Source organism: Nycticebus coucang, chromosome 4 (genome assembly GCF_027406575.1).
Source record: "Nycticebus coucang isolate mNycCou1 chromosome 4, mNycCou1.pri, whole genome shotgun sequence".
Classification (NCBI taxonomy): Eukaryota; Metazoa; Chordata; class Mammalia; order Primates; family Lorisidae; genus Nycticebus; species Nycticebus coucang.
In genome coordinates, this window is record NC_069783.1 from 86,824,066 (window position 1) to 86,896,154 (window position 72,089).

The 72,089-nt window shown below is 41.4% G+C and overlaps 1 protein-coding gene across 1 annotated transcript; it reads right to left on the minus strand.

The window, feature by feature from the left end:
- Positions 1 to 25,681: 25,681 nt before the first annotated feature.
- Positions 25,682 to 53,909, minus strand: LOC128584506 (anaphase-promoting complex subunit 1-like). The gene is made up of 15 exons (XM_053589441.1): positions 53,570 to 53,909; positions 51,888 to 51,964; positions 51,289 to 51,379; positions 51,143 to 51,196; positions 50,047 to 50,240; positions 44,185 to 44,271; positions 41,730 to 41,847; positions 39,958 to 40,035; positions 39,530 to 39,597; positions 38,094 to 38,232; positions 35,970 to 36,056; positions 34,666 to 34,761; positions 32,553 to 32,751; positions 32,018 to 32,152; positions 25,682 to 28,015 (listed from the first exon to the last, which is right to left on the minus strand). Exons 4-15 carry the CDS (start codon positions 51,173 to 51,175, stop codon positions 27,900 to 27,902), a joined length of 1,350 nt encoding a protein of 449 aa, XP_053445416.1. The 5' UTR covers positions 51,176 to 51,196; positions 51,289 to 51,379; positions 51,888 to 51,964; positions 53,570 to 53,909; the 3' UTR covers positions 25,682 to 27,899.
- Positions 53,910 to 72,089: the final 18,180 nt, after the last annotated feature.

A 72,089-nucleotide genomic window follows, 5' to 3' on the forward strand; every position in this document is an offset into this window, starting at 1 on the left:
TGAAGAAGAAAGGCAGCCCCGGTTTGGTGTGAGGTACAGCGGAATTGACTCCTCAGGTCACTTGGCTGACATAAGGGCCTGACATCCCATTAAGCTACAAGGAGGGCCAGGAGAACCCAGGTTTTAAGAGAGAATCAGATTGCTTGTTTCTGGACTCCTAATATTCAGATTTTGCCTGGGGTCTTCCCACAGCCTGCCTACAGAAGAGATTAAAAAGTAATAGCCACATATATTTATTTAGTACTTCATATCCATCAGTGCTCTCTGGTGGCCATTTTCACATTGGATCCCTGTTGCTAAGCCCTGAAGGCTGTCAGGTGGGGTACGGTTACTCACAGGAGGAGCACAAGCAGAGGGTTTGGGCTACTTGTCCAAGGTTCAAGGCAGAATCAGGAAGAAAATCCTATTTCCTGGTGCCACTCTCAAACTTGCAATGGGTATTTAGCCCCACATAAAAGAAAAAGGAAGCTTGAGTCCACAGAAAATTTGGAAGGTGGGACCAATAAAAAGGTCTTATAAAAGATCTCCCTCTTGACAATTTCTTTTTTATTTTAAAGACATCAGGAAGTTGGGGTGAGAAGAGGGAAGGAGGGATGTCTTCAGGGGGATGTTTATGTTGGGGGGGCAGGAAGAAAAGGAAGCATGGATGTCTGGAGGGAAGAGAAAGAAAGGTGACCAGGGGAGAAACTAAAAAGCTCACTTTCTCCTCCCTACTCTGAACCACCATAAGGCCACATTTTTTGCCTTCTCAAGAGCCATGTGTAACCCCACATGTTGAATGGGCCCATGACAAGGTCAGGGAGGACAAGGACAGATTCTCCCACCCAGCCTGACCATGCTGATGATGCTGGGAACCTCTTATGACCTTCCCCCAGTCCCTTCCCTATGGCCCCCTCCAGACCCCACTGCACCGGCTCCATTCCCATCACCCCCTCACCTCCCACATTCCCTTCTTCCCCAGCTCCCTCCAAATTTTAGTGCCCCTGGAGGTAGACCATAGTTGTCTTTCCAGCCTACCGCATCTGAATGCTCCCCACTCCACCCACCATCTCACTGTCATCTCCAGAGACCACTGTCCCCTTCATGCCACATTGAGAACAATGACCTTTGTGAGCCTACCTAGTTTGGGGGTTTGTTTTTTCTGCTTTTATAAGAACCCAACAAATTCATCTCATGCACATAAACTTAGACACCGAACTAAATTATTGTGATGAATGACAAAAAAAAGAAAAGAAAAGAAACTGATAACTGATATCAACTCTTTGAACAAGTGTTTTCTTAATTTAAACAGAGAACAAAGTAAACATAACTTCAATCTTCCTGTCCCGTCACTGCTCAGCAGTAGCTGATGGGAAAACAACTCCATATGGCAAAGAGTGATGTTTGTCATAGCACTCCTGCTCGGGCCAGGAACTTTCAGCAGCCCTTTCTTTGGCCCCACCCATGGCCTCTGCCTTTTATAGTCCTCCCACCACTACCACCACCCTAAGTACCAGATCCACCCTATAATAATACCAGAACGCACAGCCCAATAAATGAAAGTCAGGATTGGGAGCTACACAATCACAGCTCTTCCTCACCTTGACATCATATCACCAAAAAGCCCACCCAAGAGGAAATGTCACCAGGCACTGAAGCTCTGTTGACAGAAATAAATAATACTTACCAACTTTCTAAAATAGAAATGACCCCTAGATTAATCAACATCCATAAGTACCTTTGAGCTTCTTAACAAACTGTCCTGTAAATACCACATGTTACTTTTAATTAAAACATCAATTCTTCACACTTAGGTACAAATTGCCCTTTCAAAAGGCGAGATCTCATATGTTGTGGTAGCTGTGCAAAAACCGCACGAAATGGCTAAGCAACTGGCTTATTTTGCAACAGATTTAAATAAAATTTCCACATAGTAACAATTTAAATGATTATATTTTCACGATGCTTTTAAAGTACAAGTCCCCCCAGTATGTGTCCTCTGACACCATGTGCACTGTCTGGCTGAGTTCTGCACAGTAACGAGGGTGCTCGCATGCTGCTCTGAGGACGTTCTCTCGCCAGGGGGCACTCTAAGCCAACCTAAGCGAGTCCGTCGCCGCTATCCGCGCCTCACACCTGGCAAAGCCCTCGCGCAACCCCAAGAAGTGGGGATTGCTACTCCCAGCTTGTGCATCAAGAAATGGGATTTGGCTGTGTTGGAACAGGAACCAAAGATTCATGAATTCGTATTCAGTGCCAAGTGTTTTTTATAATGACATCCTGGAACAGCAGTGTATTCTGAGCACCATCTCCAGAGGCGTTCTCCAATCCTCAAAAGCCCTTCTTCTACTGAAAGAAAAGGAACACATCCGTTTTCTTTCTCTTTTCAGGGACCTATAGGAGGAAAAGGAAAGGAGTCCTGGTTAAGACCACAGCCATGATCTCTCCGCTGGGTAGACATCCAGCAAGACCTAAGTGGTCACAGAAAGAAAGAAGCAACTGTGGTGTAGAGGTCCTCCGGCTGCCTGCCCGATGTGAGCATTCCTCACCACGCTTTAAGGAAAAACAAGTAACCATTTCCAGAGAAGGAAGGAACAACAGAAGGCTCCTCAAGCCCAGGACTCTCTGTCCTTACCCCAGCCTGCCAAGATACCTCAAACGCCACGTGGCCTCCAATGAGCCCCGCCTCGGAGAGAAATAAGCCACACCTCCTGACGTGTGAGTCACGCCTCCCGGGAAAGTGAGCCACACCTCCTAATGCAATAAGCCACGCCTACCAGTAAAAGAAGACACACCTAATGCAACAGGCCACGCCCCCCAGGCAATGAGCCACATTTCCTAATGGATGAACTACACCTCCCAGAAAAATGAGTCAAGCCTCTTAATGCAATGAGCCACATCTTCCACTAAAATGAGCTGCACTGCCTAATGCAATAAGCCACGCCTCCCAGTGCCAGTGAGCTCCACCGCCCAGTACCAAAATAAACCACGCCTCTGTGTCGGTTTCTTCCCTCCCCCCCCCCCACTCTGGACATGGCCCTTTTTCCTTTTCCATCCTTTTACTTTAAACGAACTTTACGTTAAAGTGTTTTTTGTAAACCCTTTACATTTAAAGTGGTTTTTTTGTAAACACATAGAAGAGTCTCAAGCGTTTTCTTTTTTTTTTTTTTATCCAGCCTGGCAACTTCACATCAACTTCTCATCTAATGTAAGAAACTGGTAGCTCGACCCCAGCTCTTGCACAGCTGTCATTCATTAGTGATAGGACACTATCGCTAATCTTCTTCCTGTGCTGGGAGGCTGAGGAGTGCCTATGGTTTCAGACAGGTTGGGTTCACTTTAGGTTCAGCTCCTGCAGAGCTCCAGAGCCCAAGCCCCGCAAGGATGCATAAGGCTGCCTGCATCCTTGCTGCTCGCCAGTCTCCAGTGCCACTTTCCCAGCGATATTCCAGGGAAAAGAGCGAGTTGCTGGGCTGAGAGATGGATTTTTGCATTTGGGACTCTTCCAGACCCTTATCCCACCAGTGCCTGGGGTGCTCCTTCTCAGCCCTGCAAAGCCTCCTGTCCTCGGGGGAGCACTTACTCTTCCCACCTGGTCTCATTCAGACACTCGCTCCCGAGAGCTGGGGGCTTTCTGGTGATCTACAGAAGGGCAAGGCCTCTGCAATTCAGTTCATCAGAGCTTTCTTACATGTGCCAATCATTGAAAGCCCCATTAAACGTATGATTTTTCTTCTACACAGTTCACTCTTACCATAGTGGGAGGAAAGTGTTCCTAACCAGAAGCAGATATTTTGTTTAAGCCACCAATATTTGTGTTTTTTGCTATATACAGTCCAGCTTAATTTACAGGTTCCTAATATAGAAAAGCCAAGAACAACTTAAACTGACACAGCTGCTGGCCACTCACAGTCAGATCTGATTATTTGGCTACCACAGCGCTTTAAAAATTGAATTGAAAACATTCATACTGAGCCTGCGATCAGAAGCATATTGACAATGTCCTACACCTCCAATTATTATTTATCCCTGACTTCATATATTTAAGTTCTCATCTTTATTGACATTTGAGTATGAGACCCATACACTCAATGAAAATTGAGAAATTATGTGCATTTTACCAGGCAATCTCGTCCACTTTGTTCTAAAATATATACATGAGGGTAATTTCTCTGCTTTCTTGACAGATATGTATTTTTGTCTCATGGCAACATTCCCACAACCTCAATTTTTTTTTTGCATCTGTTTCTATAACTAAAACCATTTTCTATGAATGTCAAATGATAACAATTCATTAATACAGGGTCCACCTCATCTACCTGACCCAGCAGGTGGATTCTATAGCATACCTGTAGAGAGGAGAAAATACCTCAAAAACATAAAGCATTTCACAAATCTCAGGTTTAATATTCATGTCCACTTTACAGTCACAAAATCTTTCTGGTCCCGGGGTACTTCTTCCAGCCTTGGCTCACGAAAAACACCTTGAGTCCAAAGTCTGTATGCAACGTAGGCCTCCATGTGAGACTCCTGTCTCCTCTGCTCTCCATCAGTATGAGAGGGGCTCTGAGGTCTCTGGGGAATGTGTGGTGCTTAGCACTTTTGTACAGACCCAGTCTCAGTAGACATAGCCTCAGGCCCATGCAAAAGAAATAACTTGAGCTACTAAGATGGGCATTAGGCACCACAGGAGAGTGCAGTTGTGCCTACCGAGTCAGAGTCTCCCAATCATAACTCCTGAGTCGGACCAAAATGAACTTCACTCAAGGAAAACCCAAACAATAGCTTATGAAGGGAAATAAAAAAACAACTAGCCCTTATATAATTGAGAAAAAAATGAATCCTCTGTACACAGAAGAGACCATTAAGTAGAAATCAAATCAAACTATTCATTTCCTTTTTATCTACACCAGAGAAGGGTAATAGAGCAATCTGCAGAGGAGGAAAGTAAAAAACAGCAAAATGCTTTGCTTTCCTTTTTTTAACTTTTGAATTTGGAAACCATTATGGATTGACATTTAGTTATTAAGAAATAATTCAGACTCCATATGCCTTTCACCCAGTTTCCCAAAGGGTAATGACTTACATAAGGAAAGTACATTGTCACCATTATCACCAGCAGAAGGATAACTGAAATCTCTGGTTACCATCGGACCTCAACCATAAAATTGCCATTGATATAATCCATCCATCTTATTTATATTTCACTGCCTTTATGTGCACTCAGAGTGTATGTGCATGTAATGCTATGCAGTTTTATTATGTGTAGATTTGTGTGTCTACACATAATAGACACAGACACACAACAGTTCTGTCAGACCTCATGCTATTTCTTTTACAGCCACAGCCATCTCCCTGCATACCCCCTCCCCTAAACCGACAGCTATTAATCTGTTCTCTATCTCCATAATTTTGCCATATCAATAATGCTATGGAAGAAATGGAATAATATGCATATAATCTTTCAAAATTGACTTTTTTACTCAGCATAATTCCCTTGAGATCTACCTAAGTTATTTCTTTTTCTTGCTAAGCAGTATTCCCTACTCTCTTGAGAGTGTCTTATGTTCCTTTAAAGTCCAAAGATTGTCAGAACATTATTAATGTCGCTCTCCATTCTCATAATGGTTAAATATAACAGCAAATTATAGGTAAAAGAACAAATTAAAGGTAAAAGAAGTGTGCATGAACTTAAAATATACTATCAGTTTACATTTATCTTCCTAATTTGCTGGTACTTTTTTTTAACGAATGGGATTTTTAGGGTAACCACTCCCTATGTTGAATGAAGTTTGTTAAGGATAATGGCTTATGGGAAACTCAAAATTTCACAACAAAATGAAATTACTCTCTTGGAGTTCTTGTTCTGGACAAGATGGAGTAGGCAAATTTCTCTCTAGTCCTCCTAAGTGCTGTGAAAATGCCTAGACATTATATGTGAAACATGAAAGACTCTGACATGTGGAAGGAAGAAAACAAACTGACTAAGGACCATTGAACATGAGCAATGATATAGTTATTAGCTCTCAGGTTTCTTTCTGGCTTATCATCTCTCTACTGGGCACTAAAGAAGCCAGCAACCCAGAAATACCAATCACAGACAAAAAGTCTCAAGAAAAGTCTGCTCTTTCTAGCCAAAAGATCAGGAAAAAGTTCAGCTTAACAAGGCAGAAAATATTCTATAACTTTTGTCTAATAACCACCCTACCCCAACTAAAAACCACACATACACACACACAAGATTATGACCCAGCCCCACACTTGTTAGCAAAGGCTGGTAGAAAATCTAGACTTGCACCGGCTCGTGGTTGCAATAAGGCACCCTGCTCATCTCACCCGGACAGGATGATGTTGGGCAAGGCCAAAAGAGATCCAAGAATTTCATCTGTGCTCCTCCCCCCCCGCCCCCCCCCCAGTGTCAGAAGAAGCTACATTGAAATGTTGGACTTTGGGGCAGCGCCTGTGGCTCTGTGAGTAGGGCACCAGCCCCATATACCAAGGGTGACAGGTTTGAACCTAGCCCCGGCCAAACTGCAAAAAAAAGAGTAGCTGGGCACTGTGGTGGGTACCTGTAGTCCCAGTTACTTGGGAGGCTGAGGCAAGAGAATCGCCTAAACACAAGAGCTGGAGGTTGCTGTGACCTATGATTGTGACACCATGGCACTCTACTGTGGGCAACAAAGTGAAGATTCTATCTCTAAAAACAAAAAAAGAAAGAAAGAGACATTGATGTACACAGCTATGATTTAATATTAAAAAAAAGAAAGAAAGAAATGTTGGACTTTTACCCCATCCACAAGGAATGAGGTATCCCTTTTACAGTCTATGTGTTAACAGAGCCAGTGGGAAACCTGGACTTTCACCCCCACCTGGCATTAACAAAGCAATACCTTCCTCCCCAGCTGACACAGTGTCAGAGAATGGGTGCTAAAATAGAAGATCTTCAGTGTGCAATTATGAACATACTTGAAACAAATCAAAGAATAAAACATTTCAGCAAAGAAAATAAAATATATTTTAAAGGAACCAAATAGAAGCTTAGAATTGAAAAAAGCAATCTTGAAAACAGAGCAAAATGACATTTTACCTACAGGAGGAAAACAATCCAAATGAGAATATATTTATTATCAGAAATAGATACAGACCAAAAGGAAGCGACACACATTTTCCAAGTGCTGAAAGAAAAGAACTGTCAATCCATAATTCTATATCCAGCACAAATATCCTTCAAGGATGAGGCGAAAATAAACACATTGTCAGATAAAAGGGAAAAAAATAGGATTTATTGCCAGAAGACTTACCGTAAAGGAATGGCTAATAGAGTTTCTTGAGATAGAAAGGAAATTATGATTAAATCTTAAAACACCAGAAAAGAAGAACAAAAAGACTAAAAATATAGGTGAATATATATTATAGATTCAGCTTATGTCCTTAAGTTTTCTTGAAGCAAAACTGTAACATTGCCTGGTATGATTCTCAATATGTAGAGAGGAACTAATTAGATGATTATAAGTGTGGGAGGATAAAGAAACTTAGAGATTTGGTTTTCACCTTCACTTGAAATAGTAAAACATCAACACTAATAGATTGCTATTGTGTGTATAGAATGTTATACCATACTTAAAAAATTGATACAGGGTCAGTGCCTGTGGCTCAAGCGGCTAAGGTGCCGGCCACATACACCTAAGCTGGCGGGTTCAAATCCAGCCCAGGCCCACCAAACAAACAATGATGGCTGCAACCAAAAATTAGCCGGGCGTTGTGGCAGGCGTCTGTATTCCCAGCTACTTGGGAGGCAGAGGCAGGAGAATCGCTTCAGCCCAGGAGTTGGAGGTTGCTGTGAGCTGTGATGCCCTCTACCCAGGGCAACAGCTTGAGGCTCTGTCTCAAATTTTTAAAAAATTGATACAAAGAATTACACTCATAAACACTATGAATCAAAATTTAAAAATATGTTCAAGCAATCTGTAGGAAAGCTGGAAGACAAAATAGAAAAATAAAAAACAGAGAGACAAATATAAATAGATAGACAGATATAATGGCATACTTAGCCCTAATATGTCAATACTTACACTAAATGTAAACAGTCTATACCTATTAAAAGACAAAGACTGGGATAGTGGACTTAAAAACATGACCCAACTAGGGCGGCACCTGTGGCTCAAAGGAGTAGGGTGCCGGCCCCATATGCTGGAGGTGGTGGGTTCAAACCCAACTCCAGCCAAAAAAAAAAAAAAAAACATGACCCAACCTTATACTGTCTTTATGAAATTCTCTTCAAATATAACAGGATAAGTATAGGTTAAACATACAAAAATGAAAAAAGCAGGTAAAATAGACTTCAGAGCAAAGAAAATACGCAGGGACATTAAGGGACATTGCATAATGATAAAAGTCAATCTACTAAGAAGACATCAATCCTAAATGTATGTGCATCACAGAGCTGCAAAATATATAAAGCAAAACTAATAGAACCAAATCACAGCAACTAACAGAACAACCAGACAGAAAATCAGCAGGAACTTAGAAGAACATAACAACGCCATCAATGAAAAGAATCGAACTGACATTTATAAAACACTCTACCCAACAAGAACACACTATCCTTTCAAATGCCCACAGAATATTTACCACGATAGACCATATCTGTGGCCATAAAAAAAACTCAACAAATTTAAAATTGAAATAATACAGAGTATTTTTTTATCATAATGAAATCAAATCAGAAATCAATAACAGAAAGATATCTGCCCAATCTCCAAACACTTGGAAACTAACCAATTCTAAGTAATCCATGGGTCAAAAAGAAAGTTTCAAAAAGAAGTGTAAAAAATTTTACAAAGTACAAAATATTCTCTACTTGTTGGCCACTTCTTTATAAAATTTTGTAATGACTATTTTGTAAATAAAGGTACATTTAGCTACAATTTCTCGTTTTCCCTATCTATGGCAACTTTAGGGACGACTTCTAGACGTCGTCTTAATGACTCAACTGAACATAAACTAAATAAAACAGGAACATCAAATTTTATACTTGAAGCAGTGCTGAGAAGGAAATTTACAGCATTAAATGCTTACATTACGAAAGAAGAAAAGTCTCAAATCAGTAATCTAAGCTTTAACCTACAAAAATTCAAAAAAGATCAAAATAAAACCAAAATAAGAAGAAAGGAAATAGTAAGGAACAGATATCAATAAAATTGAAACCAGAAACAGTAGAGGATCAAAGAAACAAAATGCTAATTTTTTGAAAAGATTCATAAAGTTAACAAACTTTTAGCATGATTAACAAAGAGAGAGAAGACACCAATTACCAATATCACAAATGAATAAGGGGCTGAAGTTATGATAAATACTGAAGACATTAAAAGGATAATAAGAGAATACTATGAACAACTCTAGATACACAAATTTGTCAACTTAGAGGAAATGGGATAAGTCCTTGAAATTTACAAGTTGCCACAACTCACTCAAAATGAAATACATATAGGCCGGGCACGGTGGCTCATGCCTGTAATCCTAGCACTCTGGGAGGCCGAGGCAGGTGGACTGCTTGAGCTCAAGAGTTCGAGACCAGCCTGAGCAAGAGTGAGACCCCATCTCTAAAAATCTAGCCAGTGGCGCTATGGGAGGCACCTGTAGTCCCAACTACTTGGGAGGCTGAGGCAAGAGGATCACTTGAGCCCAAGAGTTTGAGGTTGCTGTAAGTTATGATGCCAGAGCACCCCAGCAAGGGTGACAATGTGAGACTGTCTCAAAAAAAAAAAAAAAAAAGAAAGAAATACATAATTTGGAAACCCCTACAATTATTAAAGAAATCAAACTTATGATTTAAAAATTCACAAAAAGGAAATCTATGGCGCCAAATAGTTTCACTGGAAAATTCTACCAAATGTCTTAAGAAGTTTAAATACCAATTTTATACTATCTCTTACAGAAAATAAAAAAGAAGGGATTATTTCCCATTTTATAAAGCTAATAATACCTAATACCAAAACCAAAGACAGCTGAAAAAAGCATAAATCAGTATCTATCATGCAGACAGATGCAAAATCTTTAACAAAATGTTAGCAAGTAGAATTCAGCAATATATATATTTTTAAGTATGCACTGTGACTAAATGAATTTTATCCCAGGAATGCAAAGGTGGCTCAACATTTGAAAATCAATCAGTGTGATCTACCATAACAGACTGAAGAGAAAAAAATGATATGACATGATCATATCATTTGATGGTAAAAAAGCATTTGATGAGCTCCTTTCCCACATAAATGAACATTTGTATTTCTTTTCTTCTGAAAGAAAGAAGAAACTTGTTAATGAAAATGAGTCGTGATTTTAAAAAGTTAATATTATAATCCCTTAATGGTTACAAAATAACCCCTCTCAAGAGGTATAATAGGAAATATCATGTAAATGTTTCCAAAAACTGGAATAAGATCATGTTCTTTCTCAAAATCAAGCCTGTGATAATTCCACTTGGGAACATCGGTGCTTTTTTTCATTGCCCAATTGTGACTGTGTGGCTGAGAAAGAGCAGGCTCCCTCTTCTCCCCTAATAGAAGATTGGCACGTAACATGCAAAGGGAGCTCCTTAAGGAAAAGATTCATCTCAGATTTGTCCCCCTGAGAACTTGGGCCGGGCCACGGCCACATGGAGAGCATGACAGAGGGTGCACAGGAGGGAAAGCATGGCTCCGTGTAGCTCCATCAACAGCCCCAGAGACTGTCAGTCCACTGTCTATGGAATCCTCTACCCTAACTTTAGTACCATCCAGGTAAATCTAACATATCTCTATTCACAATCTAAAATAGTCTCTACATCTTGCCAAGGCATCTGGCTTATACTATCTACCCACTGCTGGTATTTCCAAGAAATGGATTCACTGTACTCTCCTGGGTCCTTGGGCACATTCCAGACTGAGATATGGCTACTCGGCTCCTCGCCTGAGCTGTGGCTTCTGCCCTTGGTCTACCCTTTTACCCAATGTTATTAAGTCATTGGTCCTTGGCAATGGGTACAATTATGTACTACCATACAGTTCACAGTTCACAGAGGTGTCTTTATGCTGATTTTATCTTAGTGAACTCTCCAGATTACAAGAGTTGCCTGAACATGCCCAGAGTTACTCAGATGAGTCAGGATGACTTGAACCCCTGACACCTGGGTCCTGCCCTAATCACCTTTGAGGTTGGTCATGCTGCTTCTGAGTGCAGGGGCAGTGTTGAAATCACTCTGGGAAAAACAGTAAGTACCGAGGAACTTGCTTCCTTTAATCCTTCACTGTACCTAATGAGATCGTCATTCTTCCCCTGTTGCTGATGGGGTGCCCATGATACGGTACTTCTAATTGCAGTAATCATGGCCATGATCTGGTCAACAGAAACACTCACATACTCACCACCCCTCTCCTGGACAGGGGATATATTTCAGGAAAGTTGGTTGCCTTTTCAACATGCAGCAACACCAGCAATGACGTCTTTCAAACATGAATGCTGGCATTCCCGTCGAGCGACTCCTCACCCCCACCCTGGAAGCCCCTGGCAGTGGTCCTCAGGGCCAACTCCTGGAGTTCTGAGGCCCTTGCCAGGCTCAGAAGCAGGTGTGTCCTGTCTGCCCTCCAAATAGCACCCTTATAATTTTTTAATTGCCATTATTTACAATTTGGAAGCTTTCACATAAAGTCCTGGATTTCTGACTTCTTTCAAAATACTATAAGCCCTTGGCCCCCTGGAATATAGGAACTGTACCTAAATCAACTTGTGGAATTGGGGCAATGTCCTTACAGTGCCAAGTATGCCCTCCGAGCCCTTCAGCACTGGACCTAGAATAACTTACTTTTGAAAAAGAGGAAGAAAGTAAGAGGAATAAATGGGTACAGGCGATTGCACTAATGTACACGGCTATGATTTAACAATAAAAAAAAGAAGAAGAAAGTAAGAGGAATAGATGGCCCTACCCAGTGCTCAGGCTCACTATGTGCCAAGACAGTGCAGTGCTGGCAGAAGACAGAGGCACAAATGAATGCCATGTAACACAGGACCCAGAAATGGAAACCTGACTTCCAAAAAGGTCACAAAAGCAATTCAATAGAATGAAGACAGCCCTTGCAACCAACTACACTGCAACAGTAAGAGCATCCAAAATGACTCTCAACCTACGCCTCACACCTCACATGCCACACAAACTTCACACAATTAACTCCAAGTGAATTACAGACTCCAAAGGAAGGTGGAAATGTGAAACTACAAAGCTTTTAGAAAATAGACACAGGAGAAATCTTTGGACCCTAGGGCTAGATGTCTTAGACTTGACACCAAGATCACGTTCCACAAAAGGAAAACATGATATTCTGCACCTCGTAAAAACATAAAACCCTGGCTTTGCGAAAGACCTTATTAGGGGGGGTGACTGGAGAAGCTACAAGCTACAGGCTAAGAGAAAATATTTGCAAACCATGTATCTAACAAAAAATTTGTATCTAGAATATTTAAAGAGCTCTCAAAACTCAACAGTAAAGTTTCAATCAGGACTCAAACAGACACTTCCCCAAAGAAGATATGGCAAATAAATAAACATATCTCTTGCCATTTGTATAATGAAAAGGCATTCAATGACATTAGCTATTAGGAAAATACCAGTTAAGACACCAATGTGATACAGTTAAAGTAGAAAACAGTGATAATACCAAATGCTGGCATTGCAGAGAAAATGGATCACTTAGACCAGGGGTCCTCAAACTGCGGCCCGCGGGCCACATGAGGCAGTGTGATTGTATTTGTTCTCGTTTTGTTTTTTTACTTCAAAATAAGATATGTGCAGAGTGCATAGGAATTTGTTCATAGTTTTTTTTTTTTTTTAAACTATAGTCCGCCCCTCCAACGGTCTGAGGGACAGTGAATTGGCCCCCTGTTTAAAAAGTTTGAGGGCGCCTGACTTAGACATCCATTGCCTGTGGAAATGAAAAATGATGGGCCGCTCTAGAACAGAGTGTGGCAATAAAAATGAGTGAACTGTTGACTCGTGTAACAACACGGATGGATCTCAGGGAATCATGCCTAGTGAAAAATGCCAATTTCAGATTATATATGGTTTGGTTCCACTTCTCTACTGTTCTTAAAATAATAAAATTACAGGGTTAGAGAAGAGATTTGTGGTGGCCAAGGATTAGGGAGGAGGGAATACTTTGGGAAAAGAGTAACACAAGGGCACAGTTCTGTATCTTGACTGTGGCCACACAAGCACGCACATGAGATAAAAATTGCATGGAACTAATAACATACAAGTCTATTTAAAACTGGTAAAATATGAATAAGGTCAATGGATTGCACCAATCTCAATTTCCTGTTGTGATATTATAAACTATAGTCTTGCCAGTTGTTACCACTGGAGAATTTGGTGAAGGGTATTTAGGACCTTTCTGCAGTTCTTACAATTACATGTGAATCTACCATTACCTCAAAATATAGTAAGTTTAAGATGTTTTATTTTAATATGATGGTCACTAAACACCAATAAGAAGAAAGGCAATAAAAACTATATTAGTAATTTTTCAGTATGGATGAGGGATTAATTAACTTTCAATTTTGTATTTTCTCAATTTTCTGATATGTAATGTAGGTATGTGTTTTCATTTGGAGTCATTGATCTGATTTAACACAAGATGAGGAAATGTTGAGAGAAGAGGAGGTAACTCCAATGTTGCACCTGGGACACCAGTCCCCTTCCCCATGGGCCTATGGCTTTTTTTGTTTATTTTTGAGACAGTTTCACTCTGTTGCCCAGGTTAGAGTGCCCTGGCATCAGCCCGGCTCACAACAACCTCAAACTCCTGAGTTCAAGCGATCTTCTTGCCTCAGCCTCCCAAGTAACTGGGACTACAGGCTCCTACCACAACACCCAGCTAAGCTTTTTCTATTTTTGGTAGAGAGAGGGTCTTGCTCAAACTTCTGACCTCAAGTGATCCTCCTGCCTCAGCCTCCCAAGTAGCTGGGACTACAGGTGCCTGCCACAAAGCTTGGCTAATTTTTCTGGTTTTGGTAGAGACAGAGTCTCACTCTTACTCAGGCTGGTCTTGAACCTCTGACCTCAGAGATTCTCCTGCCTTGGCCTCCCAGAGTGCTAGGATTACAGGCATGAGCCACCGCACTTGGTCTACCATGGCCTTTTTCGTAAGTGCCCTTTAAAAACCAGAGAAGTTTCTGGTAGAATGGTGTGAGGTCACTGGTAAATCAGGACAAGTGTTCTAGAATCTTGAAAGCCCTTTGATCCTGAACACTTGGTTACGACCAGTGTTTTCTTCACACTGTTGTGAGGCTGTGCTCTGGATAGGCATAAGCCCAGTTTCAACTGCCTCGATCTGAGAGAGGCACTGACTCGACTGGGCATCACTCATTCCCGTACTGGACCAAGTCTGGGATTCTGAAGTAAGCTCCCCACAGAGTCTCGGGGGATGTGGGAGGGATCGCCTGCGAGTCTCCGGATCAGAGGCTGGGGTGCAGCGGGAAGGAAAACAGGTCTTGAATTTGGGTGGGAGAGAGAATAGGAGACAATGTGTATAAAAGAGAGAATAAGTGAACATGGTGGAAGGAGCGCTGAAAGCCGACTCTCACAGAGAACCAGCCCTGGATGGCTGCCTTGAGAGCTTTGAGAGCCATGGGTCAGAGGGACTGAGTGAGAAGAAAGAGTGCCCAGGCCGGGCGCCGTGGCTCACACCTGTAATCCCAGCACTCTGGGAGGCCAAGGCAGGTGGACTGCCTGAGCTGAGGAGTTCAAGACCAGCCTGAGCAAGAGCAAGACCCTGACTCTAAAAATAACCAGGTGTTGTGGCAGGCGACTATAGTCCCAGCTACTTGGGAGGCTGAGGCAAGAGAATCGCTTGAGCCTAAGAGTTTGAGTCTGTTGTGAGCAGTGACACCACAGCACTCTACCGGGGGTGACAAAGTGAGACTCTGTCTCAAGAAAAAGAAAGAGCACTGAGCAGTGGTAGAAGGACACGTGCAGACCACAGTGAGCAGCACCAGCCTCTGGCAGCAAGGAGAGGCAGGGGCTGCTGTGATCAGCTTCAGGGGCCTTTTCAGATGGGTATGCGCCACTCTGGTCGTATTTTGGAGCCAGGCTTGATCGTCCATGAATTTATAGGGGTTCCTAGGGAAGGATATTTAGATAGAGCTGATATGGAAAAGGAGTATGTCAGGCCATGCAGTTTTCACCTTACCGGACACGTAACTGTGCCTTAGTTGTTGTTGCCATTGTCCCCAGGAGCGCTTGTCAGACACAAGATCTAATCCCAAATCTGAAGTGCTATAGCCACAGTCAGGAGACAAGCCCTAGACAAGATAAGGCATCGTGTTCCTGTCTGTAAATTTCAGGTAAGTCATAAACCTTCTCTAACAGATTACATGGATTAAATGAGGTAATTCTTGGTGCACAGATCAATATCTAAAGCAGGGGTGTCCAACCTTTCTTTTTCTCTGCCACAGGTTGGAAAAAGAGTTGTGGGCCATACATAAATACACAAACACTAACGAAAGTCCATGCATAATTTTTGTGATATCCAACACCACAGATAAACAAAATAGTCCTCAAATAATCTGCATATAGCCCATGGGCCACAGGCTGGACATCTCTAAATTCTAAAGTTTAGTGAACAATCAAATAAGTGTTAGCTACTATTACATAGTACACATATTGCAATTTTAATTATCATTATGTTTCACAAGAAGCAGCTTAAATAGAAAGAAATAGCCTGCTTGGAAATCAGATTGGGTTACTTATATTTTCTTTCGTATCCAGATAAGGCAAGATCCCTCTGATGGCCACACCGGCTACTTCAGAGGCTGTTCTAAGCCAACAGAAGGCAGAAAAGAAAGGTCGGAAGAGAAAGGCGTGCTCGGAAGGAAAAGCAGGTGTGTGAGGTTGTCCACTCTTCTCCCGGTCTCCATATGAAGGTGACACAACATAGCTCAGTGCCATATCTCCTCCCCTTGACTCTTCTGAGTCAGGTTCTGCAGGAGATGGGAAGGGGCGTCAGGGTGAGCCATGAGGTCACCTTCTTGTTCACTTTGGTATCTATGGAAGACGAAAAATCAGAGGGCTCCACATTTGTCTCCACAGAGGTGCCCTCCAAGCAGCAAAAGCCACGAAAAGAGGCACAGGAGGGCAGTTTTTACCTGGCAAAGAAAGGTAAATAAATAACTCGTTTCCTACCTCCTTTGTAGATAAATGCAAAGGGGATGACCATTCCTGTCTCATGCCCTCAGATGTCACATGCAAAATCCTTGAGGTGGGTGAAAAGCGAGGGGTTCTGCATCTCCTAGGTGGTTCCCTCCCAGATCACAGGGAACACTTCCTCCCTGCAGCTCCACGGAACTGGAGTCCTCCTGCCTCAGGTTCCGCCTCTTCGGTTGCTGTGTCTGAGCAGAGAACCGGAAGGAAGAGGGCCCGAAAGACAAAGCATCTGGAGGATGTGAAGGCAGGTATGTGTCGCCAGTCATATTCCGTGTTCCTGCAGGAAGGGCCAGTTCCTCTGAGTAACCACCTGTCCCCTTGTCCTTCCGAGGCAGTCTTGTCTCCAGGCTGAGCTATAAGGAAGGGCCCAGCACTGCTCACGTGAGATCTTTTGTTCCCGCAGCTACCTGTGAGAGCGGCCCTGCCACCTCCAATTCAGCTTCCTCAGAAGCTGACTCTGACCTGAAGTTCTCGAGGAAGAAGAGGCAGAGGAGGAGTTTATGGACTGTCAGTCATGTTGAGGGGACAAAACTCAGGATGAACAGGAAGAAAGTACCCAGTTACCGCCCTGAGGACCAAGAAGCCTTCTACCGACTTCTGGGTGTGTCCTCTGAGGGCCCTCAGGCCATGCTCAGACCTCCCTGGGGCTCCAAGAGGTGTGGGGGGGCAGGATGCAGAGTCCCCTGGTGCTGGTGTGTGATGGGGGTTTCCCTTTCAAGCCACGGAGGGAAGGGAAGAAGCAGCTCACAGCTGGAACCCCAGGGGCTGCGTTCTCTGTCCTCAGAGACGTCCTCTGATTCCCACCTGTCGAGATTTCAGAGATCAGTGATGAAAAGACAGACAAGATCTTGCTCTTTGGGCTCAAAGTGGGAGGAGACAAAAAACAAACAGCTTGTACAGCATAAGTTGATTTTAGCTGGTGATAAATGTAGAGAAAGAAAATTTTTAAAAGGCTTAAAGGGCCAGGTGCGTCAGCTCATGCTTATAACTTAGCGCTCTGGGAGGCTGAGGCAGGAGGATCACCTCAGCCCAGGAGTTTGAGGTTGCAGTGAGCTATGATGATGCCGCTGCACTCCAGCCAGGCTGACAGAGTAAGGCCTTGTCACCATAAATAAATAAATAATTGAAAAGGATGAAGCCTAGTGATGAGGTGTGAGCAAAGGCAGGGGCGCTTTATGAAATGCTGCTCAGAGGTCTGAGAAGGCAGCATTGGGCCCAGAAGTGGGACTGAGTGTGGCCAGTTTGGGGGCAACGCAGAGGTCACATTGTCCCAGGACTGCATCCACCAGTCACATGTAGCTTCTTAACTTTAATTTTAAATGAATTAAATACACATCTAAAATTCAGTTTCTCAGTCTCACTCAGCACATGTCAAGAGTTCATGGGGCTGGCGGTTGCCATAGCGAATAGCGAACAGCACAGGCCCAGGACAGTCCCGTCATCACAGAAAATACTGCTGGACGGTACTGTTCTGAGGCTGGGCTGACTAGAGAAGAGGCAGAGAGGGGAATGATCCTGGCCTGTTCAGAGGACAGCTCAAATCCCAGAGGAGCCTCCTGGGGAGAAGGGGAGGACAGCTCACGATCTGCAGAGAGGCAGTGATGCCTAGTAAGCGCCCCCACGGCCTGGGTGCTCAGTCAGCAGTGGCGCCGGAAAGCTGGGCACAGTCACATGATGAAGCACAGGCTGAGGTGTCACAGAGGCCAAAAGCCACATCCAAGCTTTGAGGTTGAGGCAAATTCGTTACACTTTGAGAACCACATCACATCCCATTATGATTGTGTTGAGGACTAAGTAACATTAGCAAAACTCACATCACACACTTGAAACTCAGTATGTCGTGCCAATGGAAGAAATAACAGCTGTGACCGACATTAAGGTTCATAACTTTCCTAGAGGAGAGGCAGCTGGTCCCCCTGCCACGAGACAGAGGAGCTGGGGGGAGTTCAGATGATCCCCCTTCCCTCTGCAATGCCCCACAGCCCACGTCCAGTCCTCCAGAGGGGCTGCCCAGGCCTTACCACATACATCTTCCTTTCTTTGCAGAGGACCCTGCCATCCAGAGCTTCTTGGAAGCTGACATTTTCCTCAAAGTGTCTGACAAGGTACCCACAGCAGCAAAGTTCTAGGGGCCAAGGGTGTGCAGTCACCAGCCACAGGGGACGGCGGGAGAGTGAGCTTTGCATCTGGGCAGAAAACACAGAAGAATGGCAGGCTCGCTTGCCCAACACTACCCTGCCTTCAGGGCAGCTCCTCCGGCCTGCCCATCTCCAAATGGCATAGGACCGTGAGACCCACAGCACATGCCACCTCGAGTGGTTTTTCCTCTGTGGCCTTTGGGCAGGGGGAGGTGCTGTGGCCCAGCCGGCACACTCTCCCTCTGTCTGCCCCGGGTCATCCCCATCAGCCTGTCTCCCCACAGTACCTGCTGTCCATGGTGGTAGAGTACTTCGGCCGCGTCGGGCTGCCTGGACACCTTTACAACAGGATCCACTTCTTCCTGGCTCTGTGAGCACCTCCTGGGGACCAGCTCTCAAATCTCCCATATCCCTGAATTCTCCAGCCTCCACCACCCCCACCAGGGCAGCTCAGCCATACCCACAAGCCTAAGGGTGTGCAGTCACCAGCCACCTGAGTGGTTGTTCCCCTTGGCCATGGAACACACAAGACTTTTAGATGTTGCATGTCATAGGGGAGAAGAAAGACCCTCAGATAATAAAAGTAGCCAGAAAATACCACTTACTACCCAGAGACTGAGCTGCCTGTGGGAGGAATCCCCAGGAAAGGATAGACAGCCAGAACCTTGTCCTGGGCTAGGACAGTGGAGGCCTGGCAGGCTCAGTGTTGAGGATGCCCTGGGGCCCTATAGATCTGGGTTGCCCTGCAGAGAAAGCTTCCCCACACACTCTCTCTTGGATACCCCTATCCTCTGGCATATGTTCCTCCAGTGTGACCTTTCCTGTCCTGACGGAGGCTAGCAGCTGTGGTTAGGGACAGGCAAGCACCTCCCCCCCCAATTTCCCTTGGCAGCTATATCGCCTCTGACATGGAGGAGGACGACCCTACTTCTAAGCAAAGCATCTTCCAGTTCCTGCTGGGCGAGGAGCACTGGCCTGACCTCTACAAGGAGTTCCTGAATCTGAGGATGGAGTTCTTCCACGCAATGGGATACCGAGCCTGGGTCACCCCAGAGCTGTGCGAGGAGGTCTGTCAGAGATGACGGGGGAGTCTGGGGGACACGGGCACACACAGCACAGAGATGAGTAGGGGCTAGGCCTTCCTCCAGGTGCTCACTCCCTTGCATTTCCCTTCCAGATCCAGGCCCAGAATCCTCACCACTGGGTCTGGAGTCGGGTGCGCCAGAGTGCCCCCTAGGTTCCAGGGCATGCAGATGACCCGCAGGGGCGTGGAGCAGGGGCTGCCAGTGTCCAGGTAAGTGTGAGCCTGGCCTGGGGCTCTGCAGGGTAAGGCCAGCCCCCTCCGTTGCATCCCTTAAGTCACCTCCTGGGTGGGGTGGGCATGAGGAGGAGGCCCTGTGCATCCTGTGTTAGAGACTCTTCACATAGTCACAGTAAAGGGAGAACTCCCATGGTAAGGAAGTTCTCCTATCAAGATTCTCCAAATGAATGTGATTAAAGAATCACGCGCGGGCGGCGCCTGTGGCTCAAGGAGTAGGGCACCGGTCCCATATGCTGGAGGTGGCGGGTTCAAACCCAGCCCCGGCCAAAAACCACAAAAAAAAAAAAAAAAGAGAATCATGCACTATGCAACACAAAGCCTCAATTTGCATATCAATGTTTGTTTTTGTTTTTGTTTTTTTAGGAAAACTCTTTAAAATGTTGCTCTTGGTAAAAACTCAGCAGGGTTTTGATCTGAGTTGAAAATTTAATACATAAATACATAAAACACACTGATGTCATCTTTTCTGGGAAAGGGACTGTCACTATAGTGGCTCTTGGGAAGAAAGAGAAAGATAAATCCCAACATAGCCTCGTAAGATATGTGTGTCCTGCTCCCACATGAAACAAGTTACCCTAGGTTGGGCACTCAAAAGATGTGGGCAAGGTCTCACTTCTCATGGGCAGAAGGATCTCCCAGGGCTCTCTGGTCTCTGACAAAGCAAGATCGATGAAAACAAAAGGAAACAAGCAAGATAGAGAACTGGGAGGAGGGACATAATAGATGATACATTTATAGAAAACAACCATCTGTCTTCAGCAACACACTCTTTAGAATGTAATTTCTTTGGTTTAAATTTACTCAGAAGTTGAGGGAGTACTCTTGTGAAGTGCATAAGGAACCCTTTGCCTGAACAAGACAGTTATGCTAGAATAATCCTGTGAACATCCCAGTCACACTATAGGGTGATATGGAGGCTTTCTGACCACAGCAGAAAAGAAAAGGAAGAGAGGAAAGCAGAGAGTGTGCTCTGAGATAAACCAAGATGGAAATAAAGTTTAATTCCTCCACAGGCTTTTTATGTGAGGACCAGGAACCACCCAAGTATGTTAGGAATCTCAAAATTCCAAAGACAAATAACTGTTTGGGGGCCCCTCCTGGGAGCTGTAGCTTACAGGAGCAGTGGGAGTGACAGATGCTTATTCCCAGTGCCCTTCTGACAGGTACCAGTGGAGGGGGGCTCAGGAGTTTGCTTTCCACTCTGCTCTGATCCCACTTTCTCTCTCTTTTTGCAGCTCCGGCCCACCCCCTTTCTCCCCACACCCTTCCCCACCCCTGCAACAGAAAAGCAGTAGCCTTTCCTAAGGTTCCGGGCAGCTACAGAGGGGTAGCCTTTGCCTCCAGCTTCCTTCAGACCTACAGGATGGAGGGTCCAGGGGAGCCCAGGCTACAGTCTATACCCATTTGGGTGCCAAACCAGCCGAGTGGGACGTGCCCTCTCATCCCTCGCCTTCGAGTGGATGTCAGGTATCAAGAGGCCTGTGACCTCCGGACATCCTTAGAGTAACTTGGAGGAGGCACCCAAGGGAACCAAGAGACCCGCAAAGCAGGAGCCCTGATCAAGACTGAGGACAGGAGGAGGAAGAAGGGATGGAAAGTCCAGGATGAGTCCTACACCATCAAGGAGGAAGAACTTTAAGAAAGAGGCCATGCTGACCAGTGGAAGATAGCAAGGAAAAGAGGAGGAGCTAGAAGGGGAGAAGCAGAGCAGAGAGGCACAGAGGAGCCCACTCCGTATGCAGAGAGAGTCTCACTGAGTCGTCCACTGGGTCATCCACCAAAGCCTTGGCCAATGGAGACGACAGGGCATTTCAGCCAGGGGACTGACTGAGGCAGGGCTCTGAGCACACTTGAGGCTGAAACAGGGAGAAATGACATGCAGACATGCAGTCTAAGATAGAAATGACCCTACTTTTAAAATGAGAGAAAGGGCGGGTCTAGTGAGGGGCAGGGGCATGGGGGGAGGGTCTGGGGCTTCATCAAAGATAGAAACCAAACAGCGGAAGCTGAGGTAAGGAAAAGAGGGACCCAAAGAGTCTCATAAAGATTCACTAGTTCAAAAATACGAGCCATCCTAAATCCCAAAATTAAAGAATATGTTTTTAGAAAGCAAACAGACCAAATAAAGCCATAGAATAAATATAAGAAATGCACAACTGTAATGGACAAAATGAGACACAACTGAAATCAGTTGTATTATCTGTATTAATAAATTTGAATTCACTGTTAAAAAGGCTTTTCAGATGGACTCACAAAGCACACTCCAGCTCTACACTGTTTGCAAGAGATTATACTCCATGGTTAAGGAAGGGGGAGGGAACCTGGAAACCAAAGCAAGGGGAACTCAGGTGCAAATCCTTCAGGGACCGGGTAGGGGGTTCTGAGCTGAGGCAGGTGGCCAGGCATGGAAAGTAACCCAAGAGGCCTGGGCCAGGCCACCACAGTGTGGTCTATTCAGTAGTGTCAGGTTTTACAGCTATATATGTGTATTTATTTTGGATAGGAAATTTTATTATGGGGATTCGTACAAGGAAATGTAGCTGCAATGTCCAGGCAGGCACTGTCTAGTGCTCTTCAGCTCTTTCCTCCCATGGGATTTGACTGACTTTGCCACAGAATTTCTTATAACTGCAGATTTCCAAGGACCTCACAGTATTAAAAAGATCAGTCAGTCCCATTAGGAAGCTACATTCCACTCTATCTGATGAGGGTCTATCAGCATTTTCTTCTTGAGCCCTGTGCAAGCTTCCAGCAGCCAACAACCATAGTCCTGTGATCTGTGAGGCCCAGTCCATACTGCTCCAGTCTGGGCAGAGACTGTGGGCTAAGAGGGTGAGTCTCGGTCCTTAGGGCAACCACTGAATGACAAACCCAGAACCAACAGGACTGGGCCTGTCATGTTCCCATGAACACCTCAGTGGTTCATCTCCAGGTACTTTGACACAAATTATTCAAGTTCCTCAACTAAGGGACCCTGGCTTTGTACAAGAGCAAAGACATTCTTCCCTTGGTGAGTCCTCTTGACATATGTTAGGGCTGAGGGGTGGGGGTGGGTCGCCACTTCTGCTCTGGCCCACGGTTTGCTATGACCTGACGCCAGGACTTGAACAAGTTTCCTTCACTCCTCTGACAAGTATTGATCAGAAGTCACTTCTTTTTTCGTCTCAGGAATCAGTGCAATGAAAAAGCCACCAAGTGTGGGGCAGTGCCTGTGGCTTAAAGGAGTAGGGTGCTGGTCCCCTATGCCAGAGGTGGTGGGTTCAAACCCAGCCCCGGCCAAAAAAAAAGCCACCAAATGAAATTATGGCATTCACTTTAGGAGTCAAAATTTAGTTTAAGCTAAGAGAGCTAAGACTCAAGTGTCATCTGAGAGTAAATTAGGGAATTCTATCCACTATAAGGATAATTTAAAAGCACGCGAGGGGTCTAAGGCCCCTCTGATCTGAATGGAACCAGGTCAGGACTGCACAGAATCAGACCCAGAGGGGTGGAAGGCAGTTCCCTCATCTCCTCCCTAAACTCTCCTTCCTTCTTCCTCCCCACTCCAGTCATTTGCAGACCACAGCCCTGCACTGAAGAGTTTTACATTTTCTGATCTGTACCTCTTCTCACTCTGATCAGTACCCACTAAATCATAAATGTGGCCTTGCTTTAGATAATCGTCTGGTTTCCAGAATTCACCTTGGTCTAGTCGAGGGGAACGTGGGGTTCTCTACCCTTCTCTTTCCTTATGTGTGTGTCTGGCCCAGAGACCAGAGGCTGGATCATGATCTGTGGATACCCTGCTGCTTGCGCTGAGTTGGGGTTGTCTCTGGAGGTTGCCTGCCCCACATCTGCTTCCTCCTCCTTCAGGACTGCATCTTCATTTCCTTCTGGGACCATGTGGCTCAGAGGGGCTGACTCTCATCTGGTTCTGGGGCAAGCATTTCATTCATTCATTTACTCGTTCATGTACCAAATACTGGTTGGCAGCTTATCAGACCCTGTTCTGGGCACTTGTAATAAAGCAGAGAACAAGGCAAGCCAATTTCCTGTTCTTGTGCAGCTGACACTTTAGTAGCAAAGATAATACAAACATACCATAATACAGACATACTCCATAAGTGCAGTGGAGAAGAATATAAGGAGTCAATGTGGCTGCTGCACTTCTTAGAACTGGTCTGAGGATGGGCCCATCACATGACATGGGCCTTACGGGTCTGTTCTTGGACTGTGCTCCACCTGCCTCACCTCCCTGGGTTTGTCATGGTGGTGAAGTATGAGCTTGAGTTGCCAAAAGCCACTACTTGGGAGAACATATTCGATAATAAAGCCAGCCCACAGGAAACCAGCACTGAGTCCAGTCTAGCAACAGTATTTGATCTCCAGGATCCAGCTGAGCCTGAAGCCCCCATCCCTGGCCCTTTTCAGTTACCCATGCAAATATAATGCCCTTTTTCTACTTAGGTCTCTAGACTTGTGTTTCTGCCACTTATCTTCAAAGATCCCTGGTAGAGATTGAACAAATGTCTATAAAATCCCTTAAAATTCCAGGATTTTATGATGTTAAGACTGCACTCAGTCTTGGTTCAGAGAGAATCACCCCTGTAGGGTAAGGCTTGGCATCCATGTCTAGCACCTGCCTTCCTTGACATACTGTTAGGACTTTTAGAAAATCTTTCTAGATGTACTGTTTCCTTGATCTCACAAACACTGAAAATGGACCAAATTAACAGGTTAGGAAACTTGTGACTCCACCAAACTGAAAGGTTTCTCCTGCCTCCCCTTGCCCATCTTACTGCTGCCCTCCAGGGTCCCCCCATCTTGCTGTTCCCTGCTCTGAGTGGGACCCCTTAGTCTCGAGGTATCCTCTCCCGAAACTAGCTCTGCTCATGTCACTCCTGACCCTAAATAGAACCTGGAAAGACTCCCCACCAACCACAGAGCAAGGCACCACAGCTTCACTTGGAGGGCACCTAGAGGCCTGGCAGTGTCCTCCCTCTCTTCCTCGTTTTAGGCTCCAAACTGGAATCTTCCAGATGTCAGTGAATCCGTTCTGCTGTTGGAAAGCTGAATCAGCAAGATGTCTCCCAGCCCTATCACCACACCCATGGAAGTGAAAGCCCTTTCAGGACATATGTGACCTGCTTAGGGAGCTGGAAACAGAGAAGTTAAAGTAGTTGTAGAATGTCCTGCCTAGAATTCCCTTAACTAAAATGCTAAAATCCAGGCTGGATATTCAGACTGTTCCTCTGCATTGAAGTGACTTGGATTCTCCAGACAAGCATGGAAAAAATTTCATTTTTACTGATACGGTTTCAAACAGTAAAGTTTCTAACAGTCTATGATTTTAAGAGAACAAGCTTTGTTAGTAAGCAAGCCAGTCACTCAAAGAGGCAGCAGTTTTGAGTCTTTGCAACTGTGATGCGTCCTTGGGAGAATTATTGTTTTGCTATTAACTTGGCAGCTGGCTTTATCTGGGTCTGTTATTCCAGCCAGAGGTGATCAGATCCTGTTTCATCCCCCACAGTTTAACTGGGGAGATCCTAACACAGCGAGACATTTCCCACAAAGTTTGGTCAGTATGAGAACAGGGAAACCCAGAAGAAAGGCCCTCAACACTGTATGGGGGAGTGAGCAAAATCTTGTTGATCTAGACTTTTACATACACTGAATCCTGGCTCCCACTCTGGCCCCAGTCTGCCCAGCAGTTACTGGCCTCCCAACAGGTAGGTTTACACACAACCACCAGGCTGAGAGATGAAAGGCCCCAACCTTGCTTCCTCTGGGAGGTCAGGAAACTGTGGAGTCAGTCAGATGGTTTCTAGAAAAGGAAGATCAGGCAGCATGAAGGGGAAGTTCTGTAGGGTTGAAACCAATCGTCTCCCCCTGCTAAGGCCTGACACACACAGCTCAGAGTTGCCAGCTGGTCCCTGCCTTCACCCCTTTAGAAGACTCTCAAGGACTCAAGGAAGGAGCACAGATTCAGCATCCAGTAGGGGAAGAATAACGATCTGAGCATACGTGTGCATGTACTTGTACAGTTTATTTAATTACATTTGCCTACGAAAACAAGGATACATATTTCTGTGCAAGGAAAGATGTGGACAGAAGGAATTATTAGGTTAGGCACTTCACTCTAACAGACATTACTGGTCCTCAGCAGCATCTGCCTCTCCTCTCGGTCCTGGGCACTGAGGTGGGGCAGTGGGACTACTTCTGACCGGTGGGCTTGAACAGGACGTGGTGTGTCCCACTTCTGGTCTAAACACTTGACAACTAGAGGTTTCCCCAGCTCTTCTCATGCCATGGCTCTGAGGAGGCTGAATGCTCTGGAAGGTGAGAGCTACACCCTCAGGTTTTGGAGAGCCCTGATGTACCTGGAATTGATTTCTCTGATGGTCCTAGCAAGCCTGCTCAGGGCAGTGCCCACTTTCCCCACTGCTCCCTGCCAGCTGATCAGTAGGCCCTGAGTGCTGTTTCCAAACCATCTGCAGTCTTTCATTCTGCCCCTCTCTTTCAAAGCCTGATGTTTTTGTTGACAACACTCTAAAGATTGTTCTCCCTCACCTGAGAACATGTGTGCAAATAACTAAATCTCTCCAGTCATTCTCTATTCAGGGAAAAGAAATCAAACATTAATGATTGAGACTGAAGATATCAAGTTCTGGGTATCTTGAACTGGATATCGAGTTCTTTAAATATTGATTCAAATGGACTTTTTATAACCTGCCATTTAAATAATTTTAAATTTTTAATTAGAAGAAAAACGTAAAGGGAAGCACAATGCACACTCCCAGGTAGCCACATCTTGCCTCTGCTTTACATCCAGGAAGGAGCAAAGGCTAAGTCTGGGCAGGCACACAGATGGAACATTGTGCCTAGACAGAGCCACTCTGCCTCTGGGGACATGTCTTCTACATGCAAGTCCCCTCCACAAAGGCAAATACCATGTGGGGTTCTGGGAAAAGCTCAAGGGAAACATTTCTTTTGCTTGACTTTTAAAGTTACATACCACAGTTCAGGATGTAGAAGAAATGTAAAAATCGATGAATAAAAATGAAAATTTGGTAGCTCCTATCAGCTCATGGTCCCACTGGCCTCGAGGAAGCAGAGACATGTCAGAATCTGGACAGCAAGGAGCATTCCTCCTCCTATACCGGCAACTTGAAGCTGGAGGCATCTTCATGAGTGTCTTTCATCATGGTGTAGAAACCCTTCCTTGGCACAGACATGTATTTTCTAAATCTTGGCTGAAATGGATTTTTTTCATTATCTTTAAACGTAACTTCTGAAGACCTCTGTATAGAAATTTCATGTTTTATCTATTTAGAACAAGCTTCATGACTAGTGTACTTAGGCTGCCATAACAAAATACCACAGACTGGGTGGACTAACAGAAATCTCTTTCTCAGTCTGCAGGCTGGAAGGACCCAAGTACTGGCCAATCTGGCTCCTTGAGAGCTCTCTTCCTGGCTTGCAGACAGCCACCTTCCCTTCCCACACAGAGAAGAGAGAGAGAAACACGTTTCTGTCTTCTTCTGCTTTTAAGGCCACCGATTCTATTAAGGCCTCACCATTTGACCTCATTTAACCTAAATTACCTCCTAAAAGCCTTGTCTCCAAGCACAGTCACCCTGGGTTTAGGGCTTCAACATATAATTTGGGGAGGACATAACTGAGTCCATAGCACTTCATGCTGAGTAACTGCTCACTGGGATCTAATTTTCTTCTTAAGGTGACCACATCATGAGAATGGCTGGCACAGTCACAGGGAGTACAAACAAGCTTACTTTAGATAGGACAACTGCTGACATCCCAGGAAATGCCAGAAGTTCTTTTGTTGCCAACAAAGTAAAAGTTTGTGACATGGTTGCTTTTAAAACTTTGTTTCTGAGCACACTCACTTCATCTGTACCACCACGCAGATTTTAAAAATCAGTATCTATCCCAGCCCCAAGCATTCTATTCTCTGAAGTCCAAAACTAAAGCAAATCATCAAGAGCTCTGAAAACAAACCGAAACGCTTTATTTACAAAAGCAAATTTTAACTCACTTTTATATATCATACAATGTTCATGTTGACAGCAACAGATTTTCTGGAATATTTAAAACACAGAGATTTTAAAATACGTTAAGGTGTATACAGCTCATTTTCTCCTAGTTATAAAACTTATAAATGTTGCTTTAGTTTTGATGTTTGGTCATGTTTTTCTGCGGAAGTCACATTTCACAGTAAGTCCAGACATGGTCACATCACCATTGGCTGTGGATTTCCAAGAAGCAAAGGAGCTAATCTCAGCAAAGCCCGCACTGGCATTTTCAGCTGTTTAAATTTGAAGAGTAGTTCAGCAAAGCTTGTGCTCCCTAAAGAAATGGAAATGAGGGAAAGGTCATATCTCTAAAGAAATTCAGCCATACATCCTCTTCCAAGGAAGCTTTGGAAACACGATCATGTTTAAAGCAGGCATTCTTCCCTTTGAAACAATTATCCAAGGACAGTATTTACATTATGAATTTCCCTAAGGCATTCTAATACAGGATAAGTATCCCTTATCTGAAATGCTTAGGACCAGGAGTGTCTCGGGTTTCAGATTTTGGAATACTACGTACCTGCAATATACCTACTGATTGAGCATCCCTAATTGGAAAATCTGAAATCTGAAACACTCCAATGAGCGTTTTCCCCTGAGCATCATATTGCTGCTCAAAAAGTTTCAGACTTTGGAACATTTCAAATTTTGAGTTTTTGGATTAGGGATAGTCAAAGAACTAATCTACTCTTAGAAAGTGATCTCTATCTATGAAACTACTAACATTGTTTAACTAAAATACATTATTTAAATATAATCAGTAAATGTGTCATCTATCTTCAATTATAATTTGAGTGATGTTTTACTTGTTCTAATACAGTTGACCCCTGAACAACACAGGTTTGAACGTCACAGCTCCACTTATATGTGGATTTTTTTTAAATAAAAGTTACACCAAGTATACCTACCTCTTCTGCCTTCCCTCCCACCCAACACAGCAAGTGCAACCCCTCTTCCTCCTCCTCCACCTACTTAAGGTGAAGATGACAAGGATGAAGACCTTTATGATGACCCACTTCCACTTATGATTAATTAATATCTTTTCCTTATGCTTTTCTTCTTTTCTCTATTTCTTTGAGACAGAAAGAAAGAAAGTCCAGAAACCCCTGCCTGGCACAGACCTACATTCTCTAAATCTTAGGTAAAAATGGATTTTTCTTTATTTTTAAATGCAACTTCTGAAGACCCCTGTGTAGAAATTTCATGTTTTATCTATTTAGAACAGGCTTCATGTACTAGTCTCACTCTGCTACCCCAGGCTAGAGTACTGTGGTGTCAGCCAAGTTGCTCATAGCAACTTGGGTTCAAGCTCCTCCTGCCTCAGACACCCTCCACAATGCCTGTATGATTTTTTGTAAATATTTCATGGAGATGGGGTGGAAGGAGTGAGGGAGGAGGAAGGTGTGTCTCAATCTTGTTCAGGTAGGTCTCAAACCCCTGAGCTCAAGCACTCCTCCTGCTTTAGCCACTCAAGAGTGCTAGTATTACAGGTGTAAGCCACCACACCCAGCTTCTTATGATTTTCTTAATCATTTTTTCCTCTGGCTTATAAGAATACAGTAATAAAACACACAATATACAAAATATGTGTTAACTATTTGTTATGGGTAAGACTTCGAGTCAACTTATTACTGGTTAAGTTTAGGGGAATCAAAAGTTATATGTAGATTTTCATCCGTAAGAGGGTCAGAGCCCCCAAACCCCCATGTAATATGAGGCACAACTGTACTTTAATTCCTAATCCAAGAACCAATACTCTATCTTAAAAAGGAATACAGACTGAAATAAGTAACAGAGAAGGTGATCTAATGCCTCTTCTAAGAAGCAAAAATTCTCAGCCTTGGTCCCAGAAAAAGATCATGATGTAACTCATCTGAAGTTCAGCCTGGGGCTCTGGAGTCTTGAAAACTGCCTAGGTGATCTGATGTGCAGCCAAGGTCAAGAATAATGGCAACAAAAGGAAGTGGGAAGGGCATTACCTAAAATTCTTTCAAACAGCATCTTCCTTTTGCCTCTATCCCGCTATGTGCAACTGCCTATAACTCCATTCCTCCAGCCCCCACATACACATGTATACAACCCCTCTGACTCGCCAGGCCACAGCAGGCATCCTAGTGGGCACATAAGCAGTAAAGAGACACTTGTGGGTCATCGGAGCCTGCAGAAATGGACAGGGAGAGTTTCATGACATGGGTGAGTGGTTTTTTAACAATGAATTCTGCTGCACAGAATATGAAGAGGGCAATTACTCCTAAGTATTTTCTTACCTTGGGCTCTCTGCCAGTCAGCTGTGAATGAAATGTGCTTAATAAAACTCAACAGAAATTAATCTGATTTCCCATTTGATATTCCATAGTGATATTCCTCACGTAAACCCAAGCACAGAGAACAAATACATACAGGAAGATAGAAAAACAACTACCTTTGGGGGAATAGCCAGGGTAAATATGGAGTTCTCCCCACTGTACTTCTCCTCTCTAAGGGAATGTTGCCGCTAGATCAAGTCCTATCAGTATGCTACCAATTCTTTTAAACATATATTTTGCCTAGCTTTTGTATTTATTTTTGTGGAAGAGTCAGTCCCACATAAGCAGTTCCATTGCAGCCGTAACTATAATCCTTTAGATCAGCGGTTCTCAACCTGTGGGTCTCGATCCACAGAAACTGTATTAAAGGGCCATGGCATTAGAAAGGTTGAGACCACTGCTCTAGGTAGTATGCTGTTATTAAAGTTTCAAAACAGCCATAAACTAGTAATGTCATTAAACTTCATAAGTCTAAATAATTAAATTGAACAATTTTCATCCTTCTCAAAAATATTTTTTTACTTTCAATAAAAGGGCAGCAACTTAAGCAATATAAATAAGGTGCTTAGAATTCCTTATATTACCAAGTCTAGGTCTAGAATCAGAAACTGGTCCCCCTGAAACCAAGGTAGAAAGGACTTCACACCATTATCCTGAGCACACGCACGGCAGTGAAGGTGGAAGGAAATCCTCACCTGGAGTCATCACAGCTGGCTGAGTAGGACTTCACTGCCCCTTGGGAAGTAATGGTAACTTTTAAAACAGTCAACATGCCCTGTTTCAGCCACATACTGGGAGCTGGCTGGCCAACGCACAGCTGAATCCTGAGGAAACTCCTCAAGGGACTTGTCTTAATTGAACTTTAGGAAAAGGGAGGGGGAAATTCACAGGGAAAAGTAAAAACTCCTATGTATATTAGCCCGCGACCACGGTAATATTTAGGCCTGAATAGAGATCCCAAGAAGAGTCACAGTCCCTAAAACTTCAGTGCTAAAAAGTAATTAATATCGACACCTAGAGAAACAAGCTGATATTGAGAGTCTCAAAAGGGGAGAATGAGAGAGGATACCCGAGAAGGGTGAGGTCTAGGAGAACAGGTCTTCCCAAGGAGACCACAAGGATACACATGCAGGGTCCTCTCCATGGTGATTCAGCTCTTAGGAATTTGTAAACTTAACTTCCTTGACCTTGGAAATTTCCAAGTTCTGTGAAATCCTATAGTTCTGTAGGGGCTGGAATAGCATCTCCCGCTTGATTCAAACTGGCCAATGAGAAGGGTACCTGTGGTGTGGAACTTTATGACTGTCGATAAAAAGGGAAAGACCAAGCCAGTGGGGGAGCGCGGCCATTTGGAATTCTTCTATGCCATAAGCTCCTGGCTGGTGAATAAAGCCCTTCCTCTTATTAAAAAAAAAAAAAAAAATTCATTATATTGTATTATTCTGCTTATCAGATAAACTTAGTAATGTTTCCATGTTCTGAAAAATAAAGTCAGGTGCTAATAACTATTATCTTTCAAACTTTCCATTATGAAAAAATTCAAACACTTAGAAAATAAGTACACGTTAATTGGAAAGCTTTATAATATTAGGAATTAAGACTAGTCCGTTTTTTAAGAAACTGAAAGCCTAGGAAATAAAAATAACTTTAATTTAAAAATCAATTAAAATAGAGAATAATATGAACATTTGGTTTATGAGTACAGATTGGTATTTGGAACCCTGTGAAGAAAAAAATCCATCCTTTTCTGAATATAAATTAAAGTTTGTTAATATATAAAGTTGACAGGTTTTCTTTTTTTTCCAAAGTAAGTTCTTAACAATGACATTAAAACATCAATAAAATATCAATGGATATGAAAGTCAAACTAGGGAAAGTAATTAATTACAAACTCTTCCTACCAAGAAAGTAAAACTGTAACAGGGTCAGTAGCAGAAGTGCTGAAAAAAGGATTGAGATAATGCAATTACCTTCTAGTCGTACAGACGTCAGGTGCCGTGGAGCGGGCACAGAGTGGTAAACAAGGAAGCAGGCCAGCATGCTCAGCTGAGACTCCTCAAAGGCCTGCCCACTGAGGTAGGCATGCACACACACATCGCCCCCAGCTACGAGAGAAACACAAAGGGGACTGAGACACGCAAGAGAAAATCTTAACTTTTCTTTTTTTGGCTGCTGGCTCAGGCAGGTGACAAGCTTCAGTCCCAAGAATTGAGACACAGACCTGGAAAAGGAAACATGATCAGATACTACGGAAATTGAAACAAGATCCTAAGTGTCTAATGATACTAAAAATGCTATATATGTTCTCTGCATGGTTCATAAAGCAGGGTTAATTTTTAAAACAAGTTGAAGTAGATAATCAGAGCCTAATTCACCTGACTGGAAACATTAAATCATAGTCATTGTGGCGTATACTAAAATTTACCTTATCAATAACAAATGTTAAAACAGAAAAGCCTCAGCCCAGTGTACCTTAAAAGCACATGGGCATAGTACTATCATTACCTTGTAGCCACTGGTCCAGGGTATTATCAATAGTGCACTTCACAACAGGGAGGAACTCAGAGTTCATAAAGAGCCCTCGCTTAGGGTGATTCTGCAGCCGCTCCTGATGGCTTCGGGAGCTGAAAAACTCTAACACCAGTTTTATCTGCCAAAGTTCAGAAGTCTCAGACATTTCTCTTCTTCCAAGTCTTCTTATAGCCTTGAAGAGGAAAGAGGAACAACAGTCCATTTAATTAAGAGCGAAGTGCTCTGTCTCTTCCTCCAAACTATATACTACAGTATTTCTTAAATGTAGCTCATAAGATAAATAACACACAGCCGGGGGTGGGGGGGTGGGGGAATCCATTTTGTGTTTTGATGCAAGTCTGCTCCACAGAGGAGCCCTTCACTGGGTGTAGTACATAGCTCACTTTCTTCAATGTGACCCAGGTGAGCAGATTGCAGGTAAAAGTGACAAAGGGAAATGAGCTCATTCTTGGCTCAAAAGCTCCAAATACCCAAGACCTAAAAGGTATACAGCCAGTCACCTGTGAGAAACTCAGATGCAATACAATGACATAGCAGGGATCAGGCCAGGGATCCCTATGATCAAAAGGCAAGAACAGTAACACTGATAATACTGCTCTTGAGACCCATCTGCAAAGTCACCACAGCTGCAACCAGAGGATATGTTCATCCACAGAGACCTGCCCATGACTGTGAAAAGGTGAGGGTTTGGAGAGTAGAAGAGAAAACATGTCTCAGTCAGCAATTTAAGAACATAAATCATTACTTAGCTGCTGCACAGAGTCAGGATGAGATGCAATATTGGTATGGATACCATAAATTCCTACTTTGAAATCAAAAAAGAATGAATTCCAGACAATAACAGCATTGTGTACCTACTTGGTTATATTGCAACTTGGCTTTTAATTAAGAATGTTACTTAACACAGTGTGGTTTTTAGGTATGGGGGAATTATCCCCTGACTTAATGTATATCCCCGCTTAACTTCCCAGTAGACTGTTTTACTCATAGAAGATTATTTCTTTGGTTTCAGTCACTGAGTCACAAAAGCCAATCTGTCAATTTATTATACCATATGCACTCAAACAACTGTTTAAAACTTTACACTATGGATACCATTCCAGAAATCCTGATTCAGTAGATGTGAAATGGGATTTGTGGATTTGTTATTTTTATAATTTCCTAAATTTTAGGCAGGTTAGAAAACTACTAACCTAGTTTAACTGTAATTTGGGAGCTGAAAGATACGATACTATTAAAAAGTAAATAAACTGATCCATCCTTTAGGAAAGCTGTTAAGCATTTATTTCTGCCTTACTCTTTTTAGGCTCTTTCAAAAGAGCATTAACAAGAGAAATTTTAAAATAAACTCCAACTCCCTGAATCACCAAATACTAATCCTGTAACCTAAGGTACACTTAATCACATAGGTATGATTTTACAGCTCTGCCATCATAAGGGCATTATGTGTTCATTAACTGCTTATTTGAAATCTTTTCCACAGGAGGGAGGCAAGAGACCACACAAGGATACAAGAGAGTGAGAGAATGCTCTTCCTCTCCCAGTCAGGGGAAGAGGACAGAAGGGGAGAACAGGAACTCATGGAGGAAGACAGGCCCCCAAGGAACACTCCTGTCATCATAAAGTCCAAGCTTCTTGGATATATAGACAGCTTTCAACTTGGACAAGGTTTCCTTTTGGAAATTTCTTTTTTTTTATAGAGACAGAGTCTCACTGTACCGCCCTCGGGTAGAGTGCCGTGGCGTCACACAGCTCACAGCAACCTCCAACTCCTGGGCTTAGGCGATTCTCCTGCCTCAGCCTCCCGAGTAGCTGGGACTACAGGCGCCCGCCACAACGCCCGGCTATTTTTTTGTTGTTGTTGTTGCAGTTTGGCCAGGGCTGGGTTTGAACCCGCCACCCTCGGCATATGGGGCCGGTGCCCTACTCACTGAGCCACAGGCGCCGCCCTCCTTTTGGAAATTTCTATAAGCAAATGAGAAACTAAAAAGGAAAGCCCCTAGGGAACCTTAGCACACTTGTCAGGAGGTTACTTCAAATACAGGATAACTCTCGTCAGCACTGGAATAGGTTTTTGGTACCATACCTGATCCATTGCTATATATGCAGGCAACATCTCTGGGGTCTCCTGAGTAACGCATTCATAGAGTACTGAAGAAAACAGATCCAGAATTTCCTGTTTCTGTAAAAAATCAGAAGCTTTTTGTAGCCCATCAAAGTATATTCTACAATCAATTTAAGAAACAATTGCATAGCACTATTATGGCCCATTCATAGTGCATGTAACAGTAAACATCAATAAAAAACAATCAAAATTAAATCCCATCAGACAGTTGAAATAGTATGTGCTGTGGAAGGAGAGGAATGGATCAAACCAGGGTAAAATGAGCAGATACATGTAGGACATCACGAGTTGTGGCCTTGGATTATTCTGGGAACAGTAGAATCCAGAAAGGAAACAGTATCAACAAAATGCAGGAAAAAACACTGACCAGACAAGTCTGGGGAAGGCAGAAAATTCAAGTCCAGCTGGGGTTAAGGGCAGGAATGGGCTTTACCAGAGACGGGTAGCCCTGAGTGCACATCCCAGCCCTTATTAGCTGTGTGATGTCTCAGTATAATTCTCATCTGTAAACCAGGAATAAATAAAGCACCTACCCTCGGGTGAGAATTAAATGAGAAAATTACATAAAGCATTAAATATTTAGCAGTGCATACGATATAGAGATTCAACAAGTGAGTGAAGAGAAGGTTATACCACTTAACCCTCAAAATGACACTGTAAGGAAGGGTCTATTATAATCCCACTTTTAGAAATGAGGAAACTTTATCTTGGAGAGGTTTAGAAATTTTGCCAAGGCCACACACACTAGTAGACAATAGGCTATCAATCCCAGATCATGAAATTCCTACATCCAATATTTCCTTATCTTCATGGGGCACTAAATCAAAGATCTGCTAGGCACCCTTAGAGTATTGAATAGTTACATGAACAACAAATATAAGGGTTGTTATATAACAACAATTATAACAGAAGGGTTGTAATATACAGAGTAAACAAAATTAATGAAATTACATAAAGAAAAGAAAGGCGGTAAACAAAACTTAAATCAGTACAAGAATGGGCATCATTCTTGTAGATAATAGAAATTATCATCTATCAAAACTCATGTCTTTGAAATTTTGAGTTGTTTTTTCTATCAAGGTAGGAAAGTTACTGAATGTAATAGTCAGACTATGAAAAATCTACAGTTAAGCAAAAATCATCCGATGTGACTGATGTATGTCATCTTTGATAAAATAGATATGGATATTACAGATGTTTTTGGTGGCCTACAGAAGTTATAACAAGCTCTAGTCCAGGAGCTCATTCAACCATATAATAGATACCTGACCCATGTTCACTGTTGGCTTGCAGAAATATTCAGCAAATGACACAAGTGCCGGCTCAGAAGTGAATGCTGAAATTGTTTCTGGCTAAAAAAATAAACAACAATAATATAAGTAAAATAATAAAAGGCCATTTTTGTCACAGCTCAAATTGTAATGCATGCAGTCCCAAGAACTCCACTGCCCCTTTGTCACACAACATTCCACAAAACCTCAAATAGTACAAACTCACTTGAGATTCACCCATCTGTTTTGCTGAGAAGCTTTTTGCACAAGTTTAACACAATGTCAATAATAAACAGGACTTCTTTTTACACAGATCACCCAAAAAAGGCTTTCCCTCTCCTTCACTAAAAAGCCTACTATGAACTAGAACTGTTACTAAAAAAGAGAAGGGAATACTACTCAACAATTCAGTCACAAAAAGACATGAATCTACATATATGAGGTACGTACTATTATCAAAGTGGTAGAGACAGAAAACAAAGTGGTTGCTAGGGGCTAGGGAATGAGAGGAGAGTGAATAGTTACTGGTTATTGGGTACAGAATTTCAGATCTGCAAGATGAAACTGTTCTGAAGATGAATGGTAGTAATAATTGCACAACAGTGTGAATACATTAATGTCACTGAACTGTGCATTTCAAAATAGTTAAGACAATACATTTTGTTATGTGCATTTCACCACAATTAAAAAACTTGGGGGTGGCGCCTATAGATCAGTGGGTAGGGCGCCAGCCACATACACGGAGGCTATCAGGTTCGAACCCAGCTAGGGCTGGCTAAAAAAACAATGGCAACTGCAGTAACAACAACAACAAATAGCTGGGTGTTGTGGCAGTTGCCTATAGCCCCAGCTACTTGGGAGGTTTAAGGCGAGAGGATCGCTTAAGCCCAAGAGTTGGAGGTTGCTGTGAGCTGGGGCACTCTACCAAGCATGACAGCTTGAGACTCTGTCTCACAAAAAAAAAAAAAAAAAAAAAAAAAATTGGGGAAATAAGACAGAATATCACTCAAGGTTCAAGACTGAAGGGTTTATATTTTCTTTATGAATGTCCAGAATGTCTTTTAATATTTATATACTTCCCTCATTCAAACTCAAGTCTAAACTTCATTTTCTTTACAAATTGGATTCAATACTTGAAAAAGGCTCTCATTTTTAGAATAGTGCTAATTTAAGTTAAACTTAGTTTAAAAATCTTTCAGAAGTATTTCATGGACAACCTATTAAACATTGCCAAATAAAATTCACAAATGTCAACCCTAGCAACTGTTTATATATTTAAACCCTGGGAACAATTATAAAGGCTCAGTCAAAAGTAAATGACCCAAAATGAAATGTGAGTTGAATTAAAATGAACGATGTCTCCTTAGAGGAACACTGAATCCTAACCCAGTCCTCTGGCTGCCACTCAGCTAGTTCACCTGCTACACTTTTATTATCTGTAACTATCCTTTAGACTGCTCCACATATAGGGTCAGCAGGAACACATCTGCTCATGAAATTCCTAAAAAATGGGGATAAATTCAGAAATTTTAATGCTAGATAATGGAACGTATCTCTAGTGTAGGAAACTTGAGTTCTAGAATGTAGAAAAAAATATATACTGACATACCCCCCAAGGGAATGAGATCATTTCATACAGTCTTTTATTTTAATTATATCTTCATTTCAAATACTGTTGTACTGGCAGTCAAGTACTATGCAAATAGCAAACTAATAAAAGGTGGCTGAATCTGTCATCACTTTGTTTCACCAAGAATTAAAAACAAATGGTAGTTTAAAAATGGAATTAGTAAGTGCTAACTGCAAAACTATTTTTCTATTTTTAGTATAAATTAAGGAAATCTTGGCTAATTTGAAAATTAATAAGTAAAACCATTAAACTAAATTATTTTTCATGTCAAAATATATTGTTACTGTCCTTACCACACAATATAAATCTTACTTCATGGCAGACTGTCCCTATTTTATTATGGCTATCAAATAAAACCGCAAATGAACTCAAAGTCAGTCTTTACATCTTGCAGTGATAAAAGAGGAGGCAGATCCACCTTTACAATCCAGCTGGTGGACCTTAGAACTATTTCCTTTGCTTTTTCAACAATCAACAATCAACACTACCTTGAAAGCCCGGGCTTCAGAGTTTCTATTAGTAACAGTCTGTGCCAACAAACTTTGCCACCCCATTGGATCTTCTTTGTAAGAGAGCTGACCTGCTCTGAGTTTAACATATAAAACTCCATCCTTGGAGAGGATGGACCTGAAACAAGAAAGAATGAATTTAATATGAGGTATTACTGGCAGTGCTTAACTGAAAACTGTGTTTTCCAATACTATGTTCGCAAGAAATGAAGCTTTTATAATTTTCTCCAAGATATATGATTACTTACTATGTCTAAAATTAAGTCAGTCCCTATGAGAAAGACTAAAATAAACTCCTACCTTTCTTTGGTATCTAGATTGATGGAGCTTGTTAAATGAAAAGACATTTCTGACTATTTCCTCAAGTATGAGTTTTCAGAGGTAGTATTCTATCTAACACCTCTTTGTATTCCCTGTATCCCCTTAGCATTATCCATGAAACAATGAAGGCACTAAATACCTATTAACTGGTTTGCAGCAGAAAGAGAATAATGCTGCAAATCTAAAGACAGAATACAGAAAACAGCAAATATATAGATAATCTGTGAAAATATAAATTGCAACCAAACTATAAAAGCTTTTACATGCTTATTAATATTCTAAAATAATTACTTGCATGTGACTATTTCCACCCAAAGGCAATCTACTATAATCTTGAATTTATGAGAACATTCTCTCTCTCTTTTTTTTTTTTTTTTGAGACAGAGTCTCACTCTGTTGCCCTGGGTAGAGTGTCATGGCATCATAGCTCACAGCAACCTCAAACTCTTGAGCTCAAGCAATCCTCTTGCCTCAGCCTCTGAAGTAGCTGGGACTATAGTGTGCCATCATGCCTGGCTAATTTTTCTATCATTATTATTATTATTTTTGGTAGAGATGGGGTCGCATTTTTACTCAGGCTGGTCTCGAACTCCTGAGCTTAGGCAACCCACCTGCCTCAGCTTCCCAGACTGCTAGGATTAGAGGTGTGAGCCACCATGCCCAGCCTAATTTATGAGAATATTATAACAAGAGAATCCTAAACAGATGTAATAGAAGATGTGGTCTGACAAACACTGACTGTTATAATGAAGTTCCTTTTGAGAACATATACGTTAGCCTTATTATCTTAAAACTAGATACTATTATTATTATATCGAGAGACAATTCCAACACTGCCCTAGGTTAAACCAGTTCAAGTTTCTCAATGAATTAATATAAATAGTTAGGGTTTGATTTCTAAATTAAAACTTTCATTTTCTAATACAAACTCTGTTTTCAAAGATATAAATTATTTAATACATACTCTAAATAGTGTCTTGGATGGGATCAAAGGGTTAACAAATCACATTCTAGATAATAATCTATAATCTATACCTTCACAAGGCTTCTACTCACTTCCTAAAAAGTAAATATGAGAAATTCAATATACTTACTTCAAGTGTTGTGTTCCCTTGCTTAAATCGATGAGCAGTTCCCAGTATCTTGGACCTTTAACTTTAACCTGGCAAGACAAATGTAAATACAGTCAACACAAAGCGGAAGAAAGTGCTAGTTTGACAAGCTGAAACCCATGCTTCCCAAAGGAAAGAATAACTGAGCTGGAAAGAGACACCACACTGTGTGATTAAAGAGCTCGGTTTCCAGACAAAAAAAATGTATGCAAACCATGTTCTGAGGCGTCTATTGAGGAAGAGCTCTGAGACAAGACACCTCCTTTCTTCATGACTATTCTTCCTGCTGCTGCTTGCTTGTTTCACAAAACAAGCTTTTTTTTAGCTATCTTTTATTTAGCTATTTTTAATGCTACGCTCCGTCTAAATTTATCCCATGGAGAGATCTCCTTAAGTCACGCCCAACTTACCTGCTTTAAAAGGTGGAGTTCTGGGAGAAGGGTAGGAGCCATCAATTCTTCTTTGGTCTGTTCATACCACTGAGTGCCCTTTACAAATGTAAAAGCAGAGCCACAGTTCACTAGGCAGTCAGCAGAAACTATAAAAAACCTCCATTCAATTTCTCCCTTTTCCCTGCAGTTTCCATAGAGATTATCAAATGACATAAAATGTTCTCTGGTACTCAGATCTCAAGCGACACAAGTCTAAGTTCCTTTACAGAACACATATCACTTCGTGTCACTTCATACCTGCCCTACACATAAGCCAGCACTCCTGAAGGATTGCACTTCTGATGGTTCTTGCGTTCTTTCCCTACTGTCTTCTCTACTGGGAATGAACCCCACTTAGCTGGCAATCTCAGCCCAAACACTGCCCACTGTGACAGGCTCCCCTGTCCCCAGAGCTCAGCAAGGGCACATCTCCTCTGCTCCCTCGGCATCACACACACCTTTGATTATCACACTCTTTTCTTATTGGACAAATGGACGTAAGTTCATTAAGGAAAGTGACAATGTCATTTTGTTTTTATAGCCCAGTTTGATAGACAGTAGGTATTTAGTAAGCTGCTAAATTAAGAAAGGATATATGGATTCTAATCCACAGAAGATGCCAGTAAAACATGTATACACATTTTTTTTTTTTTTTTTTTGAGACAGAGTCTCACTCTCACTCAGTAGAGTGCCATAGCATCACAGCTCACAGCAACCTCAAACACTTGGGCTTAAGTGATTCTCTTGCCTCAGCCTCCGCCTGCCACAATAATGCCTGGCTACTTTTTGGTTACAGTTGTCATTGTTCTTTAGCAGGCCCGGGCCAAGCTCAAACCCGCCACCCTCAGTGTACATGGCTGGCACCCAACTCACTGAGCTACTGGCACCAAGCCCAGGTATACACATTCTAAAAAAAGAAAAAACTAGCTAGGTGCAGTGGCTGATGGCTATAATCCTAGCACTCTGGGAGGCCAAGGCAGGTGGACTGCCTGAGCTCACAGGTTCAAGACCACCCTGAGGCAGTGCAAATACCTCATCTCTAAAAATAGCTGGGCTTTGTGGCAGTTGCTTGTAGTCCCAGCTACTTGGGAGGCTGAGGCAAGAGACTCTCTTGAGCTCAAGAGTTTGAGGTTGCTGTGAGCTACGACGCCACAGCATTCTACCGAGGGCAACAAAGTGAGACTCTGTCTCAAAAACAAAACAAAACAAAACAAAACAAAAAAACCTGTATTAAAATTATCTTAATATATACCAATAACAAAAGATGAATATATGTCACATTGAGCACCTCTTGTAATTACAGAAGTCAATGATTTGAGTATTACAAATTGAATACAGTTTTTCCTTTCTTAAAGCGTGTACATATTTTTGGCACCCTATGTATTTGTGCATCTAAATGAAAGTCTTCTCATCAAATATACAATGTGGGGTTTTAAAGTACTTAGCTAACAGATCTAAGAAACGTTCTAAAACACTACTATCAGCCATGTGAACTTAGTAGAGACATTTTCAAACTACAAGCTCTAAGGACAAAAGAGCAGCTGATAATCCCTAAAGAAACTGCATCTATAGAATACAACTGTTTATGAATAGTCTAGCAGGATGTACAAGAACTTTGTAAACTTTGATTTTTATGAGAGTTCAACTTATTACTGTCACTTTTTATTGGATAATACTTGAAATATTATGATGTGTAAAAATGGACGAGTAGGTAATAAAATTACCAATAAATTACAGGGAGAAAGGGTTACCTTGTAAGTAACTTCCAAGAGAGCATAACAGGGCATGTTTGTGTCCACATCCACAGGCACTAGAAGCCTTGGTTCTGCAGCTAGCACATAGAGGTGCCGGAGAGCCTGGAGATGATACCTGCTCACAAAAAGATGGATGGGGGGTAACAAACAGGTGCACCAGCATGAGCTCTGCAACATGAAAGGCATTACTTTAAAATAGAGATCTCCTGTGTATCTGAAGCTGGATAAAAAAAGAAGAAAACAAAAGTAATAGAGAAACTCTCCTTATAAATTATATGTAAGTGGTCCTTTTTCAGAGCTCTTTTGTTCTCTTGCTCAGGCTACAGTGCAGTGGTATGATCATAGGTCACTGTAGCCTCAAACGCCAGGACTCAATCAATCCTCCTGCCTCAGCCTCCCAAGTAGCTGGGACTACAGGGACACACCACCACACCTAGTTTTGTTTTTTTTTTTCTTTTATTCTGTAGAGACAGGGTCTCTCTATATTGCTCAGAATAGTCTTAAACGTCTGGCCTGAAGTGATCGCACTTAGGCCTCCCAAACTGCTAGAACTACTGATGTGAGCTACTGCACCCAACCCGTAAGTGATCCTTTACCCAAAGATTTTTCACCTGAGTTTTCACAGTTAAGAGGTTTTACATGGAAGTAAAGACTGTCAAAACATGAAAATATTTACTAATGAACTGACTACTTATAAAAGCAGTCCCAGCTGGGCACTTGGGCAACCGAGTGGGACTCCATCTCCCCCAACCCCCAAAAGAGCAGTCCCTTTAAAATATTCCTTTACCACAAGGCACCTCTTTTTACCTTCTCAGGGATTTACTTTCAGTTTTTTTCTTTAAGGTGAGGACCAGAGAGTCATAGGATGCCAGTTTTCCCCAGATAGCAAAGCTCCTCTGCATATATGTTTGCACACAAATGCACACATATGCACGCACATACACACCCCCTTGAAATTTGGTACATCAAAAATTTATTGGTGAGATTATGACAATATTTTTCTTTTTATGTGTGTGTTTGAGTTTTCCAAAACTTTTTAATTGGAAAATTTATATTTGAGAATACAAACATACAAGAAAGCGTTTATATTTTATGATCCTATAAAAGAGGGATAAAATGACACTTCAACTTTCTGAAAAACTATAATTATAGATAATAACCTCCTGGGCAGCGCCTGTGCTCAGTGGATAGGATGCCGACCCCATACACCAAGGGTGGTGGGTTTGAACCTGGACCCGGCCAAACTGCAACAACAACAAAAAATAGCCGGGCGTTGTGGTGGGCTTCTGTAGTCCCAGGTATTTGGGAGACTGAGGCAAGAGAATTGCCTAAGCCCAGGAGTTGGAGGTTGCTGTGAGCTGTGAAGCCATGGCCCTCAGAGGGCAATAAAGTGAGACTCTGTCTCTAAAAAAAAAAAAAAAAAAAAAAAGATAATAACCTCCCTCTTCCCACCAAAATCTACTCACTTTTACAACTCTATCAAGAATGAGTCTGAAGCCCGGCACAGTGGCTCACGCCTATAATCCTAGCACTCTGGGAAGCTGAGGCGGGTAGATTGCCCTGAGCTCAGGGGGCCAAGGGGTCAAGACCAGCCTGAGCAAGAGCAAGACCCTGACTCTAAAAATAGTCAGGCGTTGTGGCAGGTGCCTGTAGTTCCAGCTACTTGGGAGGGTGATGCAAGAGAATCACTTGAGTTGCTGTGACACCACAGCACTCTACTGAGGGTGACAAAGTAAGACTATCGCAGAAAGACAAAAAAGGGGGGTCAGGAAAAAACTGATAGTTATTACATAAAGATTCTTCTCACCAGATTGCTTTGTTTATAATAACTGAATCATCACCATGGCCAGAAATATATGGGCTATAGGAGTTATTTGCTTCCCTTCCCTCATATGCAAGAGAGATCTGCTATATTTCAAACTTCTAGGGAAACTGAACTATTGGTGATTCCTTGTACTCTAAAATGCAGAGCACTTGAATTATCTGATTGTTTCTACATAGTTTGAGGTTCTACTCACTGCCACTCTTTTTGTTGCATTTTGCTTTTCTTATCCCTTCTACATCATTTATTCATTATATCATTCCGAGACAAATTTTTCTCTTAGAATTAAACAATTATAGCAAGAAGGATATCATCCAACTTCCCATAGCAACTATCCTTTGTTTGATGAATTTTTCCCTAAAGATAACTTTATTTAGTCTACTCCTAGGCTTAGAGCAATTCCACAGACTTGAAGATGGTGGAAGACAGGTGAGTCAACAGATGTCCAAACTTCTTTTCTAGTCTAACACTTTGTGAGAAAAACTTCTTAGAAGATTTAGTCACAAAGATAACTAAGTTCAAGAATAAAACAACACTAATTAGAAAGTAAGGCCATGAGTCCATACACAAACAAATTATCCCCTTAGAGAACTTGAGAGATATCACATTGAAGACTATCACGAGACTCACCGGTTGTCAGTGCTGTGAGCTGGGAAGTGCGGGTACAGGGCACAGAGAAGAGCAGCAATGGAAGAGTTTGATGTGCTCAAAGAGTACCTGCAAAGCAAATTTGGTAGGGAGAGATACATTAATTACACAGAGAATACTTTCAAGACATTCTTGAGAATTAGGAAATTGGAATATTGTGGTAAGGCGTACCGATAAGATGCTCTGATAAACAAAAATGTGCCAGTGGCGTGAATGTTTCACTTTTTAGCTAGTCCTTAAGGGAATTTAAGGACTATTTAAATCTACTATTTAAATGCTGTAAATGTTAAACCGTAATGTTTAAATTAATAAGCAAGGTTTTAATCTAAAATAGTATAGTAACATGCCACGATTTCAGTCCCAGAAATTATAAATATTAAAAAGAGTCGTGAATAAAGTGTCACACATTCTTCTCCAGTTTAATGTATCCTACTTACGTATAGAATTATAAAAGTGACTTTTTAAAATATAGGTGTGTGATTTAAACCAAAGGCATGAAACAAGAAAAATCCTCGAAGAAAGTATGGGGAAAACACTTGAAAATATCAGCCTAGGGAAAGATTGTAAGAAGACTTCTGTGGCAACTGAAACAGTAACAAAAATAAATAAATGGGACTTAATTAAACTGAACAGCTTCTATACAGCGAAGGAAACAACAACCAAAGCAAACAGACAACCTTCAGAATAGGAAAAAATATTCGCGTATTATGAATTGGACAAAAGCTTGATAACTAGGATCTACAGAGAACTCAAAATAATCTACAAAAAAACACCCAACATTTCCATATATCACTGGAAAGATACATGAATAGAACCTTCTCTTAAAAAGACAAACGGCTAACAAACATGAAAAAATGCTCATTGTCTCTAATCATCAGAGAAATGCAAATCAAAACCACCCTAAGATATCACCTAACCCCAGCGAGAGTAGCCCACATCAGCGTCTCAAAGCTGCAGATGCTGGCGTATATGTGGAGGGAAAAGAAGTCAATTTAGACCTCCCACTTGGTCCTGCAATCCCCTTCTTTTCCTTAAAGCGTTTTATTTTTTTATTTTTTTTTTTGAGACAGAGCCTCTAGTTGTCACCCTAGGTAGAGTGCCGTGACATCACAGCTCACAGCAACCTCCAACTCCTGGGCTTAAGTGATTCTCCTTGCCTCAGCCTCCCAAATAGCTGGGATGACAGGCGCCCACCACAACACCCAGCCATTTTTTAGTTTTAGTTGTCATTGCTCTTTGGCAGGCCCGGGTTGGATTCAAACCCATCAGCTCTGGTGTATGTGGCTGGTGCCTTAGCCGCTTGAGCTATAAGCGCCAAGCCCCTTTAAGTATTTTGAAATAAAGATAGTATAGAATATCACATAAAAACACTTCTGTAATTATTCAATATAAATATATGTTTTTATTATACACACACAAATACACACGTACACTCAAGTGTCTTTCCCTATCTCTTCTAATAATAAGAGTTAACAAATAAGAACTTAGCATTCGTAATACATACTCATATACTTAGTAAATTAAGAAGAGATTTCTAAATTTAAGCAAGGAAATAACATCTATTTTGGCATATGATGGAATAGGCCATTTTCTCTATACCAATTTGGATATACCAAAAGTTTATCCAAATATTTAAACACCAGTGTTAGAAGTTTGGGCATTAAGTGTAATGGTGTAGTTATTAGTTATGTTAAGTTTAAATGCTGTTCCAGTTTCTTATAACAATTTATAAACAAAAATTGCTAGAAAAGCAGAAGCAGAATGGCAGAAAACCTATTCAGTACTAAAGAAGAGCAAGTAGAGGGTGGCACCTGTGGCTCAGTGGGTAGGGCGCCGGCCCCATATACCGAGAGTGGGGGGTTCAAACCCAGCCCCAGCCAAACTGCAACAAAAAAATAGCCAGGTGTTGTGGCGGGTGCCTGTAGTCCCAGCTACTCGGGAGGCTGAGGCAAGAGAATCGCCTAAGCCCAGGAGTTGGAGGTTGCTTTGAGCAATGTGATGCCACGGCACTCTACTGAGGTTGACAAAGTGAGACTCTGTCTCTACAAAAAAAAAAAAAGAGCAAGTAGAGTCATCTGGTGTGAAACAATAAAAGATGAGATTGAATGAGAGCCTGTGGCTCAGTGAGTAGGGTGCCGGCTCCATATGCCGAGGGTGGCGGGTTCAAACCCAGCCGGGCGTTGTGGCGGGCGCCTGTAGTCCCAGCTGCTCGGGAGGCTGAGGCAAGAGAATCGCATAAGCCCAAGAGTTAGAGGTTGCTGTGAGCCGTGTGACATCACGGCACTCTATCCGAGGGCAGTACAGTGAGACTCTGTCTCTACAAAAAAAAAAAAAAAAGAGAGAATAAGAGCATTAAATAAAGGTTGGGGCATATTTTGAAAGGAAAACAAAGTTTCAAAAATCATAAAATACAAATAAGAATTTTCATAGTAACATTTCTTTAACCATTCTCAACTAAAGAAAGGCAATTCCACCGAACAAGTTAGGAGGAAATGCACACCTTTCTGGTAATCTTTACTTTTTGTATTTCTGGAAAGGTGAGTTCCTGTGGTTAGCTCTGTCTTAAAGAATAGGGGAAAATTAGCCTACATGACTTATAGAAATTTCTTACAATTTAGAGCCAAATAAATGAAGGAATATACCCTAGTCACAGACTAAAAGACTCAATAGCATAAAAGATTTCAGTTCTCCTCAAACTGATGCATACCATCAATGCAATTACAATAAACATTTTATCAGGCAACTTAGTAAAGAAAACAACAAATTCCAATATTTATATGAAAATGCAAAGAGTCAAGAATAGAAAAACATACTTTTCAAGAAGAAAATGCAGGCTAAAGGATTTATTCTACTGGATATCAAGACTTACAGGACAGTGTGGTACTGGTGCAAGCACAGAAGAACAGACCAACAGAACCTAATACCTCAGAAATAAACACAAGTGAAAGACATTTAATTTCTATAATCAAAGTAGTACTGCAAAGCAAAGGAGAAAGGATAAACTTTTCAATTCGTGGGAAAAATAATGAAAAACAAAGAAAATATACAGAAAAATCAATGTCAGGTAGACTTTAATCCAAATGTAAATGGAAAAGCTAAAAAAAAAAATTTAGAAGCCAAAACAGGAGAATATCTCCAATTCTTTGACATATTTTATAAGCAGGACAAAAAAGTAGAAATAAATAATAAACAAAAAATATTAATAAGCCTGTCAACAAAAGACACCACTGAGAGAATGAAAAGGCAAAACCACGGAGTGGCAAAGATACCTGTTACATGCAAAACTGACCAAGGGCATAGCACACGGTTTAAAGAATCTCTACAAATCAACACAAAGTCAAACCAAGTCAACTTCACAGAACACAAAGTAGAATGGTGGTTGCTGGGAGCTGAGGGGAAAGAGAAATAAAGAGTTGTTTAACAGGTATAGAGTAGCAGTCCCCAACCATTTTGGCACCATGAAAGACAATTTCGCCATGGACTGGGGGGTGGTCTCGGATAAGATTCTCATAAGGAGCACACAATCCAGATCCCTCAGATGTGTAGTTTATAGTAGGGTTCATGCTCCCATGAAAATCTAATGCCTTTGCTGATCTTACAGTAGGCACAGCTCAGGCAGTGATGTGAGCAATGGAGAGTAGCTCTAAATATGGACGAAGCTTCACCTCAGTTGCCTGTAGCTCACCTCCTCCTGTGCTCCCTGGAGACCCCAGGTATAGAGTATCAGTTTTGTAAGACAAAAAAGTTCTGGAGATTGGTTGTACTAAATTGTGAATATGCTTAACATTACTGAACTGCACACTAAAAGATAGTTAAGGTGAGAAATTTTAGGTTGTGTATATTTTATCACAAATAAAAATTTTTTAATTGGTAAATGTAAAAACTGTATCAAGAGACTAGATATGACAAAAGAAGATTGGTTAATTGACTTTAAAGGTATAAAACGGTGTTAAACACCATTATTAAGGGAAATAGAAATTAAAACTATCATGAGATAATGACACTTACCCACCAGACTGCTAAAATTAAAAGGAATTTAACAATAACAAAGTTTGACAAGGATATAGAACAAATGGGATGTCACACACTGCTGATGGGTAAGTAAAATGGTACAATAATATTGATGGCTTTATCTAATGAAGCTGAACACACATGGTCTGACAATTAAGTTTGCAAACTCGCCCTAGAGGAAGTGCTGCATACCTCATTACTGAATATCACTATAGTCACCTTCAAAGTACTCTTTTTGGGAAACTATACACCAATGTCAACACCTAGTCCACCCTTCAAAGCAATTATGGAACTCTTTCTGAAATGGGCATCAGAGCTGTTATCATATTACCCTTGATGTCTGATTGTCATCAAAATGTCTTCCTTTTAGTATTTCCTTCATCTTCAGGTAAAGAAAAAAGTCATTGGGGGCCAGATCAGGTGAGTAGGGAGGGTGTTCAATATAGTTATTTGTTATTGGCTAAAAACTCCCTCATAGACAGTGCCATGTGAGCTGGTGCATTGTCATGATGCAAGAGTCATGAGTTACTGAGCAAGATTTTCAGTTAAAATTTTCCTGTTTCTCTATCAATGTTCCCTTGGTCTGCATTGGTGTATAGCTTCTCACAGCCAACAATTCTGATGTAAAATTCAATGAATTTTTTCTTGGCTTTCATCAGTTCTGCTTGCTACTGGCCACCCTGACCTCTCTTCATCAGTGATGTTTTCTCTCTCCTCGGAAAAACATTTAATCCATTTGCCCACTGCTGTTTTCTTCATGTCCCTGATTTCACTTCCATTCTTGCCGAGTTTAACAAGAAATTTAATGTTTTTTCATTGGTCTAATTTGAGCTCAGACATTCTCACAACACATAAAAATACACAACAATAATGAACACCACCCAGCAAGATACCACCACACACATCCACATGAACACAACTGTGAGGCACTGATATACCAAGGTTATGAAACCTTACCAAGTTGTCTGTACAGTGCTGCAAGCATACGTGCACCATGGCAAGTTCACAAACTTAACTGTCAGACCTCATATACATAGAATGAATCTCACAAACATAACATTAAGCAAAAGAATTAGGGATATACAATGTATAATTCCACCTACATTTCAAAAACAGGCAAACCAATCTACAGTGCTAGAGAACTAAATAGTGGTATTCTTTGGAGAGAAGTAAGGTAACAGTGGGTGTTTTGAGTTGCAAATACTGCATGTATATTTTGATCTATAAGGTCAAAAGAGATTTTTATATGGTAGACAGTTTGGTGATCCACTGAAGAACTGAGGACAAACTCCACTGAGAAATGTAATAATGGCTCAGCACCTGTAGCTCAAGCAGCTAGGGTGCCACCCACATACACTGGAGCTGGCGGGTTCAAATCCAGCTTAGGCCCACCAAACAATAACAACAACCAAAAAAAAAAAGCCAGGTGTTGTGGCGGACACCTGTAGTCCTAGCTACTTGGGAGGCTGAGGCAAAAGGATCTCTTATAATAAGTCAAATCTCTTAAATTTGAGGTTGCTTTGAGAGCTATGATGCCATGGTACTCTATCCAGGGCAACAGCTTGAGACTCTGTCTCAAAAACAGAAAAGAAATGCAATGATGTCAAGTATGTAAGAGAGGACGATAATTCTACTAAGTGGGCCATAAACTAATGATTAAACTATAAATAAGACCAAAAAGTATAATAATGCTCCTCAGATAAGCTAACAGCTAGTCAGAATTTAAAATTTTCACATACCTTCTAAATCAAAATAAGTCACTCTTATAGATCTCACTCATGAAATCTTTTCATTGAGAAAAAAAAAGAATAATATATATAAATATTCATTTACCTTCCCCCTCCCAAAAACAGAAGTCCAAGGGCCATGTGATGGGCTAAGTGAAAACCATAGTTCATTTCACCACCCGTTTTCATGTGCAAGAAGCGACAAAGCTGCAAAACCTTTAGGTTCCCCGAGCCGGCCATTACCATGGCCAGAGACAGCAGTACCACACTGAGGCAGGTTTCTAGGTTGTAAGGACCTGTCTGAAAATGCAAAAAGATGACATCACTGTAACCATCATGTTACATTTCATTATTATCAGAACTAATTTACCCACCATTAGCAGATTAATGCTTGTAACTTAAAAAAAATCTATAAAAATAAATATTTTCCCTGATAATGAAATAGAAGTTCAATGTAGAAAATTTCAAAAATTAAGTATCAAGAACAATAACAATCTCTTGAATCACCAACCAAAGAGAATGGGTTTTAACATTTTGGCCATTTCTCTGAATCTTTCCCCTGTATCTACATATATTTTTTTCAAATGAAATTGAGATGTTTCTACAAAGAATATTTTTAAACTTTTTAAGAATCAATTACAAGCAATCATTACTCATAAAAAATTCTTATACAATATGATTTTGATAGCTCCACTGTGCAAGAATATACAAGTAGGTCATAACCAAATTTATTTAACTACTTTTAGACTTTCTAATTTTTTAATTTTTCCATATTATAAATAACATTGCAATACTCTAGTTTTTTCCAGGAAATAAAAAAATCTTGCAGTCTTCCTATTATCAGAACAGCAATGCTCAAAAACAATTGAATCTTTATACTAAGCACAAAATTTTTTTCAAAGGATATTCCCAATATTTAGTACTGAAACAGAATTACATGAGGTCTGACAACCCACAGACGTTATGACTGTTCTTATTTACTCTATTGTCACATGAGTTAGATACCTGTGCATCCTTTAAGGGTAATCATAGTCTCACCTAATCAAAATCCCAAAACAAAAATACAAAGATACTTCCAATCTCCTCTTCTAAATTCAAACAAACAGCAGAGATATTTGACAACACATAAGTAATTTGATTATCAGTGAATTCTTTTTACAAGTTTTAATTTTATTCCCAAGAATAATCATAAAAAGACTCACAACAGAAGCATTAGGTGCAGACAAGTAAGTCATAAAATCTTTTGCAAATTTATGCTGGAAAAACAAAAGAAAAAATTCAAAGTTAAAAGACACATCTTAAGGCTTTAGAAAGAAAACAGAACAGAGTAAATTAAGCTACTTCTTACCAAACAGTTAAATGCTGATAAATTTTCTGAGCCAGCAAATCAAAAACCCAGAGACAAACAGGCTCCTGCAATTATGTACACGTGTGCTTGCCTGAAAACAAATGACAAGAAATTTAATATTATCATTATTTTGCTTTAAAATTATCTTGGGATAAAAATAAGTCTTTCTGTCCTCTAAAGTAGTTTATATCCTTTTTGGAATATTCAACTGTGTCTCTACTCAATTAACAGATTTCTATTTTCTTCTTTTAATTTTTGTTAGAAGCTTGATGGGACCCCTTACTGATGAAGCTGGCCTCTTCCCTGCACTGTTTCACATGCAGCAAGCAAAAGGTAATTTTTTTAAATTGTTGCCAGATTTTTTTAATGGAAAGGATAAAATAGGAATATGTATAATTTAAATCTCCAATATCATTTTTTAAGGACAAGCGCTCTATAATTCAGCTTTAAAAAAACGACAACTAACTTTTAAACAGTGATTGGAAACATGCAGGATTCAGAATTACATACTCAAATCAAGGACAATACTACTGCTACACAATGTATTTCAATCTATCTCATAGATACTAGGAAAATTAATTTTATTATGCATCACTTACGACAAAGTTTCCAAATTCAAATCTTCTGAGCAAGGCAATTCAATTTCACTGAGAGAGATACTATTTTCTCTTATAATCTGTCAAGATAGAAAGCGAGAATACTAGGACATCACTAGGCCAAGAGAGTTTGTTAGGCTACAAATATTTAATAATTTGAAGAACAGCACGTTGCTTACTGGGTCCATATTTACATGAGATAAGCTTCATCAAACCACTTCGTTCAAAGGCTAATATTTACATCACACCGAATGCAATCAAATGTCAAATCTAAGCCAGGCTAAATAAGAATAATTACTGAATAGGACTTAACAAATATAAACTAGAAGACTTAAGTATATTCTGAATCAACAGCAGAGTAATAATATTTCAAACAATCAACTGAAATAAAGAGATGACAGCTATAGAATTAGAGCAGGAGAGAGGGGGAAGAACTGAGGAAAGAGGAAAATAAGTAATTAGGGGGAACTCTAACGAGAAACGTAAACGGACTTCTTCATGGGCTGTTTCTAGCATTATGCCAGAGTATCTACCAGAGGTGAGGTGAAATGAGGCTAATTACCACAGCTAAGCTAAACAATAAATATGTTGATCAGCTATGCTATAACTATTATTTTAAAAGACACCCCTTTCTTTTAGTATAGGAAGTGAGTAATTTCTCAAAAATATACATAGAATATCTAATTTTAACAATCAAGAATAAAATTTGGCCCATTTCTCTTAAGAAAAAAAGGAAAAAGTTACATATTTTTTCTTTCTTTTTTTTTAAGAGACAGAGTCTCACTTTACTGCCCTCCGTAGAGTGCCATAGCATCACAGCTCACAGCAACCTCCAAATCCTGGGCTTAGGCAATTCTCTTGCCTCAGCCTCCCGAGTAGCTGGGACTATAAGCACCCACCACAATGCCTGGCTATTTTTCATTGCAATTTGGCCGGAGCCAGGTTCGAACCCACTACCTTCAATATATGGGGCCAGCACCCTACCCACTGAGACACAGGCACTGCCCAAAAGTTACATATTTTCTAAGGATATAAATGGAAGAACACAGAAGAAAAGTCGAAAACCTGAAGACCCATTCTTTTCTTTTCAAAAGATTGTTCAGGAGAAAAACCTTTCAGGATGCTTTCTCTAATAAAACAATAAATGTCACGGCCAGCCCCAAACTACACCATGGGTTCTTTCCCAGGGCTTGGTGGTGACAAAAAAATGAAAGAAACAAAGACACAGAGACACAAAGTGGAGTTTTAAAGAGTGGGGGTGGGGAACAATGCCACCAACAGTGAGAACAGGTGGCCCAAGTTCTGGGTTAACTCAGTATTTATTACATACACTGTATTTAAATCAACAGATTAATAGTCATGGGGGAAAGCAAAAAACTGCACTATACCTCATCCTTTATGGTTATTTACTACTTTAACTCAGTTACTCTTTAAACACTACACTCTACTCTTAATGTTAAACTGAAAATTGGAAAGTAGTTAATGAAACAAAGAACAAAGCTAGAAACAAGATGTAAAAGCAGACCCCAATCAGACTATGCACACAAATTCCAAGAGTTTGTCAGGCCTCCCGAACCTTGCAGGCAGACAGGCTGATGCCACACCATACAAAGAACTGGGGGGAAAGAAGCATGTTCCTCTTATCTCCCCAAGAGACATTTTTCTCTCTCAACCAGATCTGGTACCTGTACTGTTCCCAGTTCTTCCTGCACCTGCTCCTTATCTTTTCCAATCCCCTTCACAGCATGGACTCTCACTCTGCAGTGACCCTCTTAGTGACCTTTATCCAGAGTCCCCCTGGGGGAAAACTGAAACCTTGGCGAGACAGGTCTTTGTCTTAAAACTGCCAGGCCTCTGCTGCTGCATATCTGCTTATTCAACAGACTTCCGGTTTCTCCATACTGCTTTCGTGGTCTGTGTACGGAACTTCCTCAACATCCACCTCTTCACTATTTCCTTGTTCATAACCTGCAATCAACTTTTAATCAACTTTTCTAAACTACTATTTTAAAAAACACTAAGGGCTTGATGCCCATAGCACAGTGGTTACGGCGCCAGCCATATGCACAGAAGCTGGGGGATTTGAACCTGGCCCGAGCCAGCTGAACAATGACAACTGCAACAAAAAACAGCCAGGCATTGTGGTGGGTGCCTGTAGTCCCAGCTACTTGGAAGCCTGAAGCAAGAGAATCGCTTAAGCCCAAAGAGTGTGAGCTGTCACGCCACAGTATTCTACCAAGGGCAACACAATGAGACTCTGTCTCCAAAAAAAAAAAAAACAAAAAACAAAAAACCCACTAAGCAATTGGTCATGCAAGTACATCAAACTATCTCTTCCTACTAGGCACCCCCAGTTTCTCCCACATATAAATATTAAAAAGTAGTTATAACAATCTCCCTAGATACTGAAAATTACCAAATCAAAACCTTAAAATACCCTTTCTCTTTGAAAATCCTCAATGAGGCAATAACATTGGCTGTGTAATATAGGTTAACTGCGTCCATCTGTCTTCCTTCCTCTCCAGTCTTTATTTTTTATTATTTTTTTTTTTTTTGGAGGGAATAAGAAACATATTTTAATCTGGCTCTGTGGAGAGGGGAGGCTGGAGTAAGGAAATTTAACAGCATCACTGCAGTGGTCTTTTAAGGCTTGTCTTAGCTACAACAAAGTAAGTGACAGACTGGTAATAGGGAAAGTGTAAGAAGCTTCTTCCTCCCTCCCTCCTTCTTTCCTTCCTTCTTTCCTTCCTTCTTTTTCTTTCAGAAGCTTTACTTTATCTCAGCATTATTTTAGGACGTCAGGGAATTTATCTTTGAATTTAAATAAATCTAGTATTCAGGAGATGTGCTAAGTTGAGGTAAATACTTTTAGATAATGGGTATAAGATCTTAAAGTGTCTTTTTTTTTATTTAATTTTTTTATTAAATCATAACTGTATACAATGATATGATTATGGGGCATTATACACTCACTTCATAAACCATTTGACACATTTTTATCACAGTGGTTAACATAGCCTTTCCGGCGTTATCTCAGTTACTGTGCCAAAACGTTTACATTCTACATTTACCAAGTTTCGCAAATACCCCTGTAATATGCACCACAGGTGTGATCCCACCGATTCCCCTCCCTCTACCCACCCACCCCCTTTCCCACTTCCCCCTATTGTTAAGTTGTAGCTGGGTTATAGCTTTCATGTGAGAGCCCCAAATTAGTTTCATAGTAGGGCTGTGTACATTGGGTATTTTTTCTTCCATTCTTGGGATACTTTACTAAGAAGAATATGTTCCAGCTCCATCCATGTAAACATGAAAGAGGTAAAGTCTCCATCTTTCTTTAAGGCTGCATAGTATTCCATGGTATACATATACCACAATTTATTAATCCATTCGTGGATCGATGGGCACTTGGGCTTTTTCCATGACTTAGCTATTATGAATTGGGCTGCAATAAACATTCTGGTACAAATATCTTTGTTATGTTGTGATTTTTGGTCTTCTGGGTATATGCCCAGCAGAGGAATTACAGGATTGAATGGCAGATCTATTTTTAGATCTCTGAGTGTTCTCCATATATCTTTCCAAAAGGAATGTATTAATTTGCATTCCCACCAGCAGTGCAAAAGTGTTCCCTTTTCTCTGCATCCACGCCAACATCTCTGGTCTTGAGATTTTGTGATATAGGCTAGTCTCATTGGAGTTAGATGATATCTCAAAGTAGTTTTGATTTGCATTTCTCTGATGATTAAAGATGATGAGCATTTTTTCATATGTCTGAAGGCCGTGCGCCTGTCTTCTTCAGAGAAGTTTCTCTTCAAATCCCTTGCCCAGCCTGCGATGGGATCCCTTGTTTTTTTCTTGCTGATGCGTTTGAGTTCTCTGTGGATTCTGGTTATTAAACCTTTGTCAGAGTTATACCCTGCAAATATCTTCTCCCATTCTGAGGGCTGTCTGCTTGCTCTGCTTACTGTGTTCTTAGCTGTGCAGAAGCTTTTTAGTTTGATCAAGTCCCAGTAGTGTATTTTTGAAGCTGCTTCAATTGCCCGGGGGGTTCTCCTCATGAAATACTCACCCAGACCAATTTCTTCAAGGGTTTTCCCTGCATTCTCCTCTAGTATTTTTATAGTTTCATGTCTTAAGTTTAAATCTTTAATCCAATGAGAGTCTATCTTAGTTAATGGTGAAAGGTGTGGGTCCAATTTCAGTCTTCTGCAGGTTGCCAGCCAGTTCACCCAGCACCATTTGTTAAATAGGGAATCTTTTCCCCACTGAATGTTTTTAATTGGCTTGTCAAAAATCAAATAGCGGTAAGTAGCTGGATTCATCTCTTGGTTCTCTATTCTATTCCAGATATCTACTTCTCTGTTTTTGTGCCAATACCATGCTGTTTTGATCACTATCGATTTGTAGTAAAGTCTGAGGTCTGGTAGTGTGATTCCTCCTGTTTTGTTTTTATTTCTGAGTAATGTCTTGGCTATTCGAGGTTTTTTCTGATTCCATATAAAACGAAGTAATGTTTTTTCAAGATCTTTAAAATATGACAGTGGAGCTTTAATAGGGAGTGCGTTGAAATTATATATTGCTTTGGGTAGTATGGACATTTTGATAATGTTCATTCTTCCTAGCCATGAGCATGGTATGTTTTTCCATTTGTTAACATTTTCAGCTATTTCTTTTCTTAGAGTTTCATAGTTCTCTTTATAGAGATCTTTCACGTCTTTTGTTAGGTAAATTCCCAAATATTTCATCTTCTTTGGCACTACTGTGAATGGGATAGAGTCCTTAACTGTTTTTTCAATTTGACTGTTGTTGGTGTATATAAAGGCTACCGATTTATGAATGTTGATTTTGTAACCTGAGACACTGCTGTATTCCTTGATCACTTCTAGGAGTTTTGTAGTAGAGTCCCTAGTGTTTTCCAGATACACAATCATATCATCTGCGAAGAGCGAGAGTTTGATCTCTTCTGACCCTATATGGATACCCTTGATCGCCTTTTCTTCCCTAATTGCGGTGGCTAAAACTTCCATTACAATGTTGAAAAGCAATGGAGACAATGGGCAGCCTTGTCTGGTTCCTGATCTGAGTGGAAATGATTCCAATTTAACTCCATTCAATATGATATTGGCTGTGGGTTTGCTGTAGATAGCCTCTATCAGTTTAAGAAAAGTCCCTTCTAAACCAATTTTCTTGAGTGTTCTGATCATGAAGGGATGCTGGATATTATCAAAAGCTTTTTCTGCATCAATTGAGAGAATCATATGGTCTTTGTTTTTTAATTTGTTTATGTGCTGAATTACATTTATAGATTTACGTATATTGAACCAGCCTTGAGACCCTGGGATAAAACCAACTTGGTCATGATGTATAATTTGTTTGATGTGTTGCTGGATTCTGTTTGTTAGGATCTTGTTGAATATTTTTGCATCTATATTCATTAGTGATATTGGTCTATAATTTTCTTCTCTTGTTGGGTCTTTTCCTGGTTTGGGGATCAGGGTGATGTTTGCTTCATAGAACGTGTTGGGTAGTCTTCCTTCTTTTTCTACATTTTGGAATAGGTTGAGTAATATAGGTACTAATTCCTCTTTAAAGGTTTGGTAGAATTCTGACGTGAAACCATCTGGTCCCGGGCTTTTCTTTTTAGGGAGGTTTTGTATAGTTGATGCTATTTCTGAACTTGATATGGGTCTGTTCAACATTTCCACTTGATTCTGGTTAAGTCTTGGAAGGTGGCGTGCTTCCAAGTATCGGTCTATTTCCTTCAGATTTTCATATTTCTGAGAATAAAGTTTCTTGTAATATTCATTAAGGATTTTTTGGATTTCTGATGAGTCTGTGGTTATTTCGTCTTTGTTGTTTCTGATTGATGATATTAGAGATTTTACTCTTTTTTTCCTGATTTGGTTGGCCAGAGGTTTATCTATTTTATTGACCTTTTCAAAAAACCAGCTTTTTGGTTTATTGATCTGTTGTATTATTCTTTTGTTTTCAATTTCATTTAATTCTGCTCTAATTTTGGTTATTTCTTTTCTTCTACTGGGTTTGGGGTTGGAATGTTCTTCCTTTTCCAGTTGCGTGAGATGTCCCATTAAGTTGTTAACTTCCTCTCTTTCCGTTCTCTTGAGGAAGGCTTGCAGTGCTATAAATTTCCCTCTTAGAACTGCCTTTGCAGTGTCCCAGAGGTTCTGATAGTTTGTGTCTTCATTGTCATTTTGTTCCAAAAAATTGGTGATTTCTTTCTTAATCTCATCTCTGACCCAGCTATCATTCAGCATAAGGTTATTTAACTTCCATGTTTTTGTATGGGTATGCAGATTCCTGTTGTTACTCAATTCAAGTTTTATTCCATGACGGTCCGAGAAGATGCATGGAATAATTTCTATTCCTTTAAATTTACTGAGGTTAGACTTGTGACCTAAAATGTGATCAATTTTGGAGTAAGTTCCGTGGGCGGATGAGAAGTATGTGTATTCAGTTTTGTTGGGATGAAATGTTCTGTAGATGTCTGCTAAATCTAAATATTGGATGGTTAGGTTTAAATCTAAGATTTCTTTGCTCAGCTTCTTTCTGGAGGATCGATCCAACACTGCCAAGGGAGTGTTGAAATCTCCAACGATTATGGAGCTGGAGGAAATCAAGTTACTCATGTCTGTTAGAGTTTCTCTTATAAATTGAGGTGCATTCTGGTTGGGTGCATAGATATTAATAATTGAGATCTCGTCATATTGAGTATTACCCTTAACAAATATGAAGTGACCATTCTTGTCCTTCCTTACTTTTGATGGTTTAAAGCCTACTGTATCTGCAAATAAAATTGCAACACCTGCTTTTTTCTGATTACCATTTGCCTGAAATATGGATGACCATCCTTTCACCCTGAGTCTGTATTTGTCTTTTAAGTTGAGATGTGACTCTTGTATGCAACAAATATCTGGCTTAAGTTTTTGTATCCAGTCAGCTAACCTATGCCTCTTTAGAGGACAGTTTAAGCCATTCACATTGATGGAGAGTAAGGATAAGTCTGGTGGAATTTTGGGTATCGAGTTTTTCAAAGGTCCAGTGGACATTTTTAATCCTTTCGCCAGTGTGGAAGTTGGAGTTTGATCCGAAGTTTCTGAGTGAGTTTACTTTTGTGGTATAGGATTGGGTTGGTCATTGTGGAGGATAGGTCTGAGAACATCCTGAAGAGCTGGTTTACTTATGGCAAATTTTTTCAACATATGAATGTCATTGAAGTATTTAATTTCTCCATCATAGATGAAACTCAGTTTAGCTGGATACAAGATCCTGGGTTGAAAGTTTTTTTGCTTTAGGAGATTAAAAGTTGATGACCAGCCTCTTCTTGCTTGAAAAGTTTCAGCAGAGAGATCTGCAGTTATTCTAATATTCTTACCTTTGTACGTTATAGTTTTCTTTCACCGGGCTGCTTTGAGAATCTTCTCTTTCATGTTAACTTTAGTGAAGCTAATTATGATATGTCTGGGAGATGGCTTTTTGGGGTTGAATCGTGCTGGGGTTCTGAAGCTGTCTGCTATCTGAATTTCAGATTCTCTAGGCATGTCTGGAAAATTTTCTTTCATAATTTCATGTAGAAGGGCCTCTGTGCCCTTGGCTGCCACGTCATCAGCCTCCGAAATTCCTATAACCCTTATGTTATTTTTTTTTCGAATTATCTGAGAGCTCTCTGAGTGAGTGATCCGTTTTTGCTCTCCATTTCTCTTCCTCTTTGAGAGATTGGGAGCGTTCGAAGACTTTATCTTCAATGTCAGAAATCCTTTCTTCTGCTTGCTCCATTCTGTTACTGAGGGATTCTACTGTATTTTTCATATCTTTGAGGGCTGTAAGTTCTTGTTTCAGTGTGTCTAAGTCTTTGGTGGTTTTGTCTTTAAATTCGTTAAATTCTTGAGACAGTTTTTGAATTTCTCCTCGAATTCCTAATTCCATTTTATTAATCTTGTCTGCAAACCAAATTCTGAATTCGACTTCTGACATCTCAGCCAGTTGTTTATGAATGGGATCTTCAATCACATCTGCCGTATCTTTTCTTGGGGGGGTTGATCTATTCTGGTTATTCATGTTACCAGAGTTTTTCCGCTGATTCCGCCCCATGGTTTACTCCCTTTGGTTTTTCCCCTGGGGTTTTATCGAGGGCCCGTACAGTGTTGTGGCCTGAGAAACTGGGGCCCTGTCTGGTGTGGTGGAGCAAAGTGGTTCTGTCTTGTTTTCAGCTGGTTTCTGTTCGATCCTATTGCAACTTCTACTCTGGCTTGAAGTCTCAGCTGTGTGGAAAAATCAGCAATTAAGTCACCCCGCCTGCCCACCTCTGGCCCCAGTTGGAAAAGGAGAATCAAACCTTCCTACAATTGCACACCCAGGGCACCACCTGAAAAGTCCTCAGTCTATTAGCCCAGTTCAAAAGGTCCGAATCAACTGTCTCAATCGGCACTTGTCTCAGGTGGAAGGGTTCAAGAGGTCTCTGGGAACTGGATCACAGGGGCCTGGTGACTCCTCTGAGACAGCTCACCCCAGTGCAGCGTGGAGTCAGGAGGAGCCACCCAGCAAACAGAGCAGTCTGGGAAGGTTGACGTCTCCTTCCCCACTTTGCCCCTCCGTCGGACCCAGTCACTGGTATCTCTGCAGATGGCTAACCCAGTTGCCTGCAGTGAACAGACACTCCAGGGGTTTGCACCTGCCTGAATCGCGAGGAAGTCTGCCAGGCCCCCGCAGACTGCCGCTATCTAGCAGGAGGAGATGGGGCCTGACATCTTTGAGTGTTTGATGCAGGTGATGGGAAGGAGGTGTTCACTCAGGCTTAGCCCCGTCCCTGATGGATGCTGCTAACAGAACAGAACAGAACAGACAACTTTGTGAGGTTCTGTCTCTGTTCCTGTCGTCGCCTACAGGAGACGGGCTGTTTTGAGTTCAAACGTCTTTGCTGCTGGAGAATTGCGTCTGAACACCTCTCTGGGTCGGCCCCGCCCTGGAGGCTTCTGGGTTTGTGAGCCGTGACACCGGTGGCCTCCTCTGGTTGCCCAGGGAGACAGGGGGTGTGGCCTCAGAATATCCAGAAGTGAGCGTTCTGCCGTTAAAGAAAAAACGGCTGTTGATCTACCTCCAGGGAACTGCTGCTCTGGTGTGGGCACTCAGGCGACCCTTTTCTCCTCTGTCCCGCGCCCCAGAGTAAGCACTGAGCGGCCGCAGTTTGTGCTGGGTCCACACCCCTTAAGAGATCCCCCAAGAATCAGAACTCTTGGGGGATGGGCCCCCAGACCCGGATTGGGAGTGGGGCGGGGGGAAGCTAGAGTTTCATTCAGTTTCACGCAATACTGCGGTCCGGGGAGGGCTCCTGCACTGCACCGCAGGGAAGTGCCACCAAGGCTTGATTTCCCCTCAGCGGAGTGCCCTCTCCTCGCTCACGTGTCCCAGAGTCAGCGCTGACCTGACGCAGCTCAGGCACTGTGCACTCCCCTCGAGAAATCACCCAAGGAGCCGAACTCCTGGGGGATAGGCCCTCAGACCCCGAGTGAGAGTAGGGGTTCTCAGCTCTCAGCGGGGAGGCCAGAGTCTGATTCAGTCTTGGGCCCCCTATGCCCGGGGAGGGTTGGTGCACTGCACCGCAGGGAAGTGCCGCGAGGCGTGACTCCCCCTCAGCCCGGTGCCCTCTCCTCACTCGTCGCGCCTCAGAGTCAATGCTGACCAGTCGCAACTCGGCGACTGTCCACTCCCCTTGAGAAATCACCCAAGGATCCGAAGTTCTGGAGGACAGGCCTCCAGACCTCAGTGGGCGGGAGGGGAGCGCCGGGGATTCAGGGTTGCCGGCAAAGGATTCCCAAAGTTTTATTCAGCCCTATGTCCGGCAGGAGAACGCCACGGCACCCCAGTAGGGGAGGTAGGTCCAGTTTTTAGAAGGTCTCTCCCGTGGAGTGTAGTGGGAGGGGCTTTAATTTCTGCCCGCTTGTTCAATTGTGGGGCTCCAGAGCCGGTCTCATGGGGGAGGGGGACTCCCGTCCGCTTGGTGGTGGATTTTGTACCTTTTGTTTGCGTCCTTGTGATCACAGCTTGCCTCAGCGGTGTTGATGTGCGTTCTTCAACCTTCTCTCTTGGTGAGGCTCAAGTCCACCAGGATACTTACTAAATTCCTGTCCCTTAACTCTCCTTCTGGACGGGAGCCTTTGTTGAAAGCTGGCTTCAGTCCGCCATCTTGTCTCTCAATCCAGTCTTTATTTTTAATTTTAAATGTTACTTACTCAGAATGAATGACATTATGAAGAACTGATCTAACTCCAAATGAGTAATTTATATATATATAAAGTTCATACACACTGTGTTTATCTATAACATCATACAAGAATGGACTATTTCCATTCTAACAGCAGGCATTTCTAGGCTCTTTTGAGCTTTCAAAAGAGCATGCATCCTGCAGCTTGAAGGCCTAGGTTCAAATCAGAGCAAGGTCACCTATGAGCTCGGTGACCACGGGCAAGCTACCTGACTGTTCTGTACTCGCCTGTAAAATGAGCACCCACCCACCTTCTGGGTTTCTGTGAGAGTTGACCTAACCATTCTTGGTCTTAACACCACACTTGAACATAAACTACCTAAAAGCATCGCTAAGAACCTGAGTTATAAGTAACTGGGAGGGGAGACTCTCTTGAATCTGGTCCTTGTCATCTTTCTATAGTCCCCTAATGTTAAACGAACAAATTAAAATATAGGGAGTAATCAAAGGGAGAAATATAATCATCTAACGGCAGGTTGAGGAACATAGGAAATAAACAAGGAAAGACTACCAAACTCTTGTCTTGTACAGGGTCCAGTGGGAAATTCTCAAGAGCCTGAAGCCCTAACAGGTAGGTTTCATTTTTATCCCACCTCTTACCAGCTGGCTGATTTTAGACAAGGCTGTCCTCTTTCCACATAACCATGCTGCACTAGCTCTTGCTACTCAGTATTATCTGCTAGCAATGAAAAAATAGAAAAGACACAGTAGTTAACTGTGAAGAGTTAACAGTCTAATGAATACACAGACACAAAGATAATCAGAAAAGAACAACTTGTTCCCACCCACCTATGAATGACCTATAGCACAGGGCTTAGTAAGAGTAACATAAGTGGACCAAGTATGGAAGTTCACACCTATAATACTAGCACCCTGGGAGGCCGAGGCAGATGAACTGCCTGAGCTCAGGAGTTTAAGACCAGCCTGAGCAAGAGCAAGACCCCATCTCTACTAAAAATAGAAAAATTGGCCTTGCATTGTGGTAGGTGCCTTTAGTCCCAACTCCTTAGGAGGCTGAGGAAGGAGGATCGCTTAAGCCCAGAAGTTTGAAGCTGCTGTGAGTTATGATGCCATGGCCCTCTACCTCAAAAAAACAAACAAACAAAAAAAAAGAGTAACGTAAGTTTGTAAAGTTTTTTATGAAGAAAAAAGTGCTATGAAGATATTAGTTGTAGGCTGAGCACAGTGGCTCATGCCTGTAATCCCAGCACTTGGGAGGCTGAGGTGGGTAGACTGCCTAAGCTCACAGGTTCGAGACCAGCCTAAGCCAGAGCGAGACCTCGTCTCTAAAACTAGCTGGGTATTATGGTGGGTACCTGTAGTCCCAGTTTCTTGGGAGGCTGAGGCAAGAGAATTGCTTAAGCCCAGGAGTTTGAGGTTACTGTGAGCTATGATGCCATGGCACTCTACCAAGGGTAACAAAGTGAGACTCTGTCTAAAAAAATAAATTAAATTAAATTAAATAAATAAAAAGCTCAAAGAGTAATCTTTGTTACAATGTTTATAACTCTTTGGCCTGGCAAAGTAACTCAGGCCTGTAATCCTAGCACTCTGGGAGGGCAAGGGGGAGGGATTGCTTGAGCTCATGAGTTTGAGCCCAGCTGAGCAAAAGTGAGATACCCACCTCTACTAAAAATAGAAAATCTGAAAAAAAGGATCACCTGAGCCCAAAAGTTGGAGGTTGCTGTGAGCTGTGACGCCATGGCACTCTACCCAGGGTGACAGCTTGAGACTCTGTCACACACAAAGTCTACTCTTGTTAACAAGACATTGTTAATATTTACTTTATGCATTTGTTAACAGAAAAGGAGCTATACACAATAAGCAAACAATTGGGCATGGTTGTATTCTAATAAGACAAAAAACAGATGGACTGTAGAGTTCAACAAACCCTGAATTAGAGGTACTGGAGAGCAAACAAAAGTAAGCAGAATCTAGAAGGGAGTTAATACTTGGAAAACAGGATCATCATCAGGTCAATGTCTTTTCTCATGGCTGCTGGTCTGAGGCCAGGTAAAGGATGGCTGAAACTCTCATTAAAAATCCACAATTGGCCGGGCACAGTGGCTCACGCCTATAACTCTAGCACTGTGGAAACTGAAGGAAGATCACTTGAGCTCAGGAGTTTGGGACTAGCCTGAGGAAGAGCAAAACCCTGTTTCTACTAAAAAATAAAAATTAAAAAATTAAAAAAGAAGAAGAAGAAAAATTAGCTGGGTGTAGTAGTGCATACCAGTAGTTCCAGCTATTTGGAAAGGTGAGGATCCCTACACAACATAAATCTTGAGGTTGCAGTTAGCCATAACGCCACAGCACTCTAGCTGGGGCAACAGAGTAAGACCCTACCTTAATTATAAAAAAGGAAATCAAAACCACAATCTTTTTGACTTTAACAACCAGGATACAGAACTCGGGAAACCACGACCTTTGGGAGAGGATGACAGAATACATAAAAGAGAGCCACACGTAGAGGGCCCCAAATTCTGTGTATAAATTCTATGCAAATATCTTCCTCTTCTATGAACCATGTGTGCACACGGCAGACTCCAATAGCCCATAGCATAAAATCACTGAACTGATATTAGAGATAACCCCCAAGAAACAGAGTTGGACTAATTTAATTCAAAGTAAAGTAACTGCCTGCTTTAAAATACAATTTGTATACAATCTATGTATTTTTACTGTGCCAAAACTCCTTGTACAAACAACGTGGGTTAGGCTAACCCACACTCTCCTATTAGTCTACATACAAAGTAAAGGATAACTACATGTCAGCTCCCAATAAAAACCCAGGACTCAGAGTCTCTAAAGTACTTCCCTGGAAGATAGCCTCAATCTCTACTTTATGCCATACACAAAATTACTTTGAGATAGATTACACAACCACAGTTGTTCTAGGGTCTCATTTAAGTCTCTTATATCCTTGTTTAATTTCTGTTTAGAGGATCTGTCCAGCTCTGTAAGAGGAGTGTTAAGGTCCCCTGTCATTATGGTATTATCAGATATCATATTGCTCAGACTGAGTAAGGTCTGTTTCAAGAATCTGGGAGCATTTAAATTGGGTGCATAGATATTTAGAATTGAAATGTCTTCTTGTTGTATTTTTCCCTTGACCAATATAAAGTGACCATCTTTGTCTTTGTTGACTTTAGTTGCTTTAAATCCACATGTATCTGAAAATAAGATTGCAACTCCTCTTTTCTTCTGAATTCCATTTGCTTGAAAAATTGTCTTCCAACCCTTGACTCGGAGCTTTAATTTGTCTTTTGAAGCCAGGTGTGTTTCTTGCAGACAGGAAATGGATGGCTTGTGTTTTTTAATCCAGTCAACCAATCTATGTCTCTTCAGTGGGGAATTCAAGCCATTAACATTTATTGAGATAATTGATAAGTGTGGTAGTATTCTATTCGTCTTATTTTGTGAGAGTCCATTGCTTAGCTTTATCTTTTGCATCAGTGTGGAGGTTTGGTTCTGTCCTTTAATTTCTGAGTTCTTACTTTGCTGCTGATCCATTGTGGTGGTCAGTGTGCAGAACAGGTTGAAGTATTTCCTGTAGAGCTGGTCTTGTTGTGGCGAATTTCCTCAATGTTTGTATATCCGTAAATGATTTGATTTCTCCATCAATTTTGAAGCTTAGCTTAGCAGGGTACAGAATTCTGAGCTGGAAATTGTTCTGTTTAAGTAGATTAAAGGTAGATGACCATTGTCTTCTTGCTTGGAAAGTTTCATTAGAGAAGTCTGCAGTCACTCTGATGGATTTGCCCCTGTTGGTCAACTGGCGCTTACTCCTGGCAGCTTGCAGAATCTTTTCTTTTGTCTTGACTTTGGACAGGTTCATCACAATGTGTCTTGGAGAAGCTCGGTTAGAGTTGAGGCTACCTGGGGTCCAATCGCCCTCTGAAAGCAGTGTGTCAGAATCTTTGGTGATGTTTGGGAAATTTTCTTTTATAATATTCTTTAGTATGGCTTCCATTCCTCTGGGGCATTCTTCTTCCCCTTCTGGAATTCCTATAACTCGTATGTTGGAATGCTTCATAAAGTCCCATAATTCTGACAGTGAATGTTCTGCTTTCTCTCTCTTCTTTTCTGTCTCTTTTACTATCTGAGTTATCTCAAAAACTTTGTCTTCTATCTCTGAAATTCTTTCTTCTGCATGGTCTAACCTGTTGCTGATACTTTCCATTGCATCTTTAAGTTCCCTGATTAACTGTTTCATTTCCTTCAGCTCTGCTATATCCTTTTTATATTCTTCATATCGTTCATCTCTGATTTGATTCTGTTTTTGGATTTCCTTTTGGTTATTTTCCACTTTATTAGCAGTTTCCTTCATTGTTTCCATCATTTCTTTCATTGTTTTCAACATGTGTATTCTAAATTCCCTTTCTGTCATTCCTAACATTTCTGTATAGGTGGAATCCTCTGCAGTAGCTACCTCATGGTCCCTTGGCGGGGTTGTTCTGGACTGGATCTTCATGTTGCCTGGAGTTTTCTGCTGATTCTTCCTCATGGGTGATTTCTTCTATCTGTTTCCTTGCCCTAATTTTCCTTTCACTTCCTCTTGCTCTTTAAGTTCTCGTGCCTGTGGATGAGCAGAAGCTTTCTCAGGGAAGTGCTTGTCGCTGGAATCACTGCTGAAGTCAACACACAGTTTCTTACACTTATCAAAATTGTGTTTAATATGGTGTACTATGCTCCCCAATTCATCCAATGTTCTTGGTTCCATTTTAAAATGCAGCTTTGGAATTCAAAAAATACCAATTTTTATTTTAATCTGCTTGAATAAGATTGTTCAAAGAGTTTTAGTTCTAGGCCTTTATTATTATTATTATTATTATTTTTAGAGACAGAGCCCCAAGCCATGGCCCTGGGTAGAGTGCCATGGCGTCACAGCTCACAGCAACCTCAAACTCTTAGGCTTAAGTGATTCTCCTGCTTCAACCTCCCAAGCAGCTGGGATGACAGGCGCCAGCCACAAAACCTGGCTATTTTTTTTTGTCGTTGTTTCACTTGTCATTGTTGTTTTAGCCAGTGCAGGACGGGTTCAAACATGCCAGCCTCATTGTAGGTGGCCGGTGCCCTAACTACTGAGTTATAGGTGCCGCCTAGGCCTCTATTATTTGATATACCAAAGTCTACCTATTAGTGAAAAAACAAGAATGTGAAATGTTTTTCTTGGCTACTCCCCTGAGATTAGGAATATAAAATCCTGTGCCTTCTCTGGTCCTGGAGAAGAATGTGTACTAAAAACATGTACAAGGAAAAATGGTAAACGGCAGACAGTGTCCTAACATCACCAAACATTATCTCGCTGAATATAGACTAGCTAAGCCAACACCATACCAATCAATGGACCAATATTTTGTTGTCCTGAATTAGGCTCGGTTGTCTAACCGCTATTATGTGTGGATGTAATTGCCAGATGCATGCAAGGAGAGAGGATCGGGATGAGCTTTAAGTCAGAGGATTAAATCAGCTCTGCCTCCATCACGTCTGGCTGCTCAGAGGGCACGTGGACTCTCCACTGTGCTGCAGGTTCTGCTGCTCTAAGGCTGCCTATCGCTGATGGGGTCCTATGTATGGTGCCAGAGCTGTAGCCAGGAACTCATGGTCCAGCTGCAACCTACCTCCCTGAGCTCTCCAACATCTTCCCCTTATGCAGATTCAGATAATATACTCTGTCTCCATAGTGAGGGAACAAATCTGGGCAGCGAGGACAATTCTACAATGGAGGTTTGTGCTCCCCTCTGTACCACAGTGGGAGGAAACTGTAGTGCTTTTGGCAAAAATAAACTCCAACTACCTCAGCCCCCACTCTGCTGATTTTAAGCATGAAACCCTCATGAGGTGTTGCCACTGGACCATTCTGGGAACCCAGGAAACCAGTGGAAATTAGATCAGGAGCCACAGAAAGGTTCCTGGCTTCTGCAGGAACAACCTCATAGGTGTTTCCATCACTGTGTGGTAAGCTCTGGCTAGATCTTCAGGAGATAGAGGCGAGCTCTCCAGGAGTAACAAGTAGGGAGATGGGGTAAGGGTCATCACAATATCCCCACTGGATCCTGGAAAAATAAAAAAGATGTCCACCAACCCAGGAATGGATTAACAAGCTGTGGTATATGTATACCATGGAATACTATTCAGCCATTAAAAAAAATGGAGACTTTACATCCTTCGTATTAACCTGGATGGAAGCGGAAGACATTATTCTTAGTAAAGCATCACAAGAATGGAGAAGCATGAATCCTATGTACTCAATCTTGATATGAAGACAATTAATGACAATTAAGGTTATGGGGGGGAAGCAGAAAGAGGGATGGAGGGAGGGGGGTTGGGCCTTAGTGTGTGTCACACTTTATGGGGGCAAGACATGATTGCAAGAGGGACTTTACCTAACAATTGCAATCAGTGTAACTGGCTTATTGTACCCTCAATGAATCCCCAACAATAAAAAAAAAAAGAAATGTGCGGATATGTGCAAGCATTACATTATTTCCATAATGTCCTTTTGTTAATTATTTTATACTAAATAATTTTGTGTGTCTGAGGTTTTGAATCTTATTCTCCAAATATACAATTGTATAAGAAAAAAAAAAGAAAAAAAACAGAGGTGCTCATGGAACAAAGGAGCCTCTAGAAGTCTTCTACACAACCCCTGTCTTCTGTGTCAGAATCTTCACCAGAGTCCAGGTCCTTGCTCCTTATGGAATCTTTCTTATTCTCTCAGATCTAAGCCTTATATGCCCCACCCTGAGGGACAAGATGTGCATATCTAACACATGCACGGAATATATATGGGAGTCGGTGGGGCCCCAGAGCTCCCCTCCCACCCTATTTTCTTTCCTCATCTCCTCTGTCCTTACCAGGGACCAAGAGCATTAGTAGCCCCAGGAGCTGAGCAGGGAGCCTTACTGTGAGAAGTTGGACTCAGGAATCCTGATCAGTCAGACAGGGCAGAATGAAGTTTTTATCTTAGACATCCAAGGGAAGATCCTCTTTTCTTTATAAATTACTGTGATTTACCCATTCTCAAGTATTTCCTTTCAAGAGCACAAAATGGACTAATACACTTTGTGTCTCCTTATATGAAATTCACATTGTTTGATCCCTTACGTGGACCTCCATGACACTGGCCCATGAGACCCCTTGAGGAATCTGGGAGAGGTCACTAAAGTCTCCATTAGATCATCTTAATTACAAGAAGCCTCTGCTCATTAATGCTCTCTAGGTGAATGTTCACTTTAGAGACTTTAATTTTATCTTGTTCCATTTTCTTTCTCTTTTTTATCCATACCATGGAATAATATTGGCTTGTTTTTTTTTTGTTTGTTTGTTTTGTTTTGTTTTTGGCTGGCACTGACCTTGAACCCACCACCTCCGGCATAAGGGGCGGGTGCCCTACTTCTTGAGCCACAGGCGCTGCCCTTAAGGGTCTAGTATAACTCTTCCAAAATGATTTTGTCTGCAATCCTACAGATGTATTTCTGCTGAGGCCTGATGATCTGTACAAACCAATAGTCAACATCACTTTGCAACACGAGCAGTGATGTAATGCTTACCTACTGTTGTGATTTCTGTTCTTCCAGGACAGTGGCAGGGATGTGCATAGGCCCAGCATCTACTGAAAGGAGAACACCATCCAGCATAGCATCATATGGGGCCTTCACATAATGGAAACTTCCATGGGACATGAGAATTTCATACTTAATTGTAGGCAAAATTATTTTAATTCATGTCCCTGCTCCTCCACTATGATAGAAAAATATTTTAAGATGTGCACACCCATTTGGTGAAGTCTTAGAATCAAAAATTACAAAAGAAATTATTCTAGCAAGAGTAGGTACACATTTTGATGGGAAATAAAATTATCTAAATATATTTTATATTCATTTATATATTAATTTTGTACATATGCTATATGGCTTCATATATACATAAGTAGCCTTATTTTAAAATAAGTATATGTACATATAACTGTGCATTAAACATTTCAATTAAAAACATATGTACCTATATAGTTGTATATGTAAATGTATGTGTACACCTATATATGTTATATACATATATGTGCCTTTTCCATAAATAAGATACATTTTGCTCTTTTACTCAAACTCTGTTTTCTTTTAAATTTCTTCTTAGTTCCTTAAAAAATTGATTACTAAATATTCATATTTTTGCCATCAGTTTTAATAACATATATCTATACGAATAAATGGGTAAATAATATATTAGTTTTTGCTTAATAATGGTTGATAAACAATCATGTAGAATTTACTGGCTTAAACAGTAAGCATTAATTTTCATGTCCATAGATATTCATGTCAAAAATCACCCTTCTGATCAAGGCAGGGCTCACCTGGGTGGTTCTCCTGCAGGGTACTGAGCTCGTTTCCAGCCTGGGGATTGCATTTTCCAGCCTAGGGATTGCATTTTCAAGAATGAGAAGTAGTGACTACCCAGGATACCACATTCTAATGGCAGGAGGCAGGAGTGAACAACCTCTCCAAAACAAGTGGAACTGATGAATTTGATTCCAGTAATTTCTAACACATATACGTACCATTTTAATTGATTCTTTCACCTTGATATTATTTAAGTTTCTACAAACCTTTGCCCCATTTGGGCATTTGATAATTCCATGGATGGATAACTATGTTTTTCAAAGTTTCAAGATCTTCAAATGTTTTCAAATGTAATGTTGTATTGATTATAAAATAAAGCTGGGTAGGGTTTCAACACATTATTTTCAATTGAAATTTTCTTAAATAGGTTCTTTAGACAAAATATACATCTCTTTGGCTGAAGCAAACCCTATCTAAAACAGTTCCTAAGTTTTCTATAGATGATCTGTTACCTTGATAAAATGAAGATTCTTGTTCAGTAAGTTTAAGGTGAGTCTGCCATTTAGCATGTGGAATAGACTGTCAGTGAAGCTACTGATCCTATTGGCTCCTGGATAAATTGTAGTAGGAAAGAACTTTTATATTAAGAAAAAAATGCTGCATCCCCATTTAGATTTTGCTATTCCTATCATCTTTGTTTCTTGCCCAGAAATGTTTTTCATTTGTCCATTGATTATAAATTTCATAAAATTTCCTCTCTTTTTTATTATTAAATAATAGCTGTGTACATTAATGTGATCATGGGGCACCATACACTGGTTTTAGTTTTTCCTCTCTTTTTTAAACTATGACTTAAAAATAATTCCTTGCTTTGATGCCAGATTGGCTGATAATACCTGAAAGCACATTGAAATGTATTCTGTGGCAAACTCTAAATTGTAAAATTTTGAGTTTTGTGGAAACAATCACCACACTAGGTTGTCAGCTGTCAATTTCTCAACATCACTATCATTTCTGCAGACACATTCCCAAGAACTCTTTTTTCTCCTCTATGGTTTCATGTAAAATTGGATAATCAAGGGACACACCTAAGATCTGGAAGTCATAACAAGGTGGTTCAATACTCACTGATACCTGCAGGCAGACACGTGGACTGAGGTGAGGACTAGGGACTGCCTGGTGAAGTGCCACAGGCCGCTGAGAGAATCAGCATCCCACCCTGGACTTCCCAGACGAGTCTGAGGACCGTGACTCCTCATCCTAACCTTCAGGGGAAGACACACTGGGCTTCTGAGAGAGCACCAGAGAATTCCCTTAATAGCACACCCCAGGTTTGAAAGGCTATAGTTTGGACTCAAATGCTCTGAATTAAAACAATTAGTTCTCGAAGTACCTAGAGTAGCTTTTGTTTTACTGTATCAATTTCAATGATCACATAACACAGACTCCCAGGTGTACTAATTTTAAATAAGAAAGGCATTTTCATATCAATGCTGCTGGGTTTAAGGAGGAGGAAAGGGAGTTAGGGTGAAGAGGCATTTCTTTGGCACCTTCTCCCAAACCCTCCCAATGACCTTCAGAGCA

Bases quoted from the DNA above. Each gene is read 5' to 3' on its own strand.
- LOC128584506 (XM_053589441.1), bottom strand. From the start codon at position 51,175: ATGACTTACTTGTCTGCACCTAATGCTTCTGTT. The intron at 34,762-35,969 runs GTATCTATTATA...GATTTTTTACAG, and splicing joins CAACAGTGAACATGGGTCAG to AAACAGGAAATTCTGGATCT. The intron at 32,153-32,552 runs GTAATGATAGTA...TTTCTCTCGTAG, and splicing joins CCTGGACCAGTGGCTACAAG to CTGGGGGCGATGTGTGTGTG.